The sequence below is a fragment of the Alexandromys fortis genome, unplaced genomic scaffold (genome assembly GCF_014885135.2).
Source record: "Alexandromys fortis isolate MF-2015 unplaced genomic scaffold, M_Fortis_MF-2015_v1.1 scaffold_380, whole genome shotgun sequence".
In the NCBI taxonomy this organism is placed as follows: Eukaryota; Metazoa; Chordata; class Mammalia; order Rodentia; family Cricetidae; genus Alexandromys; species Alexandromys fortis.
The window spans coordinates 166,605-238,693 of NW_026068270.1; the positions used below are offsets into that span (position 1 = coordinate 166,605).

Here is a 72,089-nt window from a genome sequence, read left to right on the forward strand (position 1 = left end):
AGGCAGAGTATAAACAAAGGAGAACCAAGGAAAAGGAGCAACAGAAGAAACAAAGGACATCAGGGGCCAGCCACCCAGCTACACAGCAAGTTACAGAGAAAGAAAGTAAAGAAAGTAAAAGTCTAGAAGCAAAAGATAGTCAAGGTAATTCTAAGAAAAGCTGGCAAAAAAAAAAAAAAAAGCTAAGAATAAGCCTTTGTGTGATTTTGTTTTTTTGGAAGCTGGGTGGTATGCACTCCTAAAAGTCAAAAGGGTAAAAAATCCCACAACACTGGAAACTTTGTTTGTTAGTCTTGTTTTGTTTTTGTCTTTTGAGACAGGCTCTCTCTGTGTAACATCCCTGCCTGTCCTGGAACTCACTTTGTAGACCAGGCTGGCCTCAGACTCACAGAGATCTACCTGCCTCTGCCTTCAGAGCACTGGAATTAAAGTCACCACTGCTAGACTTGGAAACGTTGACTAAAAGGTCTCAGTTCTCGGATTCTTGAATTTTAGCAAAAAAGAAAACGGAAAGGCACATAGTTTTAAATTTTCTCATTTTGTGCAATATGATCTAAATAAACAGACCATTAAAAAAAAGTCTCAGCTCTCATTTCAGGGAAGACCTAGAACCCTAGAACCCGTACAGAATCCGGCCATCTCACATGAAATGCAGCCAATTTTGAAGGCAAGAAGTAAAAGCTGACACATTAAGGCTCTTGGGGAGATCTGCCATAGACTACACCAAGTATCTTGTCAATAATTTTATATTCGTTAGGGTATGTGAATTTTGGAACTAATGAGATCTGCGCACTCTCTGTTTGGCAGTGGGGATGTGGCGGGACACAGCACAAACTGCACCCCTTGCAGGCAGGACATTCCTAAAGATCCAGGCAGTGATTCAATGCTCCTTCGTCCTCCCTTCCAAATTCTTCAGGTCAGACAAAACTTTCTGCCGTGTGAACAAGACAACCAGCATTCCCGCAGTAACTATCAGAACAAGAAATCTATAACCCACTCCAGAACTCCGCACAGAATGCAAAACTGGTACACTTACTCAATAGTGACTCAAGCAACGAAGATGAATCTCGGTCTTTGAAGCCAGAGAAAGGAACCAAACAAGGGTATATCCTGAAGGATTCTATTTCCTTTTGTTTGTTTGTTTGTTTTGTTTTTTTTTTTGTTTTTCGAGACAGGGTTTCTCTGTGGCTTTGGAGCCTGTCCTGGAACTAGCTCCTGTAGACCAGGCTGGTCTCGAACTCACAGAGATCCGCCTGCCTCTGCCTCCTGAGTGCTGGGATTAAAGGCGTGAGCCACCACCACCCGGCTAGGATTCTATTTCTTAAATCCCTCAACAGACAAATAAACTCTTGGTCAGAGGAACAACTTCTTTTTTGTTTTGTTTTTCAAGATAGAGTTTCTCTGTGTTGCCCTGGCTGTCCTGAAACTCACTCTGTGACTAGGTTGATCAGAGAAACTTGAAAGTAGCTGGTGATGACTAACTTGGGAGAGAATAAAGGCTCTTTCAGGTGACCATGTCTTATATATTAGTTAGAGTGTAAATTAAAAGACAAGTCAGCCAATAGTACATTTAAGAATCTGTCTCACTGTATGCAAACTATACCTGTTAAGCATAATAAAAGATTTTCTTATCATGTCACTACCTCTTTGCTGTGACATGATCTGCTAACTTCCATGCCCTGGCCCCTTTCTAGTCTTTTTTTTTTTTAATATTTATTATGTATACAATATTCTGTCTGTGTGTATACAATATTCTTCTGCATACCAGAAGAGGGCAGCAGCTCTGGTTACAGATGGTTGTGAGCCACCATGTGGTTGCCGGGAATTGAACTCATGACCTTTGGAAGAGCAGGCAATGCTCTTAACCACTGAGCCATCTCTCCAGCCCCCGAGAATAGTTCTTAATCTTCCCAGAAAAATTAAATCCACTCAGTCCTCTACATTGTAAGTGTAAGGATCATTCTATCTTGAGTTTTCTTTGAGATGAAGATTAGGGAATTTAGAAAACACCATGGTGTCCATCCTTGCTCTTTTCTTACCACTGGTGGGGTATCATGAATTTAGGCCATGTTCACTATGGAAACATGTTAGATACAGAGGATGTAGATGCTAAAATAAGCTAAGGGTTCAGGACAAGTTGTTTCAAAAGAGGTAAGTTTAANGGTTGTGAGCCACCATGTGGTTGCCGGGAATTGAACTCATGACCTTTGGAAGAGCAGGCAATGCTCTTAACCACTGAGCCATCTCTCCAGCCCCCCCCCCCCTTTCTAGTCTTGATCTCAGATCCAGGTACATTGTCCTTCTCTGTCCCTCAAATATTCTCGAATGTTCTGCACTTCTGTGTTTCTGGTTCCTTCTGCCTTAGAAGTTCATCCTCTGGGTTAGCATTCATCAGATCCAAGCTCAAACACCCACTTCATCTGAAAAGGTCTTCCTTGAGCACCTCACCCAACATTTCTTCTCCACACCCTTCCTCCAAAGTGTCTGAACATATTCACTAAACTGTTCAAAAGTAGCTAAAAGACCAGCCAAGGTAGAAATTCCCACAGCAAGCATAACTACTAGCATTCACAGTTCCCTTTGTCACATTTGCAAATCTCTATTATGTTCCATCTTAAACACACAACTACTACAGGAGAGCCTGGAGACACAAGTCTTTAATCCCAGTACTTCAAAGGAAGAGACAGACCAGAGCTCTATGAGTTCAAGGTTAACCTGGTCTAAGCAGTAAGTCAGGATAGCAAGGCCTGACAGTGTGGCCGCGTCTTTAAAAGAAGAAAAAAAATCAAAATACCAGCAAAATTGAGAGGTATGCTCCCGCCCCCATGAGAAGTCCCCGTCCTAGCCTTTCTAAGTGCTGAGAGTACAGACATGACTGACCACACCAACTACCCTTGGTGTTGGCATTTTTTTTTTTACCACCATGTAACTAATAGTTCTCTCTCTTCACTCCTCTGACCAGAAGAATTGCACAGCCCTTGCCTACTGAAAGCGAATTCTACCTCTGCAGAATTAAAGTTCCCATGCCTAAACACACAATCCACCTTCCAATGGACTCAGATTTTACTTTGACCTTTCCATAATACAACACTCTTCATCCTTCAAGAATCAAAGGAAAATCCAACTCACCCATGTTGTAAACCCCAACCTTAGAAACTCCTCTGTAGCTCAGGCAGACCATGAACTTACACAATCCTCTTGTTTTAACTTAAACAGCTTAAGTTACAAGTCTGTAATGCCCAGCCAGAACCTGGGTGAATGCTTCCGCAATCCCAAGACAAGCCAATCAAGTGTTTAAGGTTATATGCTGACTAGTGGCATATGACTCTAAGCCTAGCACTGGGAGGAATAGGGCAGGCTGACTGTGAGGATCCTGAGTTCAAAGCCAGGCTGAGCTGCATATCCAGACCCCTCTCTCTTCCCTAGAGCCAGGCATGGTGACTCACAACGGTAACCTCGGCACTAGGGAGGCTGAGAGAAAAAGGAGAATTGCCAAGAGTTTGTGGCCTGTTTGTCATACTCAGGGAACTCTAGGCCAGCCAGGGCTACAGAGTATCGGCCTGCCCCACCTCAAACCCCTCCCTCAAAATTCATGACTACGAATTTATAAGCCTACACAAACTCACCACCAACAACAAATAGCAACTTTTGTCTCTTGTACTGCTGCAAAGGAAACCCAGGCCCTTGACAGCGCTTCAGCTTCACTGAGCTCCACCTCCAGTTTTTCCCTCGCCACACAGACCAAAGGATATGAAAACACATTCTTGTTTTTCTGCAAGGGAAAAGTTCAACTGGCCTGATCCTCCAACAGGCAGTAGCATACAGACTGACAAGAGGAGTGGATTAAAAAAGGCTGGAGTCATACTTCAGCATTGTGACTGCCTAGCACACAAAAGGCCCTGGGTTTCATTTCCAAGCACTCAAAACAAGGTCTTCACGACAGAACAGGAATGTTGAAGAGATGGCTCAGTGGTTTAGGGCATTATTGATTGCTCTTTCACAGAACTCATCCACGTCTGAATCCCAGGACCCACGATGGCTCACAACAGTCTGTAACTCCAGTTCCAGAGGCTCTGACACCCTCTTTGGGCCTCTGTAGATGCCTCATGATTGTGGTGTACGATACATGCAGGCAAAACACTCATACACTTAAAATTAAAATTCTTAAACTCTTGAAAAAATGTTAAAATATGCCAGTAGCCAAAAAGGGCTAGGGATAAGCCTCAGAGGAAGTGTGTGTACAGACACATGTGGGTAAGTGGCACACACAGGGAGGTCAGAGAACAACTTAAGCGAGTGGGCTATTTATTTCTTTCTAGCATGTGGGTCATGCGGATGGAACTAAGACCACCTTGCCAGTCCAAAAGAATCAATTCCTACTCTTGGTACTTAAAAAGTCCTCTTGGTTTCCAGAGAGGAAATTCAATTTTGTTTCTTCTCTATCCTTTGATTAAACTTTTAATTCTGAGTTTTATGTTGTCGCATGTAACTGTTTTCTCAACATCTTGACCTTGTAACAAATAAGTACTTAGCATTTATTTCATTCAAAATAGAGCTCAAGATTCCCCATCTCAATGTACAACACAGTTATCTACCTATTAAGTTGCTCGTACCTATTAAGTCGCTCAAAACAGGAATTAAAGAAGCAATGCAAGGTATGTTGGGAAAAGCCTATAATCTCAACTCTCAGGAGGTGGGGACAGAAGGATTCGGAGTTCAAAGCCAACCTTGGCTACATATTGAGTTTGAAGCCTGCCTAAGCTAAATGAGATCCCATTTCAAAACAAAACCAAAATACCCAAAACAAACACATCCACTCTAAAAAGAAACAAATCAAAAAGCATCCCTCAACGTGTGGTGCCTCCAAGTCCAGGCTCTCAGCAGCTGAAAAGACAAAGTTCAAAGCCAACATGGGCTACACGAACACCACCCCGCTTTACCAATCCATTTCCAAGTCTTGTTAATTCAATCTCCAAAATATCTTCTTGTGTTTTTACTGTCCATTTCCATGGACTTAGACCAGGCTCCCGTGGGCGGCTGCATCCTTCACTCCCCAGTTAGCACTGTTGACTTCTTCAATGTAGTGGCTGGATTACACTACAACCTTCCAAAACCTTTACACAAGCGACGCACAAAAAGTAAAAGTGCATGCCTTTAATCCCACCACTTGGGAGGCAGAGGCAAGAGAATCTCTGAGCTCAAGGCCAGCCTGGTTGACACAGAGTTTCCGAGAAAACCAGGGCTACACAGTGAAACCTTGTCTCAAAGAAAAAGTCTAACATTTAAGACATCCACCCCCTCACGTGTTCTGTTTCGGTCTTTTGCAAAAGTCTACACAAACAAATATATACCCCCACAGTAATTATTTGTGAACATTAAAACTTTTTTCCCTGTCTTCATTTTTAATAGAGATTAATACTTGCTACTTTTTAAGAGCAACGATACTGCTGGATGTATGTAATTTTATGTTATAGTTTACATGAATGAGAAAATGGCATTTTAAAAGTGGGTTGTTTCAGTAATTAACAAGTGCGCCTAAATGACAACACTAACAATATCAAAACGAGTAAGATGTGAGTGAGCTGCAGGCAGGACATAGTATTTTCTGTTTAACATAAATACACTCATAAAGGAGACGAGCTCTAAGCCTTATTGTCCTCTGCAATCTGGCTACAGCCCACCGAGCCGTCTTTCTGGTCAAGTCCTCACTTTCCTAGCTTCCTCCGGGACCCAGCACTGTCGCAAGCCCTCGGGCAGACTCCTTGCAACCTTCCCCAGCCCCGGCAGATTTCTTTGGGCAAATCCAAACTTGCCGAGGCCACCTCGTCTCAGGACCACCCGCAGGTCACCGCGCAGGCTCAGCTGCCGCGCCTGCAAGGAGCCCCGTCTGAGGCTGCGCGGCGGGAAGGACCCTCCCCACGCCGGACCTCGCACCCCGCGGACCAGGGCGCCCACCGGTCCGCGCCGCTGAGTTGTCCGCGCGACCGCGGTGGGGGAGGGGTGCACGTGCCCGCGCCAGACAATGCCCCGCACGCAACGCGCGGACACTCACCCTTCCTGTGCGTCCGGCTGCAGCGCGACCCCGCCGGGACCCGGAACCCACACGCGGAGGGAAGGAGCGAGGGGGCCGAGCTCGTGGAACCGCCGCGCGAGGCCCGGGACCCGCCCGCGCGGAAGCTCACGACACACAAGCCCGCCCGCCGTGCAGCTCCGCCCCCGCACGTCAGCTCGGGGGCGGTGCGGCGCGGGCGCGCGCGGCGGGGGCGGGGCCGGGACCGGTGCGGCCCGGGTAGCGGGAGCAGCCCCTGAACTCTGACCCCGGGCTTCGGGCTACGTCGCTCCGTGAGAAGGTTCGACCCCTCGTAAGCTCGTCGTCCGTCGTCCTCTGTCTTTACACGAAACGTTAGAGAGAATACTGGTTCACTCGTAGTCATGGCAATAGTAACTATGGTGACTACTGCTGAGCGTGCCATCTTGCGTCAACTCTGCTAAATGATAGGGGTGTACATAGCAGCAGTAACCTGGCATGGTGCAGTAATACTAGGAGTCTGGGGGCTGAGGCAGGAGCATCACAAGCAACATCGTGAATTCAAAGTAAAAACTGCTTAGAGCAATGCTGCGGGTCTAACCTCCAGCAGCAGAAAACATTTTAAAAAAACAAACAACAAAACAAAACCAAAAAGGAAGGAAGGAAAGACAGGAGGAAGGAATTAATCATCACAAATCCATTTTACTAGATGCAAAAACTGACTGGGATGCAGTGATTTCCCTTCCCCTGGCCCCAGATGTTGGGTAGGCTGAAATCTACAAGGAAAGAAAACCAATGAGGAAGGAAGTTTGGAAATGTTAAAAACAGTGACAATCCATCAAGCCTGGGCTTTCCTTTTAAAATCACTTGAGACCAGCCATCTTCTATACCACCCACCCAAGTCTTTGACTGTAGCCTCCAGGCTGTCTCAGTGTTAGGTGTATTTCTTAAGACAAGCCTCTCCTGCCGACACAAATAATTCCAATCAGACCAAATTAGACCGAATTAAAAATGCCCATGTTTAATAAATGCCGCGCCACCACCGTGAGCATGGCGAGGAAAAGAGAGAGGGGAGACCACGTGAAATCGAGAGACTGCATGGTCCCTTTCTGGGCAGCAGCCTAAATAGCCTGTGGGAGTGGTCACCACTTGGAGACAGAGGCAGGTAGATCTCTTGAGTTCAAGGCCAGCCTGCTCTACTGAAGTGTAAGCCCGTGACTCTGTTGGAAAGGGATCCTGGCACTCGAGAGCCAAGGAGTGTTACAGCTCAGGTGGAGAAGTGTTCTGGCAGTCGGGGGACAAGGAACCCTTACTAACACATTCCGTAACAGTTGTGGCTCTATTGCACCAGCAGGAACATCTTTCCTGGCACAGTCTGTACTGTGATTCTCAAGGTTTGCAGAAGAGCACACTATGGAAACCTGTCAGCTGGGAGGAGACATTCAACTCAGTTAAACCTTGATTTCTCTGTCTCTAGCATCCACAGTGTACAGTGTATTCAGCAATAGTGTCTGGTCACCTGGTTCTGTCTAGTGGGAAACCAAAAAGAATGCAAGAGACTGTATTATTTTGGGTGTTTCTGTATGTCCCTAACAACATATAGGGAGATAGCTCATTTCTTGAATTTGCTTCTAGAAGCAGCAGCATCCAGCCACATCTCCCTTCTAGCTGCTTTTGTAAACACGCACACTTGCACATGCACACTTCTTCTCTTTTTAAATTGACTTAGAAAGTAGTAATCTCTTCATATATGTTGGTTAGTCCCTATGTCTGCCCCCTCAGCTCCCCAGTCCCTCCACCCCAATCCCTACTTAATCCCCTCCACTCCCAGCCGATGAACGGTGGCTCACAGCTTTAATCTCAGCACTCAGGAGGCAGAAGCAGGTTATGTGTTGAGGTCCTTAATCCATTTGGAGTTGATTTTTTGCAGACTGAAAAACAAGATCTAGTTTCATTTTGTACATGTGGATACCCATTCATTGAAGATGCTGTTTTCTCCAGTATGTGTTTTTGCCTTTTGGTAAAGAACCAGGTAGCTGTAGTTGCATAGCCATTTATATGGATCTTCTAGGCTATTTCATTAACCTAAGTATTTTTATACCAGTACCATACTATTTTTATTACTATAGCTCTACCATATTATTTTAAATCAGCTATGATGATGCCTTCATTTTGCCCAGTATTCCTTTGAGATCTCTAAACATACTTAAAATTGTTTTTTTTTTTAATTCTTTGTCTGAAATTTCATCTAATTCAATCTCACTGGTGCCTGTTAGTAAGGGATAGGTAATTTTGGAGGAGATAGTCTGTCTTAGCTTTTCGTGTTACTATTTTTTTTGTTTGTTTTTACATTGGAATTTGCCCAACTGTCTGCTGGTTAAGACAACACCTGAGTTGAATATTTATTTCAAATTTTGGTATTTCTTGTTTTTCATGGATCTTGTTTCTGCTGTCATGGTCTTTCCTCCACTGTGTGTGTCCCAGTCCTCTTACTTTATAGTAGTGGAGTCTGTGTGGGTGTGAGAGTTTAGGGCCACAGAGGTGTAGGTATTCAGTAGTGCTGGGGGTCTGGAATACAGGGGTATGGAGGTGCGGGTGGTCAGGAGTGCTGGTGGTTTGGAGTGGAGGAGTGGTGTTAGGAACAACAGTTCCATGTATCCTTTGATTTCAGGTGTGAGCATACTGGGGAATTCCATGAGCTATCATTTAAGGAGCTAGAGGAGTTCAGAGCCAGGTGCACATTTCCAGATAATAGACCTAGTCAGGCAGCATTGCAGATGCAGGATTGAGGAGTATTGGTGGCAACAGAGAACGGTGGTGCTGAGCTCCTCTGGCTTCATCAATGAGGTGAACTCAGGGGCAGAAGTTCTGCCCTAGGTGGAAAGTCCAGAGACCTCGCTCCACTTTGCCTGGGCAGGTTTGTATGAGGGTGAAAAAGGCACACAGCAAGGTGGAATGCTCAGACCTCTAACCTGGCTGGGTCAGGACCTTGTTGGCAGGAAAAGAAAGCTGGAGGGTTTGGAAACCTCCTACATATCCAGGCTGGGTATTTGTGAAGCAGGAAAATGTGTGTGTGTGTGTGTGTGTGTGTGTGTGTGTGTGTGTGTGTGTGAAAGGAGAGAATTTGTTGACTTTAAAAAGGCACTCCTTACACATACAGCATCTTAAGAGATGCCAGAGAGCTGGCTCAGGGGTGAAGAGCACTTGCTGCTCTTGCAGAGGATCTTAGTTCACTTACAGCACCACAGAGTTGCCCATAACCATCCACAATCCCAGTTTCAGAGGATTTAACATACTCACCTAGTGTCTATGAGCACAGGCACACATGTGGCATAGAGACATACTTGCAGGTCAAAAGGCTCGTGTATATATACATACATAAATACATAAATAAATAAAACCTATCTAAAGGCAGTGACAAACTAGGGTGAAACTGGGGACGAAAAAGAACCTGGAGCCAGGAACAGAAGCAGAAGTCATGGAGGAAAACTGATTACTTGGCTTCCTCCTCCATGGCTTGCATGGTCTGCTTTCCTATACAACCCAGGACCACCAGCCCAGGAGTCACACCAACATTTGTGGGACAGGCCCATCCGCACCAATCAAGAAAATGCCCTATAGACTTACCTACAAGCAATCTGATAGAAGCATGTTCTCAGTTGGGATTCTCTCTTCCCACATATGTCTCCAAGTTGACAAAAGCCAACCAGTATACCTTTTTATTGCTATGAAAAACACCATACCATGTTCAAACCAACTTGGAGAGGGAAGAGTTTGTCCTACAGGTTCCAGTCCATCATCATGGAAGCCAAGGCAGGAAGGAACTTAACCTGGAGGCAGGAACTGAAGCGGAAACCAGGGAAGAATGCTGCTTACTTGCTGGCTCCTTGTGGCTTGCACGGCTTGCTTTCTTTTACATTCCAGGACACCTGCCCAGGGCTCCCTCCCACATCAATCATGAATCAAGAAAATGTCTCATACTTGCCCGAAGGCCAGTTTGATGGAAGCATTTTCTCAATTGAGGGTCCCTCTTCCCAGATGACCCTGGATTATGTCAAGTTGACCAAAACCCAACAAGCTCACATACTTTTCCTTTTGTTTTCCATTAAGAGCTCACCCTCCATTGCAACCCTAAATTCTCAATCACTGGGCTCTCTTATTGCCATGGAGATAATTACCACAGGAAATATTTTCTCTCCCTCCCTTCCTCCCTCTCTCTCTGTAATACACACATGGCACAAATGGTTTTTAATTTTTTTTTACCATCATACAAAAATGACTTTCTTTTGGAAAAATCTAATTTATGGCAAGCTTTACTTTCAGGGCTAAATCCATAGAACAATACGTTCTATTTCACTCTTAATGATTGGTGTGCAGAGCAGGAACATTCTTATTCTTTGCAGGAGGAGTTCCTTCTCACACTGTCAGGTATCAGGACTCTGCCTTTTGAGATGATTTAAGCCACCAAGTCAAGAGGAACGTGTTCTAGTCCTTTTTCTTTCATTGCCTTTATACTATGCCGTCAACTGATCCCACCGTACTCAGTTTGCTTAGTTCTCAGCGACTGTTTGGTGTTTTCTCCAGTTTCTATGAACATCTGGTCCATCACTGCTTTCATGGGCACATCTTCATTCTTCTTGCTCACCACCATCACTTGGGCCAGGGCTGTCCCTTCCCAGAGACAATGACCCCTGTGCTGATGACTGCCACCACCACCCTCTTTGGGGACTTAGACTCTCAGTAGCTCCTTAGATATATTTTGCCTACACGTATGTCTGCACAATACCTGTATACCTGCTGCCTTCAGAAGTCTGAAGAGGGCATCAGATCCCTTGAAACTGGAGTTAAAAGCAGTTGTTCGCTACCAGGAGGGTGTTGAGAATTGAATCTGGGCACCCTGCAAAAGCAGCCAGTGCTCGTAACTACTGAGCCATCTCTCCAGCCTCTAACCTGCTTTTATAGCACTGTTTATAGGTGTTAGACACCTCTAAAAAACGAAGTGTTCTAGATCCATATATACCAGACTGGGGGCATATCTCAATTAATAGATTGCTTTCCTAACAGGCACAAGATCCAGGGTTCAATGCCTAGCACACTGCAGAGAACTGAGTATGGTAGCTGATGCTAGAATCACAGCACATGGGAGTTGGGGGCAGAAAGCATTCAAAGTCATCTTTGGTTACATAAAACCCTGTCTCAAAAAAGATAAAGATCAAATGCCTTCTTCTATAAATTTCTGTTGTTTGGTTATTTTAACAGATGTGTGTGTGTGCGTGTGCACACGCATGTGCATGTGTGTGTACAACTGTAGGAATCTGTTCTTTCCTTCTACCATGCAGGGCCTAGGGATTTAATTCATATTGTAAATCTTGGTAGTTTTACTCACTGTACTGTCTAATCAGCCTCATCTTTTCCCTTTTAAAACTATTTTATTTTATATTTTATAGGCATGGGAGTTTTTTTGCCTGAATGTCTGTACACTACTGGTGTGCCTGGAGGCCAAAAGAGGGCACTGGGTCGCCTGGAACTGGAGTTACAGATGGCTTAAGCTGCCATGTAAGTGCTGGGAATTGAACCCAGGTCCTCTGGAAAAGCTGCCAGTGTGCTTACGAGCTGAGCCATCTCTAGCCCCAGTCTCATTTTGTCTGTCTACCTCCTTACTCTCTTTCCATCATCCTTACCAGTCCAGGTCTTTATCATCTCCAATGTGGGAGAGTTTCTAAGTGGGGGCCTAAGGGCAAAGTTCCTTATTGAAATGCAATTGAAAACAACTCTCATAAAAGGAACTTATCAAAAGATAACAGGTCTCTGGACTTGATGAAAGAGCCAAATATCAGTTACACAGTTAAGACGGTCACCCCTGGCTGAGGGGAAGACAGGAAATTCAGTGAACTTTATAGGCAAAGAGAAAGAGTTGGGGAGCTGGTCAGTTCTTATTACCGTGCACGAACTAGAGTCAACTGAGGAACTGGCCTGTGGGCATGTCTGTGGGGCATGATCTGGACTGCAGATAGATGCGGGGGGATCAGTACACTGTGGGAAGTGCCATCCTTGGGTAGGGGCTTCTAGAAGGGTATCGAGCTGAGCAAGCCGGTAAACAGCATTCCTTTGTGGATCCGCTTCAGTTACTGCCTTCTGGTTCCTGCCCTGACTTTGCTCAATGACTGACTATAGCCTATAAGCTGAAATAAACCCTTTTCTCCCCAAGTTGCTTCTGGTTAGTGTTTTATCACAGTAATAGGGAAGCAAGACAGTTGGGAATGGGTGTTAACCTTGCCTATCTAAAAGAAAAAAAAAAGCTGAACAGGGAGAAGGAACAAGCAAAGGGCAGAGACGGGGCTTCTTACCCTACACGGACATATAAATCCTTTATAAAACTACAGATGTCATCATCTCAAAAGATGATCTTAAGATCTCTCTTCTAATCTCCCAAAAGACTTCGACTTAGACAGAAGCAAACTGCCTTGTACCAGTTAACAGCAGAGAAGCAGAAGAGGGTATATTCCATTTCCTCTTCATTTCACTGAGAAAATAGGTGATTCAAAAAAAAAAAAAGATTTCATTTTTACGTGTATGGATGTTTTGCCTTGCACACCTCTACCAACACATTCCTGGTGGCCCTGGAGACCAGAAGAGGGCACTGTATCCCACTGCATTGTAGTTACTGGTAGTTGTGAACTGCCACGTGGGTGCTGAGAATCTAATTTGGGTCTTCTGCAAGAGTAGTCAGTGCTCTTAACCTTTGAGCCATCTCTCTAAGCTCAATTAAAAATTTTGTGAGAAGGCCTCCTCGAATTGGGGAGAAACAGAAAGAGGCAAAAATGCCCAGGGCCAAAAAGACAGCCTCTTCAGGGCCAAACTGGCGTGCATGCTCCCCCAACCCCAGCGTGTGAGACTCTTCTCTCACACACTGCACAAAAACCAACTCCAAATGGATTCAGGACCTGAACATAAAACCTGAAACTTTGAAACCATTAAAGAAAAAAAAAAATAGGAAATGAGCTTCAAGACAAAGGCACAGAAGGGAACTTTCCAGATAGGACCCCAGTCATGCAGAAAATAAAACCCAAATCAACAAATGGAACCCAATGAAATGACTGAGCTTCAGTACTGTGTCTGATGAGACCGCTGACAAGATGGGACAAAATATTTGCCAGATTACATCTATGCCAATAATACACAAAGACAAAAAACCCTAAATAATAGAATCTGGTTCAAAAATGGGCTAAGGAATTCAGCAGTGACCAAAACAAGACATACAAATGAGAATAAATACTGAAAACACCCTTCCGCCTGCTTACTCACCAGAAAGCGCACACTCAGACTCCTTCGCCGTCCCATGTAATTCCCATGAGAATGAATATTAGAAGGATCAGATGACAAATGCAGGTGAGGATGGAGGAAGGGAACTTTCACTCCTCACTGATGGGAATGGAAATTGGTACAGACAGTAAGGGAATGAATGTGGAATTTTCTTTAAAAACTAAAATACAAAAATCACACTAGATGTCCTAATCAAGATTCCCTGGAAGAGAAGTAGAAAAAGCAAATATTTCTCACATTCCCTGAACCTTCAGAACCAGAACAGGCCACAGTGGAGTTCAAGAGTCTGAGGGAATTCTCACCACACTTCTGTCCTCACAAGCCAGAACCCCACCCGACACTGGAGCTGCAGACCATCGCTCCCACACACCTCTTCCCTACACAGCACCAAATGGAGCCTGCTAAAAGCAGAAGGATCTGAGAACTTTACCTTTTGACTCTGAGCCACTGTGCTGGCAATCCACTCCATACAACACTGTTCATTTATTCTCCACTAGTTAATCTCCACCCTGTGCCCATTATCTCATGAGAGTTTGCTTTTCATCACTGCTGTTATGTGTCTTTTGATCTAGTCTAAAATCATTCTTTATTATGCTGCTAACCTGGATCTCATTTACTTCTTCCTACTTTTCTCTTCTCATCCTTATCTCCTTCCCACCACAACCCGTTTTTTTTGAGAAAGAGCCTCAGTAAGTAGCCCTGACCTGGAACTCACTATGTAAATAAGGCTGGCCTGAAACTCAGAGGTCTCCATGCCTACCAAGTGCTGCGATGAAAGGTATGTGCCATGGTGTTCAGCCAAGTGTTTTTAATGTAAAGTCACACAATAACCCCAGCACAACAGCAGGGGGTGACTTCAATACTATACTCTCACCAATTAATATGCCTTCCCAACAAAATCCAGAAATAAACTAATTGAAAGCACATATCTAACAGGCTTGACTAGACAACATTCCACCCAAACACTGCAGACCTTTATTTATGGTTTGGAAATAGCTATGTAGACCAGCCTGGCCTTGAAGTCACAGAGATCTGCCTGGCTCTGCCTCCCAAGTGCTGGGACTACCATGCCTGGCACCACCAGCTTTTGACCAGAATTAAAGCACCACACGTGTATTCCCTCCATCAAGGCGTTCCTCAGACCCAACCAGGTAGCAGCCATTACTCCTGAATAGTCATGCTACTATTACATCAGGCGCATCTTGCTCGGCAGGTCAGTATCACAGTATCTGGGGTCCAATGCTGTGTTCGATTTTTTAAAAAAATATTTATTATGTATATAGTATTCTGTTTGTGTGTATGCCTGCAGGCCAGAAGAGGGCACCCAGCCTCCATTACAGATGTTTGTGAACCATCACGTGGTTGCTGGGAATTGAACTCAGGACCTTTGGAAGAGCAGGCAATGCTCTTAACTTCTGAGCCATCTCTCCAGCCCCATGTGTTCGATTTTTGATGTCTCCTTCCAACTCTAATTTTTGTAAAGAGCTGCAATGAACATGGATGTGCGAGTATTTGTGGCAGGGTAGAGTCCTTTGGGTATATGTTTAGGAGTGGTATAGCTGGGTCATGCCATAGGTCTAGTTTTATTTATTTTTCTGCCCGGAACACATAGAAATCTGCCTGCCTCTGCCTCTGGGTGTTGGGATTAAAGCTGCACCTCCACACTCAGCTCTTGTTGGATACTGGATAGGTAATTTATTAATTAGCTGGGTAGCTTATACAGAGTCAGTCTGATTCTGCTCACAGCTTTAATAAAGGTTGAAGACAACCAATTAGTCCTTGTGTGTGTGTCTCTGTCTTGATTTCAGCTCAGACAGCATCATGATGGGGACTGCATGAGGGCTGAGGGTCACAGAAAGTCAGAGATGGAGCTGAGAGGGTTAAACATCATTTTTTCTTGTGAGAACTGACCTATTCAATCCCTTACAAGGCAGGAATACATAATTATCTGGCTTCATTAAAAAAAGATTCAAAACTTTAATTTTAACAACTGCCTTTGTTACAACTTAAAGAATCTGGGAAAGCTTCTTTTACCACATCCGAACAGTTAACAAACATGTACAGAAGAGCAAACTAACTTAGCAACATTAAAAAGCAGAAGCTATCTTTCCCATTTATCCAACTTCTAAGAGACAGTGTTGTCCTGAGACACTTGGTATCAAGTTATTAAGGCTGCTTTAACCCAAATTTCTGAAGCTGTCCTCCACTTAGGAGGAGCAAGTGTTCTCGACTCACTCCCTGGCTGGATTCCCAGTTCTGCACGAGATGTTTTTGTCAGTGGCCCTTGGTTTCCCCACACGAACTACCATTTTCTCCTTTCTTCCCCTATAAAAGGTGAATCTAAGCTTTCAAACAGAACATGATTTGGGGACAACCGCTGATATTCAAAACTCACTAACCTGTATATTACACACATATTCATAGGTAAGCTGTATTAACATCTTTATTAAACCCGAGCTCTGTTTCATCTGAACAGTTCCTCCTCAATACCGCTACACTGGACACCATGCTCAACACACATCAACTTTAGTATTGCTGGCCACCATTTCCCTTCTTCAAATCACCATTTCAGTTTCTTGTTTATATCATGACTTATTTTATGGCGATTCTGGTAAATATAAAAATCTGATTTTACCCTTGTCCCTTTTTACACAATCACTTGGGTGTATTAAAACAAAACTAAAACTCATCAGATTTTTGGTAAAACAAAATTTAATGCAACCATATAGTCAAGTAATATTTAAAAGACATTAGATACAACTTTTTAAAACTTTCAACTATGGAAGAAGTGCCATTAAACAAACACATAAGCATTACTGTACTACGACTGAACTGAGAACAAGGACAAAGAAAACATTCTTTTTTCATTGTGAAGATTCAAAGTGAGAGCAATGGGTGTGTAGCAGTTACAGTAAGGCACATTACAGTTGTTCAGTTCTGAGCCTTACCTCAGCTAGCTCTAGAAACTTACACACTTCAGGAGGGTGATAAGGAAGAGGAAGTGCTTCCTCAAGAAAGTCAAAAGAAAAAGCCTAGAGCAGAACTAATTACTAATGTAAGGATATAACAGATATAACTACCCAGCTTTTTCACTATTAGATATTTCAACTGACCTTTACGAGAGCCTAATGAGGGTTTATCCGAGAATTTTAAAAGCACCTAGGTACCAAGAGTTAATGTAAACCAAGCAACAACCTCAGTTAACGTTCTCTTTCTGCCAAGCAACTATAGAGTTGAAATTCACAAAGAATTTCCGGTCAGCTGGGTATGATGGCCCAAGCCTATAATCCTAGCACACATGGACAGAGGCAGGACTGCCACTGCTCAAGGCCAGCCTGGCCACATCCTGAGTTCCAGGTTAGCCAGGGTGACATTAAATCAACCAACCCACAAACAAGAACAGCCAGGTATGGTGGTGCACGCTATCATCCAAGCATTTGGGAGATACAGAAAGAACAACTGGAGTTCAAGATCATCTACAGCAAGAGTTCTAGGCCAGTCTGAGCTATAGATGACCCTGACTCAAAAGATAAAACCAACCCAGTTTCCAAAACAAAAATAAAAAATAAAAGCCGGGCCAGAAAAAAAAGTGTATAAACCACACAGGAGGCAAATCTGCAGTTTTTGCATGCTGAGTTTTATCTGACTGAAATGGCACTGGGGAGGCTTAAGGCACAAAAATGAAAACAAAACCTCTTTGGAACCATATATAAAGTTATGACTTCACTATTCAAAAACTTAGGATCACCTTTAGCCCTATGTAAGTTTAATATCTTATTAATATTATTAATTATACACATGTAAAAAGTTTCATATACAACATCTTAATGATATTTTCATTTATTTTGATGTGTATGTTTTGCCTGTACTATGAGTGTTTGCACATGTATGTGCATCGTATGTGTGCCTGGTGCCTGCGTAGGTATTGCAATGCCAGGAACTGAGTTACAGGCACGTGAGCCACCATGTAAAGTACTTGGACCCCTACCCCAGATTGTTTCCAAGAGGAGAAGTACCAGTGCTCCTAACTGCTGAACCATCTCTCCAACCTGCTCACAAATAAACACTTTAAAACATTTACAATGTTTTGAAAACAACTCTGGTATCCTTAGTTTACACTCTTGGGAGTGGTGTCTGATACCTGGCATTAAGTGTGGCTATAAGTATATTTAGTGACTCAAATCTACTGCCTCACACGTCAGCCAGACAGCTTCATTCGGTTATGTAGTATTGTGAGTTGCTTGCTTACCCAACACAATAAATGGGTGAAGTGATATAATTCTAATGCTTTCTACAGAATGTTAAACAATTCCATTATTACTTTGACGTGAGATTTTACGTGGCTAAATCTGGCCATGGCTGTCCTTGAACTCTCCTGATCCTCGAGCCCCACCTCCTTAGGGCTGGAATTATAGGCACTGACACTGTACTCAGCTGTGCAAAACTAAGTCTAGCAAGGCCAAGTCCTGTTAACTAGTAGTGTCTTGGACTGACTGTGAAACAAGGCAGTCCACAGGAAACCTCTAGACATCATCCTATCACTTGGTACCACATAAAGTCTGGAGAACGTAGCCTTTTCACATATTTATCCCAAGATGTTAAAGGAACACAGAAGACAACTCCCTCTCTTCATAGATGGGCTCTCAAAAGTGGTTGTTAAAATCTACTGTCAGGTCAGGAAAAAGCAGCACACACCTGGTTTGGACATGGACAAAAGCAGAAAACAACCTTTGTCTTTCCTGAGTTTCTGGATGGGAGTCTGACAGTAGATACATAAACAATTCATACTAACCAGGAGAATCTATCAATTCACGAAGCATTGTCATCCTAAGTAGAATGTATGTTCAACCATGGTCATGTGTGAAGCTTCTCGAAGAACTTCAGTCTAGAGTCAGCAACTCTATTTAAGAGACAGCACCTCAAACAGGCAGCAGTGACAGCTCACATCCTCCCTGAGCATTTACGTATTTTTAAACCTGATTCAAATGAAGTAAACGCCTGGGTCCCAATCATCCATGACAACAGCTATGGAACCCAGTTCCTCGGTTAGTCAAGTCAGTGGGGACAGCATAGTGGAAGAGGCGGAACTCAGACCACCTTGTCACACACATGGTTAGAGTTAGAAAAGGATTCAAGTTCATGAAAAAATGTATACAAAAACCAAGTGTAGCTCAGTGGTGGTGGTGGTACATGCCTTTAATCCCAGCATGTGGGAGAGAGAGGTTCGAGGCCAGCCTGGTTTACAGAGGAGTTCCAGGATAGTCAGGACTGTTAGACAGAGAAACCTTGTCTTAAAGAAGCAACAAGTAACTGTAATTTTCTGTTGATTCACAAAACATACCTTCAAGTTCTCTCCAGCTGAGATGATCACAATGGGCTCTTGTGACCTGAGAAGTCTGCTTTCTGACTGTAACCCTGCTGTTACACAGGTATACAGATCCCCATGGCCAGATCTGGACTTTCAGATGAAAGGATTATTCTAGATAACAGGTGCTGGCTTCCATTTGTGCCTATAGCACCCAAAAAACAAAGAATCGCTGCCAAAAGCTTGAGGCCAGCACAGGCAACAGAGATCCTCTCTCAAAAACAGAGTCCTCCAGAAGCGTTCAAATTTAGTCTTCTGCACTGAATAAAATATGATCAACTAATTTTTTAATCTTATTATCGATTTCTGATAATGAAATTTCAGAAATCATTGGGTGTTTGTGATGTATGCACACATCCATTCTGTCTACATATAAACACATACATGTAACCTAGAGGTGCACATAACCATCACCTACCAAAAGAAAAACTGCCAGTTATGGGAGGACAGAAAGAATATGAGTCTGTCACCAAGTTGGTTGACATGTCCCTTTTAATATACTAATTATACCCTAAAATTATGTTTCTTAAACCAGGATTTACCACTACTGCTTTTTATCAAGAATTAGTAAAGAAAGATAATTAAAGGAAATTAAAATATAAGAAAAGTAATTTAAAAAAGTTAAAATATCAGTTGAGCAGCTTTAAAAATTTAATTTTCTAGGATTCGAGGTACTTTTGGGTGACTTTTAACATAACTTGCAACTACTCAATTTAACATGGTTTTTAAATTACATAAAGAAAAATTCATTTGTTTAAACAAATTCTGATTTCTCAGGATTTTTTCCAATTCACTACAACAAACACAAGGACTATGAAAGATAAACATTACAAATTACAAGTAGATAATACTTTTACAATAGACAAAAATACTAAAATACAAATTTACTTTGAGAAAGTTTTTTATATGGTGTATTTATGAATGGACACAATCTTACAAATATACATGAGGATAACAATTATCATTTGTAGAATCTTAAGCATTTACAAAACACTTTTGTTCACACACTTTACTGTTAAGAATTTCTGAATTAAACAGTTTCTATTATCTCACAAAAGTATAATGCAGGTATTTACTATAAACAGTACAAATATCTCAATTGTACGTCAACAGTCTCTCAACTGACAGATAATTGTTTTCAGAACTGCTTGTATAGTTATCAGTTAAATCATTTAAAATTTATGACTTGGAAAAGTATAAGTGTACTTTCTAGCATTTTTCTCAGAATTTAGATTCCAATTAAGCACTGACTCCTAAGAAATGTTTGTATTATGCTAAGATGAGGAATAAAGTTTGTCAATGGTAGGCGCTTGATGATTACCTTAATTTTAACAGAACTCTAATGACACTATTATAGTCACTGACAGGGAGTATATTGTGGTGGGAGAGACAATAGTGACTGGGACATTCAACACAGCAAGCCACCTGGGAGAGCCACAACATTGTAAGTAGTTATCTGTCCACACAGAAGTTACAGTAATTAGTTATGATAGCTCCTGTTGTACTCACTCACATTTTTAAGAAAAAAAACTTTTGTATCTCCCTTTGAAAACAGGTAACCTTTATAAAATGGAGGTAAAAAAACCTAGAGGAAAAACTTTTTAATAGAAATTTGAAAACGTTGATCAATATTTTATACAATGGCTCTCAAATAAGAGCTCTCGCTCAGAAGACCGGAACTGCTGTTGGCCAGTGTGGCTGGGCGCTAACTTACAAACAAGTGGCCCCACTGAAGAGTGGCCTCTGCTCTAGGCTATTAAGGAATTGGTGTAGAGATTCCTAGGACTGGTAGATGCTCAGAAGTCAAGGAAGAGATACTCGACAAAGCATCAAACTAGGAAGGTCAACTCTGCTGGGCTCGTAGGGAGCAAACCTATCTTTTTTAAAGATTCATTTCTTTAATGTACATACGCGTGTCTGTGTGAATTTATGTGCACCATATGCCTGTAGGTGCCCAGGGAGGCCAGAGGGTGCTGGGTTCCCTGGAACTAGAATTACAGGTCTTTGTGAACCATCTGATATGGATACTAGGAACCAAACCAGGGTTCTCTGCAAGAGCAGTAAATGTTCTTAAACACTGAGCCATCTCTTCAGTCCCAATTTGGTTTGATGCACTGTCCAGATCCTGGAGACAGGTGTGCCCACATCCTGGCTCTGGAAAAGGAATTCAACTCCTCTGCTAGCTTTAAGGGAGGACTTCAGTGAAGAACTCACAGATGATTCATTAAATACCCTGAGAACCAAACTGGATCACATTTTTTTTTTCCTCTGATAGCTATTTTAATTTTTTCCTTAGGGACTAAGGTATAGTTTAAATCTCCTTTTATGTCTCCTACATAAGCTCAAAAAAGTATTTAGTAAGAGAGACTAGTCTATAAAGTCATTAAATTTGATGTTTTATGGTAGCTGAATTGTCACTACATTTTTACAGCTTAAAAAAAACCCACCTTCAATGAAATTAACCAGTATGGATAAGTCAGTGACAGATGTATTTAAAACTCACTTCTCCCCTCACAATGAATGCTAAACATTCTGAACATCAGGCAATTCAACCCAATGAAGCTTCAGTCATACAATTTTTCTCTACATAACAGACAAAAAAAGAAATAAACATTTCTAAAAGATGGTTCACAAATCCCTAAGAAGTTTACAGCTGGATGTCATTCCCTACCCCACACAAGTTTCTCACAGATGCAAAAATATATTCATAGGCCAAATTATCATTATGACTTTTTTTTTTTTGAAGACAGGCCTTATTGTGTAGCCCTTGGTGACCTAGAACTTGTTATGTAGATCAGGCTGGGCTCAAACTCGAAGAAATCCACCTGCCTTTGTCTTCTGGGTGCTGGAATTAAAGGTGTGCACTACTATGCCTGGCTTTAACTGCCATCATCTTAACAGCCCTCTCCCCCAGTTACAGGAAAGAACTTATTACAGCTTGAAATATTGTTATTTTTGGAAAACGGCATCAGGGCTATTTCTTTACTTCTTTTTCCATACAGCACAAAGGAGATGTGTTCTTACTTTAATAGTTCCCTCTTGGACTGCGTGGCTTCTTGTGTGAGGTACCCCAGGTCTAGAGCTTAAAGCATTTCTCATTGTATCTATGAATAGTCACACAGCCATGGTAGGACACTGGTCTGGGCATTGCAGCGACCCCTGTGATGATACTTGTTGCAGGATCGTAACAGAGAATAGTGTCTGTGGCTTCTCCGTTTTCCCGTCTTCCACCCAGGATATAGATCTTTCCATTGCATACAGACATACCACAGTTTTCCTGTTTAACCAAATACACAAAACAAAACAAAAAACCAATTAACTACTGGAGATAATGGATTTGACAATAAACAGAAAAACAATACGTTTTAACACAGTACAAAAAAAGAAGATATAATATCATCTCATCTACCTTTGGCCCAACGCCTGTTATTCATGAGTATTTGCATGAAGTGAGTAACAAAGGCCAAGACAAAAAGAGCATGGTAGACTAAAAAGGCTTTGACTAGCTCACTGCAGTGAAGGGCAGCTATTGTAATTATCACATGATCAATGAACAGGGACACTAAGTCCCGTGAGAGGGCCTTAAGTTGAAAAAAATGAAAACTAGTTTGTGTGTTTCTTTGGTTGTTTTTTTGAGACAGGGTTTCTCTGTGTAGTCCTGGCTGTCCTGGAACTTATTCTGCAGACCAGGATGTCCTCAAGCTCTTAGAAATCCACCTGTCTCTGCCTCCTAAGTGCTGGGACTAAAGGCATGCACCACCACCACCAAGAGAAAAAAAGGTTTTAATCAAAGTAAAACAAAACAACAACAACAAAAAAATCCTGTTATCAGAGGTCTTCGTGGGGACACAAATGCCACCAATAGTTTATTCTTTAGTTTATTCTACATAAAGAGATCCTTGGCCAAACTGTATTTGTGTGTAAATAAATACTAGGCAAAAAGAGCTATTCTTACAAAGGTGAGTCTTAAAAAAAACAAAAATAAAGAATCTTACTAGTCTGTAGCCCAGGCTGACCTTGAATTGATAACAATTCTCCTGTCTCAGTACCCGAAAGGAGTTCTGAGATTACAAACCTGCTTTCAGATTTTCCCTTATATAACAATTCTAAACGTTACTAACATTTTAAATATTTGATATACTGAAGGAAAAGAAATATTCATCACTGACTTAAAATGTTCCTCCCTTACTTAAAAAAAATTACATTTTGTGTGCAGCAGTGTATGAGCAAATGTGAGATGTTGGAGGAGACCCAAGGGTGCTCTTATCTCCTATCATGCGGGGGTCTATTGGTCAGGCCATTTACTTCATCTGTTCACTAATTCAGTAAAATATACTATCAACATGAACATATGCAAGATATATAGGAAATGAACTTCTAATTCAACAGTATCCTAAAGAAGGCTGAATTCCAAGGGGCAGAGGCAGGAGGATCTCTGTGAGTCTGAGGTTAGTCTGGTCTATGAAAGGAGTTTCAGAACAGCCAGGGCTGTTACACAGAGAAACCGTCTCAAAAAACCAAAAGAGAAATAAACATTTAAAAAACCAGGGCACGGGCTAGAGATGGCTCAGGGCTTAAAGGGGTACTTGCTGTTCTTCTAGGACCCACATTCAGGTCTCAGCACTCACACTGGGCAGGTCAACTGCCTGTTCCTAAGTCTGGTTCCAGGAGATCTGATAACCTTCTCTGGTTGCCAAGGGCACCTGCATTCATATAGCATACATTCACACAGACCCATAAATAAAAAAAAATCTAAAAAGAAACATATAAAAACTAATCCAGGGAAGTATAAAGAGATGGCTTAGTGGTTAAGAATACTTGCTGCTGTTCTAGAGGACCAAGTTCATTTCCCAATGGTCATTCCAGGGGACACAACATTCTTTTCTCTTATCTGGGAACACTCATACACGTGGCATGCACAGACAATATACACACACAATATACACACACACAAGCACGCATGCTCGCACACTCTCATACCAAATTATAACAAGGATTTGGTAGATGGCTCGCTAGTTAAAGGTGTTTCCTGCCAATCCCAGCAACTTGTGTTCTATTCCAGTATACACATAGTGGGATGCTACATGTTGCCTTCCGACCTTTACATGTGCTGTGACACACATACAAACACCCAAACAAATAAATAAATGTTTAAAAAACCCCTCAAAACCTAAATTGACAAGGGATTCTGGCACTGTAGTACACATCTGGAATCCCAGCTTTTTGGAGGGGAAGGCAGAACAAGCGAAGTTCAAGGCTAGTTCCAACTGCCTGAGAACCAGTCAAAAAAACCAAAACTGACCAAGCAACAAAATAAAATAAAGCAAAGACTTTAGGCATATGCAACTGCTATACTCAGTGTGAATACTACAAAAGGAGCGGGGAAAAGGTCAGTTCTGACCAAGGTAACCTGCGTTTGTTGTTGAAAGATGAGTGGAATTACAAGTATAGAAGGTAAACAAAGCATCATAGGCTGAGGGATCAACACAAGCCAATAAAATAATGTGATTTGTACTGAAAATAAAAATAACAATGCAATTGGAATAAAGTTACAGAAAAATTAAATTAAAATAAAAAACACGTTTAGAGAAGCTACTAGACAGGACAGGCCTCTGAGGACAGCTCCAGTGTGTGAGCTTCACTTTTAGAGACGGAAAAAACCTAGGGCGGTATCTGAAATGTCTGGACACAGACAGCAGCAGAATAGCAGACTCTCTTGTACATCTGCAACATGGACAATGCCACACAGCTGTTGGGAACAGGAGCTGGGACAAGGTAAGTCCTGAGCAGCAAATGAAGTAATTCAGGAGTAAACTAGAGTTAAAGTCAGGGGAAAGAGGCTAAGCAACATTAATACTTAAAGATGGAGTGGAAAAAGAAGAGAGACTGAAAACAGGAGATGTGACTGGTTGGTGACTTTAAGAAATGTGGGGCTGGAGATGGCTCAGTGGTTAAGAGCACAGGCTGCTCTTCCAGAGGTCCTAAATTCAATCCCAGCAACCACATGGTGGCTCACAACCATCTGTAACGAGATCTGGCGCCCTCTTTTGGAACAGAGGCATACATGGAGTCAGAAGGTTGTATACATAATAAAAATAAATAAATAAATCTTAAAAAAAAAAAAAAAAGAAATGTGTCTTTGGCTGGGTGGTGGTGGCACCTGCACTCTGGAGACAGAGGCAGGTGGATCCCTCTGAGTTCAAGGCCAGCCTGGCCTATAGAGCAAATCACAGGATAGGCTCCAAAGCTACAAAGAGGAAATCCTGTCTTCAAAAACCAAAAAAAAAAAAAAAGTGTATGGGGCGCACCTTTAATCTCAGCATTCAGGAGGGAAAAGAAAGCAGATCTGTGAGTTTCAAGCCAGCAAGGACTACATAGTGAGATCCTTTCTCACAAAAAGGAAGAAAGAAAAATAGAAAGACAAAATCCTGCCAACTAATCAAAGAAAGAAAGGAAGAAGAAAGAAAGATAGATGGAAAGAAACAATACACTTTGGGAGAGCAGACTGGTTCAGGGGTTAAGAGCACTTGCGTCATTTGCAGAGGGCTGGAGTTTGGTTCCCAGCACCCACACATCACGGGGCTCACTACCACCTGTAGTTGAAACTGCAGAAGTGCTCCCCCCTCTGGTCTCTCTGGGCACCCACATCCCTATGCACACACTAACATGTGAGGAGAGACAGATTTCCAGTATCAGAAGCAGCATTTTGGTAATAAAAGGAAAGTGAGCAGAACCAAGAGCCCGGAAGCTGGGGGCCTTTCTGGGAACACGGAGATCAAGGGAGCTGCAGCGTCAGGTGGAATGAACGTGCGGATGAACAGGGCCTGAGCACTATCATTTATTTCCTGTACAACAAAACTATAAGCCTCTAAACAAAGGGCCCTGAGTCTTCTCTCTCCTCTTCTGAAACATGGAAGAGAAATGGCAGAAGAATGGGACAAGATTATGAAAAATGAAGGCTGAGGGTTTTTTCTGTCAAAAAAAAAAAAATGGTACTTCATGTTGGGTTGATAAAAAGAAGTTAACCTGCTGAAGTTAACCCTTGGGGCAGAACATGCAGTTCAGTGTAGTGTTTACCTAGGGCTCATGAGGCCCTGGACCCAAATCCCCAGCACCACAAAAAACAAACAAACAAAACATTTAAAAAATTAAAAAAACAATTCCTTAGGAGAGAGTTTAAAAAATTATGAAATATTTGAAAAGTGACATTCAAGTAAATAATCATGTCACTTATTTCCTCTTCATTTCTGTTTGGACTTTGTGCTATTACCTGTCGACTGAATGTGTTTTGTACATGCATCCAGTAGTCTTCAACTGGGTCGTAACAATATACCGCCTTGGTCAGTCCACCAGCAACATAGATCAGGTTGTTCAGAGAGACAGCTGTTATGCACCTCTTAGCAATTGGGATAGCTGCACGAAGTAGCCAAGAATTGGTTTCTGGGTCATAAGACTGAACCTAATAATACAGAAAAATATAAAGTAAGATATCTAAACAAATATGTAAATTTGCTTTAAAAATGTTAATATATATCAACATGGTTAAAAATCAAATGCCATTAATTCAAAGAATTAAATGAAGTTAGTCTTATTTATAAAATTTATGAATTACCATGCAGTGGTGGCACATGCCTTTAATCCCAGCACTCGGGAGGCAGACACAGGCAGATCTCTGTGAGTTCGAGGCCAGCCTGGTCTACAGAGTGAGTTTCAGAACTGGACCCATAGCTATTAGTAAACCCTGTCTTGAAAATAAAAAATAAAAAAAAATTAAATTAGGGAAATTCTTGCTTATTGGTGAAAGATAAAACTCCTTTGTTTAAAAACAAAAACAAACAAATGACCAAAAACGCCTAAGTTATTACTATCAAGAAAAAGATAGTAACAAAATACACACAGATTATTTCCAAGAAGAATGGCCTCCAGGTTTACTAATGTATACTAAAAGTAAGTCTTAAGTTTTTCTGAAATTGCTTTATGCATCATGTTTCAATCTGAATAGAATTTCGTTATGCTTTTAGGGAATCCTTACTTCAAAAGAACATCAATTTAATTGTTTTTATTTTTGTTTTGTTTGGTTTGGTTTTTTGAGACAAGGTTTCCCTGTGAAACAATCCTGGCTGTCCTTGAACTCACTGTGTAGACCAGGCGGACCTCAAACTCACAAAAATCCACCTGCCTCTGCCTCCTAAGTGCTGGGATTAAAGGCATGCGCACGACTGCCCAACCAGTTTATTGTATTTTTAGTTAGCATAAACTCTCAATAAACTTTAAATAGGTAACTTTATCTATTATTGCCACAGTACCCAGGTGGAGGTCAGAGGACAACCCGCAGAGCAGGTGCTCTCGTTCAGCTGTAGGATCTGGGGATCGAAATCAGATCAGCAGGTTTGGTGGTTAACATCTTTACCACCTGATGATATATTAACACTGAAGAAAATAAATGAATTAATTGATAAAATTTCATTATCACCACTAAACCAACTAGCCATTGGGTATCCTTCCTCAGAATAAACACGGCATTTCCTGAAACGCCAGGATGGCACATGTTCTTCTGTCCGAGTCAGATAAACTGCAGCTACTTTGGACCATCCCCTACTTACACTATAGAGGCAATCTTTCCTCTTCCTTTATTCTAAAAACCAAACTAAACCAAACCAAACCAAAACCAAACCAAATATACCCTCCAAAGGTCTAATGACACGACCTAGCTGGGAAGCAGCACCATTAGTGCCTTGACCTTTGCTCTTCATTTTCTGTGTTGCATGTTAAGTTTTAAATCCTGTAGATGATAGAAAAGTTTTTCACTCTGAGATGGGCCTCATTTCACAAAGGTTTAATCACATTTGTTACACATAACAAATTACTGGCTATATGATGGTGTCACTGAGGCAACTTGAAATCCAGGGCTTTTCCCTCTTTTTCAAAGACCCCTTACACTTTGCTACCTAGCCTCTGTCTCCTCAACAGGCCATCTGTCTCCTTTTATATACAGTATGGGGAGTTTTCTAAGCACACAGCTTACCTTATCAGAACAAGTATTATCATCAGGTCCTCCACCAATCACAAACAATTTTCCTATACAGCTGGTCACTGCTGGAGAGCTCACTGCTTCTTTAAGTGGTGCAACTTCTGTCCAACGATTTGAAAAGGAATCATAACACTCTACACTGCTAAGTCTGTTTTGCCCATCATAGCCTCCGACAACATACACCTGTATGTAAAATGCAGGAAAAACAATCTTATTAGCAAGTCTAAACTGTTTATTTGCTCAGTTAAAATTGGAGGATCCCTCTCTCAAGGCATTGACAGCTGGAACTACAGTGTATTAGCTCAGTTTTCTGAGACTTTGTCATTTCTTAGCAATCCCGAGTGACTCCCCCACCATTACAGAGCCTTTTCTGGCACGTTCCCTTTGGCGACATTTTAATCATACAGGCATACTGAGTATTTGTTTACCTTACTGTATACCTGTGCTTTGCCTATAAATGTTCATGTTTGTTTTGTTTTATCCCCTTTGAAGAACAAATCGTTACCATGCCAAAGGGAATAAGGCTTTTCAAGTTCTCTTCACTCAACAATGAGATATTTGATTATAAAGTAATAAAGCTATGCAACTCTAACACCAGTTAAGAGTCATTATTGTGAGCTCTCTGAAGGCAAGGCCTATCTTTTAGCAGCTATAGCAGCTAGAAAAACACCCAAGACACAGTGAGCTCAAAGCTCTCAACATTTTTCATGAACAGTGGTGGGTCAATACGTTTCCATGACAGCTGAAACCATAAACAAGACGTCTAGTGAACAGCTTACCAGCAGAGAATCCCTTGTGCATCATGGGTACATTAGAAACTTTTAATCATGCATTCCAGTTTCATACCCGTATTTCTTTTAATAGATAATTATCAACTCTTTAGGCCACTTCTAATTAACTGTGAAGTTCAACTGAGTCTTCCATAGAATGTCTCATGACTGCTCTTCCTTTAATCCTAGCACTCAGTGGGCAGAGGCAGGTGAATTTCTGTGAGTTCCAGGCCTGCCAGGGCTACACAATGAGACTCTGTCTTGAAAAAAACAAACAAACAAAAAAGTCCCAAACCACTACTTCACAGATCAGATTAAATAATGGTAGTTGACTTTCAGAACCCAAATTGCAATTTCTTTTGACACAGTGTTACTGTGTAGCCCAGGGTGGCCTTGCACTTGTGACATTCCTGCCTTGGCCCCCAAAGCCAGGACCACAGGTGGAGCATCTTGCTTGTCATTCAGTTGTATCTATTTTAATACATTTGTTAGCTGTAGTCTATAAAAGATTTCCTATAGAACATGTTGGTGAGGGGACTGAGGAAATGGCTTAGCAAGTCAGAGGGCTTGCTGTGAAATATAAGGATCTGAGTTCAAATCCCCAGTACCCACATAAAAAACAAAGCAATGTCCTATAACTGCAGTGCTGTGGGGATAGGGCTTGCTGGCTAGTACCCTGCCTCAAAGGAATAAGGTAAAGTTATAGAACAAGACATCTGACATCCTCCCCTGGCCTTCATGTGTCACATGTGTCCAACTGAAAAATTAAAGCATGTATAACACACACACACACACACACACGTTGGAGAGTTTATCTTAGTTTTATCCCCTCTTGCACAAACAAAGAAGGCTAAATAATACCACTTAAGATAAACATTTTTCTGCTTGATTGCTAAAGTCAGTAAAAGGGGAAAAGCTGTGTGGACTAGACACTGCCTGGTTTTGTGTCTGATATAATGCCTTTCTAGTTCTTCTTAAGCACTTGAATCCAATGTGTGAGAAATGAGCTGTACTGCCACAAATTTCAAATTGGAGGAACAAAATATCTATTCAAAAAGCACAGTGTCATATTGTTTATGTCTTTAGTTTATCTTGGTTAGGAATGGAAGGAAATACCATTTGAAGCCAAAATACCCAGAGGGAAATGCAAGATGCAGCTGTGGCATTTTTTTGGACATACACCAACAGTAGTATTAAAAAGCCGTTTCTCTTACTTTACCAAGAAGGACAGCCATTTTGTGGCGCCATCTGCCTTTATTTAGAGAAGCAACTCTGATCCAGATATTTAGCTGTGAGTTATAAATCCAGACATCACGGCTGTTGATTCTTCCACCTTCAAATATAAAACAATGCACATTCGGCAACATCACTCAATATGGAAGAGATCTATGTCACTAGCACGTAGGTAAACAAAGCAGAACTTCCTCATTCAATCTGAGAAGTTCAGAACTAGCTCAACAAATAAAGAAGGAACCTTCTATAGCTTAATGGAAAGAGTTTAAACTCCGCCAGCTGTTTTCATGAGAAACAAGAAGCATAAGCTCCACAAGAATAAAATACAGATGGTGAGTTTTACAAATCAGAGGTCGGATAATTACAAATAGCAGGATTATTCTAAAGACTTTTCAAAAACTATACAAAAATAATCAGGTGAATGCTGGAGTGTCATACATTAGGTAGTAAAATAATCTGCAAGGCTAATTAAGTTATTTGTCAATCAACAGACTTCAAAGAATAGATAGATACTAGATATACTTTTGAAAATCTATCATTTTGTCTGACTTTTAGGACTACATCATGTATAGTAAATATGTTCAACTTAAGAATTTTACAGAAAAATTCCAATTAATAAAACTTAGGGGAAGAATTTCAGAAAATAGGCAAATTAAACATGCTTAATTGTATAAATACTTTTGACTTTATAGTTTATAATGATTTTTTTTAAACAAAAAAACACAAAGAGGTAAAGTTGAACCATAACAAGGCTGGAGAGGTGGCTCCATGGTCAGAGCAGCTGCCATTCTTCCAGAGGACCTGTTTCCAGCACCCCATGGAGCTTACAACTGCCTGTAACTTCAGCTCCAGACCCGATGACCTCTTTTGGCCTCTGCAGGCACTTCTATGCTCTCCCACACACATGCACGTGCACACAAATTCACTTATGTACACACACACAGTTAAAACACATATACTCTAAGCATATGTAAAAGCATTAAAATATCATGACCAAAAGCATTTTCTGGTTTTACAAAAGGTCTTTTCAGTTTTGTATAAACTAATTTGCCTGAAACATCCATTTCACACTCAAAAAGGTATTATTATTTTTTAAAAACAGTCAATCTGGGGGCTGGAGAGATGGCTCACTGGTTAAGAACACTGGCTGCTCTTTCACAGGTCCTGAGTTCAATTCTCAGCAATCACATGGTGGCTCACAATCATCTATAAGAAGATCTGGTGCTCTCTTCTGGCATAAAAGCATACATGCAGACGGCGCACCCAAACATAAAATAATTTGATTAAAAAGAACCAGCCAACCCATATCTAAATCAAACACGGTAGCTACTGCAGTAATTATTTATTTACCTGAAACAAGAATATCATTCCTTAGTGCACAGACGGCGTACTCTGATTTGGTAAATTCTGGAAGCTTGGCCAAGGACTTCCATTCTCCTGTTACTGGATCATAGCACTCAGTGTATGGAAGATTAAATCCTCCAACTCGTTCACAGCCTCCGACCACAACTATCACCTCTGAATAGCCAGTAGACCTAAAATAATTATTGTTAAGAATACAAAAATAATTGTAATACATTAAAATATATTCAAGATAGTTCAAAGACATAACAACAAACAAAACACCATGACAGGCAGCTAAGTTTATTCTTACAGATGTGCCAAACAGTATAGGCTGGCAATTATTTACTTTGAGAACATGTTAGTGACATCATTACTGCACAGAAAGTATCTACAAGGAATTTTTTCAAAAAAATTTTTTTGGTTAGAATGTTTTCCTGCATGTATGTGTGCACACCATATGTGGTCAGAAGACCGCGTTGGTATTGGATATCCTGGAACTCGAGTTAGGGATGGCTGTGAACTACCATGTGGGTGCAGGAACCAAACCCGGGTCCTTTGAGAGAACATCGTGTGCTCTCAGCCAATGAGCCATCTCTCCAGCCTCTCTGCCATTAAACTTTTTATTTTTTAAAAAACAGTCTCAATATATTGCCCAGGCTAGCTTAAAGGACACAATCCTCCTGTATCAGCTCCTGACAGTACAAGTGAGTAATGTAAGTGTTTATAGTCACCAAACCTAACAACAAGCCTGGTTTGTTTTGTTGCTTTGGAGACAGGTTCTCACTATGTAGCTCTGGTTGGCTGGGTGGGAACTTACTATGTAGGCCAGGCTGGCCTGGAACAGATCTGCCAGTTGTTCCTTCCTGGAGCCGAGATTGAAGGCAAGGGCCACCACACTGACGTTACGGGTTTTGACTTCTGAACCTTTTGTTTTGTTACAGTACTAGGGTCTGAAACTAGGTCATTGGGATTCCAAGGCAAGAACTCTACCACTTTTCATTGTTGCTAATTCTAAAATAAATCTGTAGTGTATGCATCTAAAGAGCATTTCTTCAGAAATATGTTATTTTATGTGCAAGGTCTTCAAGTCATCCAGCTAGGAAGAAGTGAGTAAAACAAATTATAATCACAGGAGTGAATACTTGCTGCACCCACACAAGTTAGTGTCTTAGCAATAATGACTTGAACATTGCTAGTTCTTTGGCAAGAACATATGTTGGGGTGAGTTTCTCAAGCTACTAGTTCTACCAACTTCCTGTAGTGACCTAACAACACACTGAGCAGGTGGCCTTAACACACTAACCTGTAGCTGGGTGGTGGTGGCGCACGCCTTTAATCCCAGTACTCAGGAGGCAGAGGCAGGCAGATCTCTGTGAGTTCGAGGCCAGACTGGTCTACAAGAGCTAGTTCCAGGGCAGGCTCCAAAGCTACATAGAAACCCTGTCTCAAAAAACAAAAACAAACAAACAAACAAACAAAAAAAAAAAAACAAAAAAAAAAAACCCACAACAAAAAACCCAAACCAAAACCCCCCTAAAAACAACAACAACAAAAAAACCAAACAACCCCCTCCCCCCCCACTAACCTGCTTGCTGGTTCTTCTCCTTTCTCTTCTCTTTTTGTATGGTACTGGTTTTGAACCCAGGCCCCTGTGCATGCTGGAAAAGCATTTGGCCACTCACCCTTATCCTTTATTAGTGTTTTTGACACAGGGTCTCACTATCGTTGCTTAGGCTAGCCTTGAGGCCATGGTTTGTGACTCTGGTCTCAGCCACAGACTAGAAGTTTCTCACAGCTAACATTAGGTCTGCCCCTGAAGACAATCTGACCTACTTATTTTCTAAATTTGGCGAGGACACAGTTCTGAGTCTGCGTGCCAGGGCCTTCTGCCGGGAACTGCACCAGACCAGGCAGGTGGCTTTTATAAGGAAACAGATGCAGTAACTGAGACTCAAAATATTTACTTTTTTAAAAGCAGCAATTATTTAAAAATTTATCATCAGAAACTAATAGTAGATATGCTTAAATACTGAGCCACAATGATGTTCATATTACTTAAAAGTTAAAAAAGTTGAGGCAGACCATGGCAGCACACACCTTTAGTCCCAGTATTCAGGAGGCAGAGGCAGGCAGATAAAATTAAAAAAAAAAAAAAGAAGAAAGCAAAATGCTTTATTCAATAGTGTATATTATCCCTGGGCAATAAGAATATACCAGATTTTTTTTTCTTTTTCTAAGTTTTCTCCAACTGGTATAAAGTACTTCATCCACTTCCTACTGTAGCCCAGCTTAAGAAAAACAAAAGTATCACATCTGATAGGGGGCACATCTGCTCACAGATAACTATTAGAGAAACCAGAACTGTTAGACACAGACTGTTCTCTTCAATGAAAGGGATGAGCATGCCTGTTTTCTACCTAGAAGGTTGGAGTGAATGTTGTTTATAACATGGTGTCTTTTACTATTCTGTAGAGCCAGGTTTCATCAGAATCTTCTAGACTCCTGAGCATGGTTTCCCTGTCAATAGAACACATTGTTCTTTTGGGGGTGATGGGTGGTGTTGGTGTTCAAGACAGGGTTTCTTTGTGTAGCCCTGGTTGTCCTGGAACTTGCTCTGTAGACCAGGCTGGCCTCAGACTCACAGAGGTCTACCTGCCTCTGCCTCCCGAGTGCTGAGATTAAAGGCGTGCATCACCACCATTGGGCTAATATAACCCATTCTTATAAAAGAGATTCCATGTGTTTTGAAAAAGAGTTTACTATTATGCTTATTACAAACCCTTCCTCCCTAGACCCTTATCCTGAGCACTGTGAGTCACCAGAACCCATTCTTGGAACGTGTTCACAAGTACTGTCCAAAGGAGTGATGTAGTCATGCCTTAAGCTTTGTTGTGATAACTCACATGGTTAACTTTTTTTTTTTTCCCAAAGTTGCACTGTCAAAAGTAAACTGCTTAGGGTCAGAACTCCTTGGCTAACTAAGCCCTTCTTGTCTCCTCCACTTGTTTCTCTGCTGGCAGCAGAGCTCGAAGGGACCCACATAGTATCTTGCTACTAATAGCTACCACTACTTGTGTGATCAGCCTAACATGGGGTGAGGTTTTCAGTTAACACCTTTCTGCTTGGAGATTCTACTCCCATGTGGCACTGTAATGTTGACCCATGTCCTAGAGTTGTCTGGCTGAAGTACAGGTTTATTCTGAGTGACTGGGCCAATGATATATAAATGCAAATCCTTGAATTGTTTTAAATCTAAGTCTCTATTGTTCTATTTTATCAATAAAGACTAGGGAGCCGGATGCTGAGGTGAAAACCTGCTAGCTCAGAGAGGCAGACAAAGAACCCAGCTGCTTCCTCCTTCACCAGCTCAGAAAGAGCTTTCTCCTATGCCACCTCAAACAAAAACTCCTCCAACCACATGTCCTTCCCTTCTCCTTCCTGTGCGTCCCTCTCTCCATTATCCTGACTTCCCACTCTCTATGTCATTTATTTTCCTGTCAACCGGCTGCTTGCTCTGCCTCTTTACCAATCGATGATTTACTTAATCCTGTTTACAATAGTCAAGCAAAAACTTCTTGGATTAAAAGTGAGTGCTGGGCTGAGCCACACCACAGCTAGAAGCAGGTTCCTCCAGTAAACAATGAAATCTCAGGGTTCACAGTGGGATGAAGTCAGGTAGACAGAAGCTCACATGAGTATTTTATGTAAAGAGCCTAATTTCAAAGGAGCTAAACATGTCATAATGGTGAACCACGCGTCCAGCCACAGGGAGAATAAGATGCACTGGAACAGGCACGCAGAGCACCGAGGTCAAGAGGTGGTTTTGCTGCCTACTTCCGTGGTCACGGCAAGCTGGTGCCACAGCTGTACTGCCTCTAAAATGAACAGACTTATTAAATAATCATTAAATCTCTCTCTCTCTCTCTCTCTCTCTCTCACACACACACACACACACACACACACACACACACACACACACACACACTTTTTGGTAGGGTCTCATGTAGCCCAGTTTAGCCTTGAACTTGCTATGTAGCTGAAGACAACCTTGAACTCTTCATCTTCCTGCCTCCACTTCTCAAGTACTGAGAAACAGGTGTGCAGTTAAGCTGCCCCAACACACACACACAGACGCACGCACGCACGCACGCACGTACACACATACGCACACAGAGGAAAGAGCAGGCAGAAAGAAGAGACCATAGACTGCCCAGCAATAAAATCCTATTTCTTAAGAAAAAAAATATATTCACGACTTCCTTGTTCTTGGGAACTTAAGCTTTGTCCTCATTATAATAATTATGTTCCCATACTAATTATCAGGTAAAAGGGATCAGAGGTTGGGCATGGTGGCACACATCTTTAATCCCAGTAGTTATGAACCGAGGCAGAGGTGGGTGGATCTTTGAGAGTTCAAGAATAATCTGTGCTACATAATGAGACCTTGTCTCATTAACAAAGGTGTGTGTGTGTGGGGGGGGTAGAGAATATTAGGAGAAATGTGATTTTTCTCTACAAAAATACACGAGATGGAGAGAGGTCTCAATGCTTAAGATCACTGGCTGTTCTTCCAGGGGATCTGAGTTTGGTTCCAGCACCCGTATGTCAGCTCACAACCATCTGTGCTGTGACTCTAGTTCTAGGGGATTCAATGCTCTCTTCTGATCTCTGCAGGCACCAGGCATACACATGTGCACTTACATGCATGCAGGCAAAACATTTATATACATTATAAAAATAATTAAAAATTAGGAGCTAGAAAGAAGGCTGACTCAGCAGCTAAGAGCACTAGCTGCTTGTTGAGATGACGTGGGTTCGATTCCCAGTATCCACATGGAGCTCGCTCCAGTCCCAGGGGGTTTTGATGCCTTCATTTGCCCTCTGAGGCCACTGTATCCAGACACACATGCAGGCAAACCACCCATGTGCAAAAACTAAAAATAAATCAGCACACAAAGTAGCCGGTTTGTTTTAGTTGGTCCTCCCACCTCTCCTCCCCCAGCATCCCCTTCACTGTCAGGTCCTCTACTACTCTTCCCAACCCCCTCACTTAAAACCTCCTGTTCTCCTCCCACAGTTCCCTTTTTAGTTCATGACCCATACCTGTACTTACTTTCACAAAAATGAACACATACAAATATCAGAGTCAGGATTCAAGAATATAATTAACTCCTGAGCCTAACTTCAAAATAATGAACTTGCAAATTCTATGCCTATTGCTCACCCTGCCCCCCAATGTAAGCAATCTGCCACATATGGCCACCAACCACATCAGGAAACACTTGTCCAGTTCACTGTTATCAGTGCTGCTACTTGGGAACCTCATTTTGTAGCAGCCTAGAACTACCTAACCAAAGAATCGACGTCTGCCAGAGGAAATTCCAGGTAATCACTGTAATAGGGACAATCTGAATGGGAGGTTCATGCAAACCTCAGACCCAAACTCTCAAACAGTTAGTAGTTTAAAAGTCTGGTATTCACAGGGCTGGGTGTGAAGGTGCACCCCTTTAGCCCTGGCACTCAGGAGACAAAGGCAGATCCCTGTGAGTTCAAGGCTACCTTGGTCTACAGAGTGAGTTCTAGGACAACAATCTTAAAAAAAAAAAAAAAAAAAAAAGCAGAAAGAAAAGAAAAAAACAAAGAAAAATACAGAAATCAGGAATTGGTCTAGGAGGCTGGTGAGATGGGTCAGTGGGTAAAGCACTTGCCATATACAGACTGACAACCTCAGTTTGAACCTTGGAACTCCCATAAATGTGGAAAGAATTAACTCACGCAACTCTTCTCTGATCTCCACTAGTGTTCCAATGTTCCCCCATAGAATACACAGACACACACACACACACACACACATACACACAGACACACACACACACTTTAAAAAGAAATCAAAATAAAGTGCAATGGAGGTCTCAATTAGCCTGCAAAAAAAGAAAAAAAGGAGGCCAAGTATATGATATGCCAGGACCACCAGAGGGAAGTCACTTTTCTCCAGGACCACCAACCAGATTTACAGACGGAGACAAAGGTGTGGCAGAGGCCGCCACAGTCCGGGTGAAAGCTTTGAAGCAGTACTTAGCAAACAAGGATGGCACATGTTTACTAGATGAAGCCTGGATTGTTCAAGGTGATGGCTAGATGATTCTTCAGAGTTCCAAGGGTTTCCCCATGCACACCACAATTCTGGTGCAGGACAGCAGAAACTGGAGAAGCAGGAGTTCAAGGCCAGCTCTGACTTTATGGCAAGTTCAAAGCCATAGAGGCTACATGAGACTATGTCTCAGGAAACAAAAACAAGAAAAAAAAGTATTTCAAGGCTGTCAACAAGGCTCAGAGAGTAAGGGTGCCTGCCACAGAGCTTGATGACCCGAGTCTGACCCCTGCGACCTGCATGGCAGAAGGAAAGCAGTTACTCCATAGGTTATTTTCTGACCTCCACACATGCCATGACTTGCATGGCATATGTACATAAAAGAAAAAAAAATTCAGCAGCAAAGAAAAATTCAAGAATTTTAAGCCCAAACTTGTGTAATCCCCCTCCCCGTTTTCCCTTTTTGTCTCACACAGGTCTTTCTTGCTATGTACGCCTGGTACTCATTTATATAGCTCAGGCTAGTCTCAAACTCATAACAATCCTCCTGCCTCAACCACCTGAGAACAGGATTACACATCTGCATCCTTATGTAGGTGTTAATATGTTTTCCATACTAATATTAAATTTGCCTCCTGGAGGGGCTAGAGAAGTGGCTCAGAGATAGAATACCTGCCTAGCAGTCACAGGCCTGGGTTCAACCCCCATAATGCAGCAATGCAAAAAACCCCAAAAAAACAAAACAAACAAACAAACAAAAAAAACAACAAAAAACCTTTTACCTTGGAAACAAGTTTTGCATCTGCATTGACTACTTAGGAAAGAAAGGAAACTAAAAGACACACAAATCAAGTAATAAGGGGGCTGGAGAGATGGCTCAGAGGTTAAGAGCATTGCCTGCTCTTCCAAAGGTCCTGAGTTCAATTCCCAGCAATNCACATGGTGACTCACAACCATCTGTAATGGGGTCTGGTGCCTTCTTCTGGCCTGCAGGCATACACACAGACAGAATATTGTATACATAATAAATAAATATTTTTTAAAAAATCAAGTAATAAATGTGTATATAAATTAATTATATAAATTATGTCAGACACAAAGGAATAGGGTGATAATTATACAACAATTTAAAAGAAGTATGAATGAACAAGTAAGAAAATACGTGCTAAAGATTCAGGCAGTTCAGGGTAATGAAAATCATGGCCTGGATGAGATCAAGTCACCCAGGAAATTATGTGCGGCAGACACAACAATGCACACTACAGACACAGGAATCAGACACTGTCAACCCTGGAAAAGAACACTGCCAAATAGGAAGCTCAGGAGGTCAACGATATCCCAGAAGTCAATGGAGTTTCAAGGTAGATATGGCAGTTAATGTCAGATCTTAGGTCTGAGGGTGTGGCTTAGTGGGTGAGCACTCACCTCGTGTACTACAAGGCCATGAACTCTGTCCCTAGCACCAGAATCAGCACATCATTCTAAAGAGACGCCAAGCTGGCTCCAGACTGAAAGGACACTAACAAACAAAACAAAGTCACCGCTGACTTAATCAGAGGAGTTTAGGTAGTGACTGAACACAGAAGCTGAGGTCGGAGGAGGGGACTGGAGTTAAGCAGTGGAGAAGTCTGGAATTCCCCAGAGAGATCAAAATCCATACAAAAGAATATGGAATGTTCAGACAGTTCCTAGTAACTAATGAAACAATACAGAATAGGCACAACAGGCTGGAAGGACCAGGGGTTGGCAGCAGACTGGTAAACAAGGGATCATCTTTAATTTCAGGGAATGCTTATGCAAGAAAAGCACCTGTTACTGCATCAAAACAGCCTCAAATGTAACAGAATTCTACTTTAGCTCTACACACTGGTTTTCAAATGGGTTGATGCTGCAACCTGACACACACTTTTCACTGTAAGAAACGGGCCCATTCCCTTAAAAGTCAGACGGAAAACAGGGTCAGGGAGATGGCTCGGCGGATAAGAGCACTTGTTCTGAGGAAAGGAGGACTTAGAAGTCCATAGGTATCTATAAGAATAACATATATAATACTAATAGTCATGTTTCACTCCAAGCATAAGCTTACTATTCTTTAATGTGGAAGTAATTTTCAAATTTAGACATAGCATATGTGTATATGCCAGTAATCCTAGCACTTGGAGGCAGAAGCAGGAGGATCAGGAGTTCCATGTCAGCCTACATAGAGTTTAAGTCCAGCCTGGGCTCCATAATGTATGTTCTCAAAAACACCAGAAAAAAAATCATTGAAAATTGAGACTGACATTAAATACAGATCTGAAACAGAGGTTTTATGCGCATATTTGAAGATGACCCTAACTCTTGATCCACCTGTCTGTGTGCTGATTCCAGTTTATGTAGGTAAGTACCCTACAAACTAAGCTGCATCTTCAAGAATCCAAACAGACCTTCAACTGCTAGGATCCATATAAATTATACTTTTACATGAGTACACTGAGATTGAGTTCAGGAGTTTAAAATAGATTATTTAAGACCAAAACTTCTGTTAGCTCTTATCTGTGGCGCGTCTCCTCACCTGCGTGGCCTAGTCCTCGGGGACATCATTTCATTGCCAAGTATGTGGTACCGTCTTGCTTCATGCAGCAACTGGTAACACTCAGGGGAATTCTGGATCAACTGGTCCACCTCAACTGTCTGAACAAAGTAGTTGGGATGCAAGAGAGGGAGTCTGACGTGCGTCAGGAGCTCATGCAATAGCGGCCTTCGCAGATCAACAGCTCGGTAGACCCAGCGCATGACAGCCTCAAATACCATCTCCTCCTTCCCAATAACAAGTTCATCGCTACAAATATAATCAATAAGTTCATCTTTATCAAGCTCAAGAAATTCTTCATGCTGGGACACATCCTCAAAAGTCTGTAACGCAAAGGTCTTGCATTTTGTGAAGAGTGTTTTGAGCGAGTGGGTGTCGGCGAAGCGCTGGATTCCTAGGCAATTGCAAGGATCAAGCTGCTCCTCTAAGAACTTAGCACACGCATCACGGAGAACACTAATCTGAAAGAGGCTGGAGGTCTCGAAGAGGTACTGAACATTCTCCGTTGTGATCTTCACCTTTCCAGTATACACATACTGCAAAAAACATTCCATAGCTTCAGCTAAAATGCCGTTGATCTCCACCAGCATTTCTCGGCTCTCCCTGTGGTCGTTACAGAACATGGCTCTAAAGTAGCTGCTACAGGCCGAGAGGACAGCTCGATGGCAAGGAAATTCCTTTCCTTCCACACAGATGATAACATCTGTGAACAAGCGGCTGTCTCGGAACTCATTAAATATCTGGAGTATGTTCTCAGCGTGGGATGATCCTGAGGAGAAGTCAAAATACTCGTGACCTGTCAGAGATTTGGGGTCCATTTCAAAAACTTTACGCTTAGTTGCTGGGGAATCACGCACCCCAAGATCCTCTCTGTTTAGTCTGCGTCCCAATATTAGTACCATTGTTACATCAGGTGACTATATAACGGCTGAGAAATGGCTGCTAGGGATCTTCTTTATGTGGCTAAAGAAAAATAAAAATAGGCAAATTCATTTTTATGTAAATATAACAAAATCACATAATTAATATGTTCTACAACATATACCAGTTTATTTTACTAAACACTGATAAGAAATTTGTACTTGCAAGATTAGAACCTGAGTGTTATCTGCAGTATCCTAGAGTCCTCAGCTCAAAGGGTTCAATGTATCCTCCAGGCGATGTTTCCACTGACTCCTGCATGGCAGAGGTAAGAAAGCATGCACAACTGGACTAACCATCTTTTAGCTGTCATTTTGTTTCTCTGAAACAAAGTCTCCCCGATTTAGTCTAACAGGGTCTAGAACTCCTCCTGCCTCAGCCTCCTGCAAGCTGTGATTATAGGCACACACCACAAGGCATGGCTTACAGCCAGAACCCTAATATAAAGTTATTATCTTTTTTTGTTTGGACAGTTATTATCTTAATATAGCAGTGCTAATACTTATCTACTTTAAAAATATATAAATTGTATAGCTGGGTGGTGGTGGCGCATGCCTTTAACCCCAGCACTCGGGAGGCACAAGTCATTTTCTATATAGATTCTGTGGCACACTTGTGCCCTCCAGCCTAACGAATGAACGAATGTGAAAATAGAGAGCAGCGCTAAGTAACCGGCACATTTAACATTTTAAAACAGCACTACCTACTAATAATGGAAATCTGGAGGAAAGTGTATTAGGTTTGCTACTGCTCTGACAAGCACCACAACCAACAGCAAACTGAGGAGGAAAGGGTTCATGTCACCTTGAGGCAGGAACTGAAGCAGAGGACACAGAGTGCTGCTTACTAGACTGTGTCCTATGTCTTGCTCAGCTGCTCTCTTACACTACTCAGGACCACCTGTCCAGAGGTGCTATGCCACCATATGGCCTGGGCCCACCATATCAACCATCAAAAATTATCCTATAGAAAAAAATTGTCCTACAGACTTGCCTACAAGCAATCCTATGGAAGCATTTTCTCAAATAACTCCAGCTGTGTCAAGCTGACAAAGAAAAAAACCAAACTAAGTGGCACAAAAATAGAAGCAATCAACAAACACCTCCTATTTTCTAACCTTAGGCGCACTTCTAATGTAATCTGCCTCTCACAGACTTCCTGTTAATACACCCAGTCTTTAAAGCACAGTGTTGATGCATGACAAAATTGGCAGCATAGACAAGATGCCAAATTATAGTTCTCCTCTAATTTATGTTAAATTTTTAGCACTTAAGATTGCAAAATAATAAAAGAACATAATATTCTTTGATTTCCTCTAAGAATGCAGAGGGTGGGGAGGGATCAGGAATAGCCAAGCATGGCGGTGTATGCCTGTGAACAGCACTTGTGTGGTAGAGGTAGAAGGATCACAAGTTCAAAGTCATCCTCAGCTAGACAGCACTCTAGGCCAGCCTGGGAAACATGAGACCCTGTCTCAAAACCAGCACACAAAGACAGAAATAGTTATGATATGGAAAAGAATTCATATCTCAATCATTACTATTCTGGATTCAAATAATTGAATTATTAAAAGCCAATTTCCCCAATCAAGAACTTATTCTTTGTAACAGTTCACCCAGTTGTTCTTGTTCTTCTTCTTCTTGTTCTTCTTCTTGTTCTTCTTCTTGTTCTTCTTCTTGTTCTTCTTCTTCTTCTTCCTCTTCCTCCTCCTCCTCCTCCTCCTCCTCCTCCTCCTCCTCCTCCTCCTCATCCTCCTCCTCCTCCTCCTTCTTCATCATCATCACTACTGTATTTTAGGCTCAAAAAAATTCACATAAACCACTGGTACTTTGGTTAGAAATATAATTGCTGGTGCTGCTGACAATAAAAACCCTTTAAAGCTGGGCATGGTAATGTATGCCTACAATCTCAGCACTCATGAGGCAGAGGTAGGAAGATGGCTGCAGGTCTGAGGTCGGCCTGACTTACACAAAGATATATTGTCTAAAAACTCAAAATGAATCAACCAAACCAACCAGCCAGCCAACAAGAACAAAATTACCCGCTCTCTAAGCCACAGAACAAAACTGCCCTCTCTCTTAAAAGCCAGCAGTTTTCAACCTGTGGGTTGAGACTCCTATCAAATATTTACATTAAGATTCATAACAGTTATAAAATTACAGTTATAAAGTAGCAATGAAATAATTTTATGGTTGCATCACCACAACATGAAGACTGGTATTAAAGGGTCGCAGCACTGGGAAGGTTGAGAGCCACTGCTCTAAATAAAAACAACCCCTCATCTACCTGAGCCCGCTGGCTCCACACACATTTTCATTTCCCTGGTACCTATAGGAAAACAGCGAACAGCTTTCGGTAGCTAGTGCAAGTATCAAATATTAGGTAAAATAGGGGGCACAGAGGTTGATTAAAACTTGCTATCTCTGGATCTTTTAAGAAAACTCTTATTAACCAGCCTTCAACAACAGAACCAAATACAAACTCTTACTAGTTATCACAGAGTAAGTGGTTTGCATAGTCACCTTAAAACTGATATGCTTTCAAGGTTTAACTTTGGGTCTTCCATATATAATTAATCAGCCTTATGCTTTCCCAATTATTACAAATAAAGTATTTACTTACTTATTGCTTGTTTTCCAAGATAGGGTTTCTCTGTGCACAGCCCTAGCTGTCCTGGAACTTGCTTTGTAGACCAGGCCTACCTCTGCCTTCTGAGTGCTGGGATTAAAGCAGTGTGCCATCACCACTGGTTTACTAATTTGTTTTTTACAAAGAAATCAGCAATAGTTAAAAACGTAGCAGCAGTTCCTGAGTGTTAAGATTACAAGTGTGCCTCATTACACTCAGCCCAATTCTGTCTTAAGATAGAACTGGTCTGGCCTGGTAGTGGTGGCACACACCTTTAATCTCAGCACTCGGGGCAGAGGCAGGCAGACTGCTGTGAGTTCTCTGTGATTTTTAGGCCAGTATGGTCTACAAAGTAAATTCCAGGACAGCAAGGGACAGAAAGAGAAACCCTGTCTCAAGAGAAAAACAAAAACAAAACAAAACAAAACAAAACAAAAAAAACCTGCCCATTAAAAAACTTGTCATTGTTATTCACTATTACGCTGACTGGCACCGAATGATTCCAGGTTAAAGAAGTGAAATGGTTTAAACTCTCTAATAACAATGAATAGTCCATACTTTGTTCATCCATTCTTCAATTGAAGGGCATCTAGGTTGTTTCCAGGTTCTGGCTATTACAAACAATGCTGCTATGAACATAGTAGAGCATATACTTTTGTTGTATGATAAGGCCTCTCTTGGGTATATTCCCAAGAGTGGTATTGCTGGGTCCAGGGGTAGGTTGATCCCGAATTTCCTGAGAAACCTCCACACTGCTTTCCAAAGTGGTTGCACAAGTTTGCATTCCCACCAGCAATGGATGAGTGTACCCCTTTCTCCACATCCTACTGCATGTACTGGCTTTGTGGGAGCCTAGGCAGTTTGGATGCTCACCTTACTAGACCTGGATGGAGGTGGGTGGTCCTTGGACTTCCCACAGGGCAGGGAACCCTGACTGCTCTTTGGGCTGACGAGGGCGGGGGACTTGATTGGGAGAGGGGGAGGGAAATGGGAGGCGGCGGTGGGGAAGAGACAGAAATCTTTAATAAATAAATTAAAAAATAAATAATTTGATGCAAAAAAAGAATAGTAAATAGCTAATAAACATAAATATACCTTCTTAGCATTTGTTTGACCAAAGCTCCAGGCAAAATACTTGTGCTGTTTAAATTTCCACACCTAAAATAGAGAAAAGTCACATGTCAATCAGACACTATCAGTTCAAGTACATTAGTAATATGCTGAAAACAGTTCCTGGTAAGCTGCAGTTCCTAACTGAAAGTTCATTTTCATATAGATCATTAGTAGTAACTTTAAAGCAAATTAATAACTTTATATCCAATAATATTCAAATTTTACTATTCTTTGTAACAGTAAGCTGAATTTGACAGTGAGATGAAGAAGTGTATAACCCATGATAATTTCACTTTGAATTTTTGAAGGCTGAGAAAACCTTACATTTCATTCAAATTTGATAGAATGAAGTTACTCTGAGAGTTGACGTATCAATCAACTTGATCAAAGTGGAGTTTCTTCACTATGTACTACATAGAACTATGGAATCAATTTGAGAAAAATCTCAAGAGCTTATCAAGAAAAAGAAAACCCACCCACTTTTAAACTCTTGCTTTATACACACACACACACACACACACACACACACACACACATTGGTTTTTCAAGATAGGGTTTCTCTGTGTTAACAGCCCTAACTGTTCTGGAACTAGCTCATGTAGACCAGGCTGGCCTCGAACTCTGAGAGATCTGCCTGCCTTTGCCTCCCAAGTGCTGGGATTAAAGGCATGCGCCACCATTCGGCTTATATTTATTTTTATATAGAATCGCTAAGCTTATCAAATAATTAAATATATTCTATTTGTTCTGTTTTATTGAACCTTACAGAGTTAATGTCTATTCAACAACTAATTCAACATATTCTACCCACCCCCTGTGTGTGTGTGTGTGTGTGTGTGTGTGTGTGTGTGTGTGTGTATAAGAGACGGAGAAGAACGCTTAAGAGAAACTATTAGGATTTAGAGCTGTGTGCAGAATGGCAACTGTGTATTTAAATACTAGTGGTTGATTCTGGTTTCTGATCCAGTCATTTATAACAAGAACTTGAATAATATTAAGTTTAGGCAGATTTGATATCAAAATCAAATATAAATAACCAACTTAAAAATACAACCAGATGGTGGTGGTGGCGCACGCCTTTAATCCCAGCACTTGGGAGGCAGAGGCAGGTGGATCTCTGAAGTTCGAGACCAGCCTGGTCTACAAGAGCTAGTTCCAAGACGGCTAGGACTGTTACAGAGAAACCTTGTCTTGAAAAACCGAAATAAATAAGTATTAAATAAAGAAACAAACAACCACATCTTTATACCCAGACTAACCTATGATTAGGACAAGAATACTATCTTGTGTGTTTACCAACTTTCATTATACATACTTTCATGTATGTGCACTTGATAAAAGAACATTGCATCTTGGCCAAGCTAGTGGAAGGTTACTACCTAAGTATTCTTTTCCGGAAGTTAGTAAGGCCCAAAGTCAATGAAAGAGGCCTATTTGTGTCTGACCCCAGGGCAGCAAACCCTAGATTCAAATTCAACTTGGCTAACACCAGAATCAAACAAGGACTCCAACACTAACAGGGATCCACATTCTCAGCATTTCTCTAGAACTCCAGCACAAGTTGGAACAGCGCTTCTCATGATTCATCTGGTGCAGAATTATACCATGTCAAGTAGGAAACAACGCATTCCAGCATTTTCCGCAGGACTTTTAGGTACTACTTAAGCTTTTTCTTTTTTAAAAATTGGTATTTTTGTTGTTGTGTGAGACAGGGTATGTATGTAGCCCTGGCTGGCCTAAAATTTACAAAGATCTGCCTACCTCTTTGGGATTAAAGGTGCCACAATGCCCAGTTTGGCAATCCTAACCAATAAAGGGCAAGGTACGGAGTCTGGGGGAGCTCTAAAAGGTGTGATTTACAGGGCGGCAACACAACAGCTTTGTTGTCCCTTAAAAGAATCCTCTACAAAGAGGTTACAGACAGACAGTATGGTCCAACTAAGGCCTTCCAAAGACCAGAGAACAAGAACGCTATGGTTTTCTATAGTACAGTCCCTACAATCTGCCAACCAGCCATGCCATCAAGTCCACATTACATTTTCTCAAACTAAACCATGGCTAAAGCAGAAACCAGAAAGGGAAGAGAGTTATCTTTAAAGATCTAGTGGCAATGCAAAAGGATGTCAGCAATGCTTCCAACAGTCCTTTACAAAGTACATGCTAAACCAAGTATCTCAATTTCACAAGCGTGTGTAAAACTTACATAAAAATATAAATTTTACAAATATATATAAATTTCAGGTGTAGTCACTGTCTAAAAAGCTTTGCCTAACCTGTGCTCCTCACGAGGCCTGACAAAGAGACGATGCCATTTTGTCAATCATGCCTCCAGTACTTACTGCATTTGTATTTAAAAATCAAAGGCCTCGCAAAGCCAGAGAGTTAAGATTTTGTAATCCCAGCACTCTTGAAGCTGAGGTAGGAGGACCACTTTGAATCAGAGGCTATTATGAATTACATAGTTATAAAACAAGATCATGTTGTGAGTGAGAGGGAGAAACAGAATTTTGGCAGTTATTTTTCTTGTCACCAAAATCAGTTTTGGCATATTACAACTAAACCAGCTATGGTATTACCTAGGATCTTAAATGACCTTTTAATATAAAAGAACACTCAGAAGTCAATGGCTTTTCACTTAGTAAAGTACAATTATTCAGGAATAATTTTAGAAACTCCAACAAAATCTAATCACTTTGTTTTGAGACAGGGTCTCCTTGTGTATTCTAGGTTTGTCACAAACTCCAGACTCTCCTGTGGGGGTTACAGGCATGTAACTCTTAGAACGTTTTAGATCATCTAGCGAGGACTCAGAGGAGAGCATGTTAGAAGGTCCTGAGTTTAACCCTCAGTCTCAGAAGGGAGTGGGGAGGGTGTGTTGGAGAAATTACAACTCCTGAAGTTAATAAGCTATTCTGTTATTACCCCGAGACCCCCAACATCTATGTTGTCCAAGCTGGTCTTGAACTCCTAGGTCTACTGAGCAATGTTCTTGCCTCAGCCTCCTAAATAACTGGAACTACCCGTAAGGGACTTACTTTGTTGAGTTTTCAGGGGTTTTACAGCATGAAGAACAGAGAGATATTTAAACATCCAACTGTCTAGTGTCATTGCTACAGCCATCAACAGAAATGAAATCATGTTTTCTGTATGAATGCTTGTGAGGACTTTTACTGACATTTTTCATTACAGAGTCCATCCTATGTATTTGATGAAAGAGTTGTCTTAACATTTCAAGATAAGAGTAGAAGTACATACAAGAATAAATGCTGCAATATATTTGCTAAGTATTTTTTTTCAAAAGGGTTGACCTTTGAATCTTAATGAAATGGCAGGAAAACAAGGAAGTTAAAAAGCACATTGAAAAAGCATTAAGGTTTTAGCAACTTGGACCAAAGCCAGTAAGACAGAACTGATAACTCGTAGAATATTATTTTCTGCTTCCTGTTTAGAGACTAAGTCACAGGCTTTATATGAAGAAACATAACTTACCAAATGGTACTTTTTATTAAGGTATAGTGGATAGCATTTGTATGTATTAAGGTCTATTAAATATCCTTGGTACACTAGTGATTATGTGCTCTGGCCAGACAGCTGCTTATTCTGATATAGTCACCACTACTTGAGCTTTTAATGTTAAGTGGGGCTTGGGCTAAGGTTCAGCAGTTAAGAACACTTGCTGCTCTTGCAGATAATCCAGGTTTGGTTCTTGGTTCTTTGCACCCACAAGGCAGATGACAGCCTGAGCCATCTTTGTAACTCCATTGCTAGATCTGACACCCTCTTCTGGCCTTCTTTGGCACTGAACACAGGTGGTGGCTACAAGAAGGTACAACACTCATCACAAAATAAACACATCTTTTAAAAAAAATCTATTAATGTATAACCAGCCCGGCGGTGGTGGCGCATGTCTTTAATCCCAGCTCTCAGGAGGCAGAGACAGGTATCTCCGTGAATTTGAGGTCAGCCTGGTCTGCAGAGCGAGTTCCAGGGCAGGCTCCAAAGCTACAGAGAAATCCTGTCTCGAAAAAAATAAAATAAAAATTTTTTAAAAATATGAAGAAACTGTAAAGTTTGGGGCTATCAAGATGGTTCACGGGTTAAGAGCACTGGCAGCTCTTCCAGAGGTCCCGAGTTCAATTCCCAGCAAACACATGGTGGTGCACAACCATCTGTAATGAGTTCTGGTGGCCTCTTTTGGTCTGCAGACACACATGCAGGAAGAACATTGTATACATAATAAATAAATCAATATTTAGAAAAAAATTACAAAAAGAGATGATCTGTTTGGGGGGGGGGGCTGGTAGTGGCACCAGGACCTATCCCAGGTGCATGAACTGGCTTTTTGGAGCCCATTCCCTATGGTGAGCTATCTTGCTCAGCCTTGATATGGGGGGAGGTGCTTGGTCCAGCCTCAAGTTAGTATGCCAGACCTTGTTGACTCCCCAAGGAAAGCCTTACCTGCTCTGAGAAATGGATGGGAGATGGGAAAAGGGGAGGTGAGAGGGGGATGAGAAAAGGGGAGGGAGAAGAGGAAGGAGGGGGAACTGCGGTTGGTATGTAAAATGAAAAGATTTTTTAATGAGGAAAAAAAAAGTCTGTATAACCAGAATGACCTGCTTCACTGAAGCGCCTTTCTTTTCAGCTATAAAAACGACAGTACCTAAGAGCCCCATAAGCTTAAAGCTTGGGAAAACCAGCTTTAATATCTTCTGCTGAAATGAATGGTCTTTCAGTGATCTTAATTTAGTTTTTCAAAGTACGCCTTCAACTCACTTCTCAACTACCAGGAAGATTAATACACAAAAGTATATGTGCTGGCAAACAACAACAACAACAAAAAAGCCCCAAACAGGAAAAACTAAGAAAGTGCACTAAAAAAACAAACCAATCTTTAACTTGTAGGCGAATAACTTCACGCTATTTTTTTTAAAGGTAAAAGCCATCTTTTTAATCTTAAGTGGCAAGGGGTAGACTTTAAATCCCAATAAAGATACGAAAATCCAAACCCTTATCAATCAACCAGCTGGTGGACTTGCCCGGTGTCGGCAGTAACAGTAGCACGCCCTTTAGAACAAAAGTAATCATTAAAATCCGTTAGAGTGGACACGGAGGCTTCCCCCAAACGTGGCCTTGTGGTTCATCCTTTACTACCTAAGCCTGCACAGATAAGGCAAGAACAAGTTGGCAGCAGCGCACGTCGTCCCGCTGTCCGGTCACTTTGTGTCCTAAGCCCGTCCGCTCGGGGTTCGCCCTGGCCTCCCCCGGGGCACGCCCCGCTGCTGCCCCCCCCCCCCCGCGGCGCCCACGTCCTCCAGGTCACCTTCAAGCGAGGGCGGGAATAGGCGGCACGGGCCACCCTGCCACCAGTCCCCACCAATAAAAACTCGGCACCCGCCGCCCGGGTCCCGCCTGCAGCGCCCAATCCGGGCCTCCCGAAAGGTCTTCGCCTCGGGTGTCCGGGACTTGGGGGCGGGAACATTGAGAACTAAATTAAGAAGCAGAGCCCGGCGCAGAAGGAAGCCGGCGAGCGGGCGGGGGCTCCCCCGGGACCGCCCGCAGCCGCGCTCCGGGTAAACAAAGGCCCAGCGGGGGCGGGTAACGGTCAGGTGACCACGCCTAGCAGGTTTCGCAACAGCGCGGCGAGCGGCTGTGGCCCCAGCACCCCGATCCTCTCCGTGCTCGGCGACAGCACCCACGGTCGCCCTCACCCCACGGAAACTCCAGATCCGAGGCCGCAGCACTCTGGACGCTTCCGTCCGAAGTGCAACGCCTCCGCGGAGCTCGTCCCCCGCCCGGTCCCCACACCCGAGGCCGTGCCGGGCTTCTGGCTACCGGGGACCTCGCCTCCCTCCCGCAGGTGCCTGGAGCGGTCACCCCGGTACCTCTCGGCGCAGGTTGGAAGCTGCACAAGCGGCGACCCCGCGGTATCTGGTGCGCCGCGTCTCCTGGAGCCACCAGTCTTTGCCACTGCTCACAACAAAGGAAACATGTGACCGTTGGGCCAAAACACTTAACGTCACCCACCCTTGGCCAATGAGGAAGAGGCAGCCCCTTCCCGGAGCACACTGGGCGTTGTAGTTCTTACTCATGCTGGATTCCCGGGCCACTTGGGTTCCGCTAGAGGGCGAAATCTATCCCCGGCTGCTAAGGCGAAACATTTATTTAAGGTAGAATGAGGTTAAAGGAATGCATCTTGAACAAGGACCGAATGGTATGTTGATTGTCTTCAAAGAGCCCTCTACATCCCAAAGCACAAGACCAGGATTTAGTCGACCTTAGAGCTTGGACTAAGGCTTGTTTGTTTTAATTAATTCTTTCTAACACACTTGGAAAATGTAAGGGCCTGAGAGGAGGAATGTACTGCCATCAGTGCTGAGGAAGCTGTCTTTCTTTGTAAATCTGTTAAAGTCGCTTGTATCAGACCCTTTGCTGCCTTTTTGTTTTAATCACACGCAGGAGTCGAACAAAAGTTAAAACAAAACTTGATTTTCCAAGGTACATAGAACTTCTTTCAAGACATTGTTTTATTTCTATCTTGAAACGTTTTGGTTAGTTCTGGTTTCTGATATCAAAGTTGTCATGCCCTTCTTTCTGTCTGCACTTCATTAATACAGCCATGACTCTGGGAAGGAGATGTGTTGCTACAGGGTGGAGATAATGAGGAGAGTGGACATCCAGGGCATTTACTATGCTTTTAGGTCTTTTCAGCTTCTATTAACCTTAAAAAAAAAATTACGTATTGAGTGCTTCCTGTGGGAGGGGAAACATCTCTGACTCCTCTAGGGCTTATGGCCAGGACTGCAATAAAACTGTTAGTCACTCTGGCTTGACCTGTTGTCACTATCAGCTTTGAGAATCCTGTGGTTGGCTCTTGTCAGGGGATTCATTTTCATATTCTCTCCCCTCTCTCCTCCTCTCCTCTCCTTTTCTCCCACTATTTCCTCCTTCCCTTTTCTCCCCCCTCCCCTCCAAGTTTACTTAAACAAGACACTTAACTTGAAGGAAAACTATCTAGGATTCATTTTTAAAAATTATTTTTATTTTTTTATTCTTTGTATGTGCGTGTCTGTACTGGGTATATGCATCTGCGTGCAGTTGCTGGTGGCCATCAGAGGCATCGGATCCTCGTGGAGCTGCAGTTGTGAGCTAGCTGCCTGATGTGGGTGCTGGGAACCGAACTCCAGACAGAGTAGTAAGTGCTCTTAGCCACTGAGTCATATCTCTAGCTCTATTTAAATTTGCTTTTTAAGGATTTTTTTTAATTAATTAATTAATTTATTTATTTCAAGACAGGGCTTCTCTGTATAACAGCTCTAGCAGTCCTGGAACTCACTCTGTAGACCAGGCTGGCCTCAAACTCCCAGAGATCCATCTGTTTCTGCCTCCCTAGAACTAGGATTAAAGACATGAGCCACCACCAGCTTTTAAAAGTTTTATTTTCTGTGTTCTAGTGTTTTACCTGTATCTGTGCATGCATTGCCCACGGAGGCCAGAAGAGGGCATCAGATTACCCAGAACCGGAGTTAATGAGGGTTGTGAGCCCTCATGTGTGGGTGCTGGGACTCTAACCTTCTTCCTCTGGAAAAGAAGCCAGATATGTATATGTTTATGCGCCTGAGTATATGCATGTGTACCATGAGTGCAGGAAGAAGGGCTTGGGTATCCTGGAGCTGGAAGTGCGAGTGCTGGAGCCGGCTCTGGTCCTCTGAAAGGGCACTACACAATCCTAAGCACTAATCCATCTTTCCAACTCCTCCTGCGCTGTTCCTTCCTTTTATGCTTTGTCCTTAAGAAGGAAATAAATGAAAAGTAGAAAGATATATACTATCCCTTACATTGACTTGGAGAAAAAAGTTTTTAAGAAAGAAACTCAGAAATCAGAGCTAAAAGAAGTCACAGAAATAAGAATATGTTAACTACAGACATAGCTGAAGGTAAATGTAAGCTTCACATGTCTACAGAAAAAGGTTTTCTGAAGCTTGCTTCCCTGTATCTTGTTTTGTTTGTTTGTTTTTGGCTTTGACACAGGGTCTTCCTCTATAGCCCAGGCTGTCCTTGAACTCACTATGAAGCCCAGGCTGGCACTGAACTTGTGGCAGTTCTCCTGCCTCAAGTGCTGGGGTTACATATATGAGCCACCTTGCCTGGCTTTAAAAAATGTTCTTCATTTATTTGATTGTTTCTTGTTATGTAACTTAAGCTGACCTTAAAACTCAAGGCAATCCTCCTGCCTCAGTTTTCCAGGTGCTAAATTTATAGACATGTACTGCCCCACCAGGCTTCTGAAGATTCTCTTTGAACTTGATAATCTATATTCTACAATTTTTTACAAAGGACATTACCAGAGAAGAGGGTTTACTCTTTGTGATGAAGAAATATAATTTGTTGTAAACTATACTGCATTTAATAATGTTGAGAAAGACCCAAAATAGCTAGCTAGGAAAGGTAATTTGATAGGCTAGCATCATGGAAATATGCTTTACAGACCTTAATAACCCTTCTGACAACTGCAGTTTAAAATGTTTTTGGGAAACTACAATGAAACAACAAATGGCTTATCTATAAACATCGGTATACTAAAGCTACTGTAATTTTAAAAATAAAACAAAACTAGCCCACTGAGCACCCACCCTGAGTCCTGACCTCTGAAGGTGTATGGAAGTGTGCCTCTGCCCCTAGAATATCTTCACACAAAGGTGACAGCACAGCGTAAGCCCTGGTTGACTCTGAGCTGTAGAACACAAGTCCAAGAGTCAATGGTGGAAGAGCTTACTTTTCTTCTAGTAATCATTCGACTTTAAAAGATCTATTATGTACATGTGTGAAGTTCTAAAATAATAATTTTATTTAGCCTTCGGTAGTGCTGAGTGCTGGGCAATGGAATTTAGGGCATCACACACGCTAGACGAGTCTTCTGCCCCTGGGCTTTCACCTCAAGCCCCTGAATGTTTCTTTTAAAAGTATTTTAAAAGCTATGCCTGTTTGCTTCCAGTTTTAGATGACTCTGTAACTGGCCTAGAAAAGGCTGAGCCCTCCCAGGTCACCAGCACACAGGCACAGAGCCTGGCCCTGCTGTCACAGCGTTACAGGCACATGCCTGGCATATTTTGGAAAGCCTGTCTTGTTCTATTACTAGTGCATGCAAGTTTTGCCCCACTGGCAAATCTCTAAATTTAGATGCTTTTTAGGGTGAACTGTGTGTGACCCTTGTCACAAAGATCAGTTTACACCAGAAGGCACCTTGCTTTTTATTCATGGATTTGGAAGGAAAAGTTGGTACTTATAAAACAGGGCTTGAAGATCACTATATTAATGGAAAATGAATATCTAAGATTTCTGCCTCATATTTCTCAGTAGAAGTTTACCTTGTGCTTTTGTTTGTGGAGATAGCTCTCACCTTCTCTTTGGTCAGGAAGGGCCTCTTTTCCTGCTGCTCTGCCAGTGCCCATGGACTTCTGGATGGCTCCTGGCTCTGTCTCCCATCTTGCTGTGGAAGGACTAGAATTATGGATTCTTGCTTCTGCATCTGCTTTCTGACATGCATTTAAACGTGTAAGTGTCAGCTATTAGACTTGTGTACTGTGGAATAACCCTTCTGTACATTGTGAAGACATGTTTCTCTCATTGTTAATAAAAAGCTGATTGGCCAATGGCTAGACAGGATTTTCTAGACAGAGAGAATGCTGGGGAGTAAAAGGGCTGAGGAGTCTCGAGGAGATGCCGTGAAGTGCACAGCAATCAGGATGGGGAGCTCGTACATGACATACATGAGGCTTGGGGTGGCACATAGATTAATAAAAATCAGTTTAGTTATTTAAAGAGCTAGATAAAAACAAGCCTAAGTTATAGGCCGAGCATTTATAATTAACATTAAGTCTCTGTGTGGTTATTTGGGAACTGACTGGTGGGACAGAAAAGTCTGCCTACACTTGTGTTTATAAGACTTTACTTATGGAGCCACCTCTCCAGCCCTGGATCTAACTCATAAAATAAAACCCGGAGGTAAATTTTCCTTTTTTTCCCCCCAGTAATGTTATGGAGCTGTGTGAAATTAACATAATATAGTTCTAATATAATGTGTTTTTTCCATTTTAATTAGAGAAAAGACTTCACAGTTAAAAATGGCCAACACTTGTAGAGTTGGGGAAACAGAAGCAAGATGATCTCAAATTCAAGGTCAACCTTTGTTATAGAACACGTCCCAGTGGCTTCTGAGAGCAGAATTAGCTGCCCTGGGAACCTGTGTTCAAAATTTCTCTGTTCAAAGTCTCTCTCTCTCTTTGTCTTTGTGTTTGTGTGTGTGTGTGTGTGTCTGTCTGTCTGTCTTTCATCTGTCTCTCTGTCTGTCTTAGGTCTCTTTATGTAGCCTGGCTGTTATGGGATGCTCTATTTTGACCAGGCTGCTCTCAGAGTCACAGGGATTTGTCTGCCTCTGCCTCTTGAGTGGTGGGATTAAAGGTGGGTGCCACTATGCTTTTCTGTCTCTCTTTAAAGATTTACTTTTAGGGGCTGGAGAGATGGCTCAGTGGTTAAGAGCACTGGCTGCTCTTCCAGAGGTCCTGAGTTCAAATCCCAGCAACCACATGGTGGCTCACAACCATCTGTAATGAGATCTGGCACCTTCCTCTGGCATGCGGGCGTACATGGAGGCAGAATGTTGTATACATAATAAAGAAACAAATCTTTAAAAGGGTTTATTTTTATTTTATATGCATGGATGTTTTGCCTGCATGTATGTCTGTATACCACGTGCATACAATGCCCCAAAAGAGGGCATTGGATCCCTTGGGAATATACTTATAGATGGTTGTAAGCTGCCATGTGGGTGCTGGGAACTGACCTGGGGTCATCGAAAAGAGCAATAAGTGCTTTTAACTGCCGAGACATCTTTATAGCCCCTTGTTCAAACTCTTTAAAGAAAATTATATATTTTAGTTAGATTATCAAGTAGTAGATTTCCATATGGCTCTTATCCATACATTCTTGTTTTGGTTGATTATCCTTCCAACCTCTTCCCTCTCTCACCCCTAATTCTATTTAAGTCTTTCCATCCCTCTACTTTCTTTTCCTTTTTAAGGTCTGTTTTAGTTTTTAAATCATACATATGTGTCCGTGGTTTTGTGTGGGAATGTGCATATGAGTGTATGTACCCACAGCAGCCAGAGAGGTGTTGGATCATCTGGAGCTGGAGTTGCAAGTGGTTGTGGGCTACCTGATGCAGGTGCTTTCAACGAGCAGCAACTCTAACCATGGAGCCATCTATGCATCCATCTCTTTCTATTTCGAACCATCAGTCCCTGGTCCACTTCAGTGCACCCAGATATAAGTATCAGGATGCATCCGCAGACCTCCCTGAGACACTCCCACAGGTTCTCTCCCAGTTCACATCCCACCTGGAACACCCGGACAGTCCAATGGGAGGTGTTTTATTATCCATCTCTTCCTAATTTGTGTGTGTGTGTGTTTTTTTCTCAGAGCCCTTAGGAACTTTATATTAGTGTAGAGTACACTTCTCCCTTTCTCTCCCTTCCATATTTCCTTATAGTTCTGGCTTACGGTGTCTCAAACTGGGGACCCACAGTATGCCTGAACTTTTTCTCCTCTTTCCTGGGCAGTTCATTGAGCTTAGGTTCAGAATACAGTGCGCGTATTGACTGCCAGCTGCCAGGGCTATATGCTTATGCAGACTATCTTGCCTCTTGCTAGCACTCATGAAGTCTTCCTTTCTGTAGCAGTTGGAAATGATTGCTTTCCATGAGAGGTTTAATTCTAGATCAGGGCGAACAATATTTGATGTCTCTTTCCCTTTTCTCAGTGTATGGTGTCCCATATCCGGTGCCCCCAAAGGGTCCCTGCTGTATGGGCATTCGCTAAATTTATGGTGATGGTGAAACCTGAGAGGCCCCTTTGTGCCCTGCAGGTCCACAGTAATCTGGAGCAAAGGTTGGGACATGCATGGAACCTACTGAAGCACCTGGATTCTACAGAGGAGCCTGGCAATGGTTGTGCACTTGCAGTCAGTATGGTGGGGGGAGGGGGATGTCATGTTGGTACTAATGTCACCCTCAGACTTTCCTACACTGTAGGAACTCAATCACACGTCCCAGTCTTCTCTTTCCAATTCTTTCATTGTTAATTAACTCTGTTCTTCGACAGTTTCACCCATGTATAGCACACATTCTGATTGTTGTCACCACTCACCCGTTCACACCTCCTTTCCAGTCCCGGCAGCGTCTCTTTCTCTTTATGTTTGTGTTGTGACCCACTGTATTTAACCAGGGTCAGCTGTATGACCCCGGGTTTCTAACAATCCTCTGGAGCCTAGTGAGCTCACCAGAGGTTGCATAACTGGATACAACGACTGCCCCATCCCTTGTAATGTATTAGTAGTCTCTGGTTCATCAGGGAGGGGCAAGGCCTGATGTACTGTTTCCCAATTCGTGTTTGACTGTTGGCACACCCTCCTGTGCAGGCCCAGTGCAGGCTGCCACAACTGCACTGCAGCATTTATGTCATTCCTAGATGACAGCATTGCACAGCCCTTCCCCATCTATTGGCTCTCCTATTCTTCTGTGATGCTGCCTGAGCCTTAGAGGGGGGAACCTAAATGTCCTGCTTAAGACTGAGTGCTCAACTGTTGGTGGAACCTGCTCATTTGTTTCCCACCTGCCCAGACCCGAAATAATCACACGGAAACTATATTAATTGCAAAACTGCTTGGCCAATGACTCCAGCATATTCTTAGCTAGTTTATATCTTAAATTAACCCATTTCTACTATTTTATATTTTACCACAAGGCTCATGGTTTACCAGCAAGGTTCCGGCTGGCTGCTCGAGTCTTTCTCCTCCAGCAAGGCATCTCCTGACTCCGCCTACTGTCTCTCTACATCTCTGTTTGGATTTCCTGCCTGGCGTTATTCTGCTAAACCATTGACCGAAAGCAGCTTTATTCATTAACCAATAAAAGCAACGCATCACTCAACCATCACTTATGCTCAGTGCCTTGACCAGTGGTGAGTTTGCATTCACTAAATGCACTGTTTACTTCAGAGCAGTTTCTCTAAGGCTCAGAGTGGCATTTGTCTACATATATCAACATTTAGAAGACAGTTTGGTGCCATGTGAGATTAGCTAAACAGCAAGTAGTAAGTTACCCCTCTTATAACATTCCCAGCATTGAGTTTTTGAGGGGTTTACAGTACCAGGCCTGTATTCCCTTCTGTGGAGCCGGCCACAAATGCAAGCAGAGGATGGATTCTTATTCCTATAATAGTCGTGCTACTATCACAACGTTGAGCATATCTTGCCAAGTGGGTTGGTACTGTGCTCCGAGGGTTCATAGCTGGGGAGATTGTTGTCATTTCTCCAGCAGCCTATACAGCACATTCCAGCCTTATGACCTAGCCAGCAAGGAGGAGGCCGCTAGTTCACTTCCATCTTGACTTCTCTATACCTTACATCCAAGTCGTGTGGTGTCTTCAACAATATCATCTTAACATCAAATTCTGATGGTAACCAAGAGGAATGGCAAGTACATGTATTGCTTGGTGGCTTCTGGGCTTCCATGGCCAACAACTCAAAAGGAGGTATTTCACATCTGGCACAGGGTTTTTTGTTCATTAGCCCATGACTTCTAAGCCCATGCAGGCTCTCTCTCTCCCATCTTAAACGGTTAGATATATTATATTCTTTTTACTTAGGTATATGTGTGCATGTTTTGTGAATGTATGTCATATATGTGCTTGGACCCACAGAGGCCAGAAGAGGTTATTGAATCCCTTGGAGTTGGAGTTACAGGAAGTTGTGAGCTACTTGGCATGCATATTGGGAATGGAGCTTGGGTCCCCTGGATGGGCTTGGCTTACAAAGTCATAGGTTTCTATGGTGCTTTTTCATATACCTTTTGTTCTGGTTAATTTAGCTCCTCTTCTTACCTCATACACCCATCTGTTAAACCCTTTCATGCTAAGTCCCCTCTTATATCACCATGTTCAACTGTCTGTCCTCCCTTAGGGCATCTGACTCCCTCCTTAGCCTCTTTCTAGTTTCCTGGTTTTTTACAAGTGTTCTCATCTAAAAACACAAAGAGATTTGAAGCTAAGATGCCCAAATGAGAGAACACACAGTATTTGTCTTTCTGGGCCTGGGTTACCTCTCTCAGTGTAAAAATTTCCAGTTCTACTAATTTCAGAATTTCATTTTCTATAGCACTGAACAAGATTCCATTGTGTAAAATATGAAATATATATTTTTTGAGACAGGGCCTCACTTATGTATCCTTGGCTGGCCAGGAGCTCAAAGAGTTCCTCTGTGTCCCAAGTGCTGGGATTACCGGCATCTATCACCACTCCCGTCTTCTTATCTTTTAAAAAGAGACAGCTTGGCTTGTTTCTTTATTTACAGTCTCTATTTCAGCCAAATCTATATTAGTAAGAACATGTTGTAAGGTAAAAATTAATATATCAGTTTGAATTTTAACAATAGAGAGAGCTGCTTTGGGGCATTAAGGTTGTTTTGGGTCACATAACATTTTGATTAATGAGTTGTCGAAATTTCATAAGGAAATGAAACTTGGTAGTCTGGCTTTCACCAGGTGTTTATATGTGGTCATGTATGATTATACTGTCTGGCAAGGCTGGTCAACATTTTAGTTAAATGTATTCTTGTGTTACTGGTAAATGAATGGGGAAGTAAAATGCGGAACAGATGATTACCATGGGCAGGAAGCAATCGAAAGGCAAATCAACATTGTTCTCGACTTGGTCCTTTGCATTATTATTATATTTTTATAATATACACTATATATGCTTTAGGGCAATGCCCTTTGAACCACCACTTAGTTATTCAGCGAATCATTGCTGATACATCTTGAGTCCCAGGGAGGACCATGTATTTCTGCCCTAGTGTGGAAAGATCCTGCAGTTTAAGTGAGTTTGCAAATAAGAAAGTGAGAGGGCTATTGCTCGGGGCCAGGCTTCTGTCTTTGAGAGTGGCTGTTTTGCTACTGTAATTGTGTAATTGTGAGGTAGAATGTTGAAGGAGGGATAAGTAACAGCAAACTTCCTGAGTTTTAGCAACTATGTAGCTCTGGGTGAAGTGGGGTGTAGATAGAGACACAACTTGGAGCACAAGCCAGTAATTGATTGCAAAAATGGGTTCCTGGGTAATGAGGGGATGAGGCTGGACCCTGGGCTATGCTACTGCTCGGCTCTGACTTGTGTGGGACAGTGGCTTTTAGGCTGTGCCTTGTCCTGGGTGTCTACCAAAGCAGCAGTTGGCTCAATGATTTTTCCTACCAGTGTCCCAACTATAAAATTAAGGAAATTAGAAACACATGTCACATAGGCGTATTATGTCAATGCAAAAACAGAGCTCTCACCTCAGAGGAGTAAGAAACAGTTTACTCTGGAGCTGGTCTGGGACATGGATTAGGTTACTCCAAACACCACACTCTAACATGGTAACCAGTTCATGAAGAGTTTACAATTGCAGCAGAAAAGAAAGTAATAAATCAAGGCACTTTTCACATATGTAAGTAAGAACACCAAGTGTGTAAATGAATGTGGTGGTTGAAAGAGAATGGCCGCCATGGACTCGTGTATTTGAATGCTTCAGTTTGTGAAGAGCTTGAGAAGGATTTGAAAGAATAAGAGGTATGGCCTTTATGGAGTAAGTAAGTGTGACCTTGTTGAGGGAAGTATGTCATGAGGGGTGGGCTTTGAGGTTTCAAATGTCCACACTAGGCCCATACACTCTCTCTGGCTGCCTGTGGATCAAAATGTAAAGCTCTCAGCTACTGCACCAGGGCTGTGTTTGTCTGCTTCCCACCATGGTGATAACTGACTAACTGTAAGCAAGTGCCCAATTAAACGCTGTCTTTTCTAAGATTTGCCTGGGTCATGGTGTCTCTTGACAGCAATAGAACACAGGTTAAGACAGTGAGTTGCAGCAAAGTGGGTAAGTCTCTTATCTGGTGATATTTTTAATTGGGGACTGATGGAAGATAGTGGTCCGTTAACTTAATATGGCTCAGCATATTTTGATTGTCCCACTATTGCTAAATATTGATTTTGATAAGGATATAAGGTGAGATGCAGAGGTCTATGGAGATCTCTGCAAACACCATGGCCAGTAAAGTGTTGGTCCATGTACGGTAAGAAGGGAGTCTGGTTCAACATGACTCAGTAGCTGGTGTTGGTTCAAACATCAAGAGTCTGACACTAAGCAATTTATTTTAGGCAAAAGTAAGCACAACACAATTTGGAAAAAACTTTCCTGGTGATAATTAACTTAAATCCTGTGTGTATAGCAAAGCTTAAGACATGATTACATTGAAACTCTTTGTAAAGTACATGTAACATCTATAAAACTGATTTCTATAGATTGACTGAGAAACAATGCTTGAGATAAGGGTCTAGGGAGGATGACTGGTAGTTTGAATGAAAATGACCCCATAGGCTCATAGGGAGTGGCACTATTTGGTGGTTTGTCCTTGTTGGAGTAGCTATGTCACTGGGGGTGGGCTTTGAGGTTGCAGATGCTCAAGCCAGGCCCAGTGTCACTCTCTTCCTGCTGCCTTCAGATCCAGATGTAGCACCCTCAGCTACTGCATGCCACCATGCTTCCTGTCATGATGACAGTGGACTAAACCCCTCCTCCAGCTCCTCAGTTAAATCTTTCCCTTTATAAGAGTTGTCATGATCATAGTTCACTAAGACAACTGATATAAAGGTTTGAGAGAGCTAGGTGTATCCTGCCCATACCGATAGCACAGATATCACCAGATTATTAGCCACACCCCACTCCTAGCCTTCTGGGTGGAAAAAAGGTTATACAATTCCTTTTTTTGAAGAGATAATCCAGCGTGTTCTGTGTGTTCAACATTACTAGTTTACCTAGTGCTTATCTGTGGGGAAGGATTTCATGCCCTCTACAGAGGTCAGAAATGAATGGTTATTAAAGGTAATTAAGACAATTTGGGTTCAGGAGCTGGAGAACTGACCCAGAGGTTAAGAGTACAAAGGACCTAGATTTGGTTCCCCGAACCGACATGATGGTTCACAGTCATATGTAGCTCCAGCTCCAGGGGACCCAATATTTTCTCTGGTCTCCGCTGGGCTTATGGGGTACATATACATATATTCCAGCAAAGCACTCATATGCATAAAATGAAATTAAATAATTATTAAATAATAACTTGGGTCCATATATACAACATTCCACTCTCCACGATCGTGGTGATGGTGGTGGTGGTGCGGCTGCTGTTGCTGATTCTCCTTCTCGCCCTTCTTTTTCTTCTTGTCTTTTTGAGACAAGATTTCTTTATTATGCAGCTCTGGTTATCCTGGGACTCACAATGTAGATCAGGCTGGTCTCGAATTTACAGAGATCTGCCTGCCTCTGCCTCCTGAGTGCTAAGATTAAAGGCTCATTTTGGCAGTTCTAATCAGTTAATTGGATTGTAGGATCTTTAACAGGTTTGGACTTTGGAGGAGGGAAACTCGGTATATGGATTCCGTTGCTTTGCCAGCTTCACCTTTTGTGCATATGGAGGTCAAGCTTTATGTTCCAAGGTTTTAGAAAGGATTAGGTCCCTAGGATCTGTAGAGTTGATGCTGAGTATGCAGGGAAGGAGAACATTAAGGAAAAACTTCTTGATGATATTAAATATATCAACCATCATGATCTAAGTATGATTTTTAATTTTTTGTACCTTCTGTATCTGACATAACATTGACATGTGATGGGAGTATTAAATCTGAACTTAAAATAATCAGGAGCACAGCATGGCTAAAAGGTAAAGGCAGTGGATAAAGGAAACTGGCATTTTAAACAACCACACACTATATTGTTTAACCAGACTGACTATATGCTTTTCCTATGCATACAGTAGTTATTTGTATCTTATGAATTTTTTTGGTATTTGGGATATTTGAAAAAATTTATTATCTTCTCATTTTAATTTTTCTTCTAGTCAGCTCAATTCTGTAATTATTACTTCATAGGGAGTAGTTGCTTCTAGGAAACACTGATCTCTAATCTCTAATCATATTTGTCACTGTATTAGTTTGGGTTCTCTAGAGAAATGGAAATGATAGATGAATAGTTGTGTGTGTGTAAGAGAGAGAGAGAGAGAGAGAGAGAGAGAGAGAGAGAGAGAGAGTAAATGGGGTTTATTATTGTGCCTTACAGGTAGGTTATGGTCCAACTATTTCAACAATGACTGTCTCCCAAGAGAAAGTACAAGAATCAAATAGTTGTTTGGTCCAGGAGGCTGGATGGGCTTCAGTATATGGTGGAATCCAGAAGAAGTAGGCTCTAATACCAGTGAAGGAGTTAATTTGTCAGTGAGAGTGAGGGCAAGCAGATAAACAGCAAGCCCTACTTCTTCCAAGTCCTTTATATAGGCTGCCACCAGGAGGAGTGGCCGAGATTTAAGGTGGATCTTCCCTCCTCAAAAGATATGGATTTAGGGTGGGTCTTCTTGCTTCAAATTATTCAGTCAAGAAAAATCCCTCACGGGTGTACCCAACTGTTTTGGTTTTAGTTAATACTAGATGTAGTCAAGTTGATAACCAAGTTTAGCAGTCACAGTGACTAATTATTTTATTTGTATTATTATTTTATGGTATTATGCCAGATTCTAGTTGAAAGTCATGTTACAGAATAAATGAGATAGCAATATAATATTATTTTGAATTCCTTTTAAACAAAATCATTCTGCATGTAACAAATCTTATTAGGGAGAGAAACATAAACATGTAACAGACATGGCAGAAATGAAGATATTATAAAGTTCAGGAACAAGATGGCCACCAGGAAGGAACAAAGACACATTTTGGGAGTGTCTGCTAATCTCAGTGAGCTGACTCCAGAATGAAGAGTAAAGATGGGCATTTCCAGAAGTTGCTGGAGTCATTTGCTCCGGGTCATTTTTCTAGCTTTTTGCTTCAGCATCTGCTACTTTTTACTTCTGTTTGGTGAAGCCGAAAAGCAAATTTGGACTTTAGATTCTCCAGAAAACCTGACCTTTGGGAAGTCTCTCTTTGATAGGTACACTTCAGGTTTTGCTTTTCTGTTTGTTGTAGACTCTTTTGGGCAGCTTGGGATTCTTTTGAACCATTTGAGATGACTGCCGTTTTATGACTGGATTTGTCTTCTGGGGTTCTCTTGAAAAATAGTGTGCTTTTATTGTTAAATAGAGAAACCTGGTGGCAGTGGTGGTGCAGAAGAAAGAAAGTTCTTGAAGGCACTGGGATCCAGACCAATTCAAAGTCAGGATTGAGGAGGCATGAAAACACGATTCTGCTATTCCTGTAGCCAGGTTTCAGACAGACATGATGATGTCTTCTTTTGAAGTAGGAACAGGGGAAGTGAGGGTCCCTTCTTGGGGTTCTTAGTCTCATTAATAAAGGAATTTAAGAATGGATTCAAATGGAAACTGAAAGATACTTTTATTATAGTTTGAAAGCAAAAAAGTCCAGGGTAGGAAAGCTGTAAATCTCAGCAGTGCCTGGTGGAGGAGGATAGAGGGAAGAAGGAAAAGCCATGCTATTTAACTGACATAAAGGTCAGATACATGGCAGACCAACAGCCACAAGCCAGGGAGAAGACTTTAGAGAAAGAGTAAGGTGATGTGGGAGGTCCTTCTGTCTATGTGTTGCTTTTATTGGTTAACGAATAAAGAAACTTCCTTGGCCTGTTGATAGGGCAGAACTTAGGTAGGCAGGGAAGATGGAACTGAAGGCTGGGAGAAAGAAGGGTGAAGTCAAAGAGATGCCATATAGCCCTGCCAGAGGTGGATGCTGGAACATTAGCCAGTAAGCCACAGCCATGTGGCGATACACAGATTAATAGAAATGGGTTAAATTAATATGTAAGAGTTAGCCAATAAGAAGTTAGAGCTAATGGACCAAGCAGTGATTTAATTAATACAGTTTCTGTATGGTTATTTTGGGACTAAGTGGCCAGGAACTAACAAGAGGCTCTCCCTCCAACAGTAAGGAAGCACAAAATGTTGGGAAACCTCAAAGTGTTAAGGAAAACATACTGAGAAAAGAGGAAAAAAGAAAAGAGTACAAGTTGTATTTTTCTGAATCAGAGAGCATGGAGGAATGCTGCCTGCTGACTTGCCCTCCATGGTTTGCTCAGTTTGCTTTTATCATACATTCTAAGACCATCTTCCCAATGGTGGTACTGCCCACAGTGATCTGCCCCACATCAATCATTAATCAAGAACATGCCCCACAAACATGCCTATAGATCATGATGGAGGCAACTCTTCAAATGACATTCCTTCTTCCCAGATTACTCTAGCAAGTGCCACCTTGACAAAAAACTAACCAGCACTATTTGTCAACTTGACATTGCAAATATATCATAACTGAACCATAATTTTTTCTTTTTTGTTTGTCCCTAAAATCTCATGTTAATATTACAATATTACAATATAAAACACAGCTCAACCTTTTAAAGGTCCATAGTCTTTAAATATTTCGACACTTAAAAGTCCAAGATCTTTTTAAAGCTCCAAAGCCTCTTAGCTATGAGTATCTATAAAATAAAACTATGCTAAATACTTTCTTATTCTAAGAGTGTTTTAGTCAATTTTTTTGTTACTGTGAAGAGATCATAACTACAGCAATTCATATAAAGGAAAGTATTTAGTTGGGGTTTGCTTACAGGTTCAGAGATTTAGTCCATTGTCATGACAGGAAGCATAGCAGCACTCAGGCAGGTATGGTGCTTTAAAGGTACCCAGGAGTTCTATATCCAGATTGGCATAAGCAAGAGAGAGAAAGACACTAGGTCTAGCTTGAGAACTTGAAACCCCAAAGTCCACCCTTAGTGACACACTTCCTCCAAAAAGGCCACATCCACTCCAACAAGGTCATACCTTCCAATCCCTGTTAAGTGGCACCACTTCCCAGTGATCAAGCACTCAAAAGATATGAGCTTATGGGGACCATTCCTATTCAAATCATACAGTATACTCCATAGGCTTGAAGCCATATCAAAATGCAAAAATGCATCCAGTACTTCAAAAGTCCCCATTACCTATAACAGCCTCAACAGTGTTTAAAAGTTCAAAGTCTCTTCTGAGACATATGGCAATCTCCTAACCATAATCCCCTGTAAAATCAAAAGAAAAAAAATAAGACCACAGATTTCCCAACAATCAGTGGCACAGAATATACATTACCACTCCAAAAGAGAGGAAAGAGAGCAAAGTCAGGAAATCCTGGACTGAAACAATGCCCCAAACCAGCAGGGGAAACTCCAAACTCTGCATCTCCGTGTCTGATGTCAAAGGCTCTTCAGATCTCCTCCAACTCCTTTCAGCTTTGTTGACTGCAGCGCACTTCTTTCTCTTGGGCTGGTTCTACTCCCTGTTAGCATCTTTCGTCATCAGGTATCCCAAAGCTCTGGCATGTCTAACATTAACATCTTGGGTCTCCAAAGCAATCCAGGATTCACCTTCATAGTTTCATGCAAAAACTTCTGTAGGCATTCATGCAGGGACATCTCTGACACCCACCTGGGCTTTAGCAGCTTTCCTTAGTTATGAAGGAAGATTCCATAACCCATTTTTTTTTATCCTTGACTCTAAAGCCAGAACCACGTGGCTGAAGCTGCCAAGTTTATCTGCTTGCTGAGGCTGAAACATGACCCCATTATTCAATCAGATTTCTGTTTCCAGTGATTTCTTTCACTGCCTTAGCTTGGCTGGCTGTTCTGGAACTTGCTCGTAAACGAGGCTGGCCTTGAACTCAGAGATCTGCTTGCCTCTGTCTACCAAGTGCTTTGATTAAAGTCTTGTACCTCCACACCTAGTCCTAAACTCCTCTTTAATTCGTTTTCACAAGTTGGAAGCTTAACTGGGTGAGCTCTTACCCTGAGGTCCCATTCCTTTATTCCATGTAGCATTAGGCTTTTCTTTAAACTTTTCATCTCTTTTGAACACTGTACTTAGCTCCATTACAATTCCTGGTACTGCTTTCTCCTCAAACAGTACATTTTATTTTTTCCTTACTCAGCTTACTCTTTTTCATTATAGATCTGTGTGAGAGTGACCACTAACAACCGTAAAACAGTCAATACTAGGCCACCTTGAAATCTCTGCCAACGCCATCAATCCAAAACTCTTTGATTTAACCTCAGGCAGACTTTTCTGGACAAGATCAGCAAACAACCACATTCTTCACCAAAATAATGCAAGAATGATTTCTATACTGCTTCTAATATTTTGCTCCTCTGAAACCTCTTGAACCAGGGCCATCATAACCTACATTGCTCTCAGCAGCACTGTTTTTCCTGCTCCTATGAGTATGGCCCATTAAATCTCAGTTAAAGCATTTAACTGCGTTCCTGATCCAAAATCCCAAAGTCTATATTCCACCAAGAAACATGGTGAGGCCTATCATAGCAATCCTCACTCCTGGTATCAACTTCTTTCTTAGTCAATGGGAAGAGATACCATGATTAGAGCAACTCTTATAAAGCAAAACATTTAAATGGGGTTTACTTATAGGATCAGAGGTTTAGTCTATTGCCATCATAGCAGGAAGCGTGGCAGCACACAGGCAGACATGGTGTTGGAAAGGTAGCTGAGAGTTCTCCATCTGGATCAGCAGTGAACAGAGAGAAAGACATTAGACCTGGCTTGAGTCTTTGAAACTCAAAAGCCCCCCCCCACTTCCTCCAACAAGGCCATACCTATTCCAACATTCCTTCTAATCCCTGTCAAGTGGTGCCATTCCCTAAAAGGAAAATTGAGACTTCATTAATTAGTAGGAATAGACCCAGCAGAAATGATAGTACCTTTTAATAATGATGAAATCAACAAATTATGAGAAGAAAGTGAATGCTTGCAAATAGCTTGTAGTAATTTTTTTTTGGAGAGATTAATAACAATGGTCCCAAAAGTGAGAGAATTCAACTTACAAAGAGAACTCATTGGATCCTTCCTCACACTGTATGGGACATACGAGTAACTGTAGCCCCTACATTCTATACTGATGCAAATAAATCAGGAACAGCAGGTTACAAATCAGAAAATTAAGTAAAGTGGAACAAAGCCCTTATTATGTACAAAAGTCAGAATTATATGCTATTTTCATGGTACTAAGAAATTTTATAGAACCTCTGCTTTGCAATATGCAGAAAGAATTGTCTTTCATGTTGAAACCACTGAATTTATACCAGGTGATACCGAATTAACATTATTATTTATTCATTTACAAGATACAATCAGAAATAGGAATCATCCTATATATATAAAACACATATCCAATCTCATACAGGTCTGCTGGGTCCTCTAGCACAAGGCAATGCAAAAATCAATCTATTATTGATTGGAAATATACTGAAGGCCTCAGAATTTCATAAAAACATATCAATAGCAACAATTTATTAAAAAAGATTTTCATCACATGGCAACAAGCTAAGGAAATTTTAAGGAAATGTCTTATTTGTTCTTTATATAAACAAATACTACTGCTTGTGGAAAGTAATCCAAAGGGTACTCAAAGGGATGAAATCTGGCAAATTGACATGTTTCATTTTGTAGAATTTGGAAAACTAAAATATGTACACCACACTATTGATACCTATTCAGGTTTTCAATAGGCATCTGCTTTGTGTTTGGAAAAGGCTGATTCAGTAATCACACATTTGCTAGAAGCTATGGCCATCATGGGTATACCTTCACAAATACAGACAATTCTCCAGCATACGTCTCTAAAAAATGAAATAGTTTCTTGCTTATTACATTATAAAACATATTACAGGTATACCATACAATCCTACATGCCAGGCAGTTATAGAAAGATCAACTGAACTCTAAAGAATATGTTAAATAAACAGAAAGAGATGATAAGTATTCCCAGAGACAGATTGCATAATGCTTTATTAACTTTGAATTTTCTAAATGCTAATCAGAAAGGAACAACAGCTGTGAACAGACATTGGATAGGAGAAGCAAATACAGAATTGAATCAGCCAATGTACTTTAAAGATGTACTGACCTCAGAATGGAAGCCAGGACATGTGTTACATTGGGAAAAAAAGTTTTACTTTTGTTTCCACAGGAGAAGAAAAGCTATGGATGCCATTAAAATTGATAAAGATTCGACTGAACAAGAGATATTTTGTAATTATAAGAGATAATAGTTCATCAAACAGCATGGCTGTTTAATCTAAACTAACCTATAAAACTAACACATGCTTTTTATTTGATCTGATATAACTTGCCAAATGAGAATCTCCCCAAAATTAGGGCTGGGGAAAGGTTTTGTTTCTGTCTTTTCAGGAAAATAAAAGCATCTAGCTAAAGAATCTAAAGGCCACTGGACAAATGAAACATCTGAAGAAAAAGGACAAATCATCCAGAAAAATGTCTCAAGAAAAGAAGTAAATTGGCCTATTGGTATAACACATTTTCAATATGATAAAGATTCATAAATCTTCCAAAATGTTTGTTTTTGCTGTTCTCTACAGACATATAATGTAAATAATTTTGTAGTCCCAGTCTAACTAAAGATCAAAGCTGGCTTTGGTTTGGAGTGTGGCTTTCTCCTTCTCTAAACCCAAGCATGGTTATTAAAGTGAAATCCACAATCTCTGTTTCATGTTGGAAGAGCCACCTTATATGGGACAGAAGAAAAATAAATATTTAAGAACTATTTTATTGCCACAAATCTTATCTCCTTTGGTTTTATATAGGCTCTTTAACTGCTTTTTTAAGGTATAAGTGTTATAAGATTAATATGTACATATTTTAAACTTTTTGCATTAATATTAATTGTCATATAGAGTACTAACTAATTCTAAAAAAAAGGTTTTATCTACCTTCTTATACATGACTTCAGGTTTGAGTCCCTATCAGTTTTCTGCAGTAAACCATGAGCATCCATATCAATGATTTTTTAAGTCTCCAAAAGAAGCATGGGGCCCTGCAACCATTCCTCCAGGACTGTGATAACATCACTAAGCTGGGGAAAAAAACACCTAAAGATTTGTTTTGGGTGCTACAAAGTGCTCAGAACAATTTTAAGATGGGTAGCTGAGATGATTCGGCCTAACAGACTCTTCTAGTCAAGACTGAAACATGCGCCGCACTTTCCCATTACGCAGAGCCTGGACAACAATTGATAAAACTACCTTTCTCAGGACTTGACAATGCACCAAAAATTTTCTTTTCAGGATCTCCTAAAGATGTCGTAGTCTCCAGACAGCAGGATGTAAATTTAAGCACGCCATGCCCACATTTCCAAGAGTTGGTGGTGGGTGGTTTTTAGTCATTTAATGGGTTATGGATATTTGTCATTGTTTTGGGGGGATGATTACCTGTTATTGGTTATGGTCAAGAGGAAAGTTGAACAAAGAGATTAGATTCAGAGTTCTTATTTTGTAAAGATAAAAGGGGGATACAGTTATCATAGGATAAAAGGGTAGATTATTGAATCTACTCTGGAAAAAAAAACCAAGGGAGGATATAGATATGATAAGATAAAAGGGTAGATTATTGAATCTACTTTTAAAAAGTAACTACTAGTTTTAAGTGTTTTATGTTGGATTGAACTTTGTATATTGTATACAAATTTTGTATATTGATACAAATTTGAGATTATTTTTTAGAACATACTGTACATACATTTCCACTCTTGTTCAAGGTATTGTACCTATACTACTCATTTAACAATGTAATGCAAATTTCTAGTTCTTGAAAATTATTATTACCAATTGTTTATAAGAATAATGAAATGCTGGTTAGTAGTTAATAGTTAGTAGTTAATCACTTATTATGATTGAACATATTAGGTATGTTTTCAAGGTCAAAAAAGATATATATTTTAGGTAGACAGGTCATCTTCAAACACTTCAAAAATCTACAGAATATGGAATTTAAGATGATTTAATAAGATAGGCTTTTTTTTTATGACAATGAGACATTCCTGATCCTGGCAGACCAGTCTACCACAGAGAAGATAATGGGCATTGAAGAAACTCCATATAGAGTTTACTTTCCTTGTGCAAAAGTAAGCTACTGGGCAAGAAAATTCCCTTGCCTCAACTGCTGACAGTATGCTGTCCTAATTAGACAAGTAGGAAACAAAGGAGAGTGACTGCCAAACATTGTCACAATAAGGTAGGACAGCCCTTCAGAATATCCTGCTTCACAGAAATGTATGTTGAATATGCTAGGTCTGTAGGCTGAAGATGGGTGCCTCACAGTTGCAGAAGAACTTTGTCCAATGGTCCAGGTAGCCAGCTGTTTCTGTCATTTCTCACAATTTTCAGAAGTCGCTTGACTGCACTTCCTGCTTACTCAGTTATTATTTCTTCATTCTAGGGTCTTTGAGGGAGTTGAAGACTAGGTAGTTATAATTGCAGTTCTTGTTTACCAGATGCAGAAAGCAAGTTATGATAGAAAGTAAATCAGGTACAAGACTTTGGACTCACCAAGATATGATAGATAAGGAGTATTTTCTCTGAATTTGTCAAGTGTAAATGGACTAGACATTGTTGATGTATTTATTACCTGCATATACTATATATAGTTATTATACTTATTGTATATAGTGTTTCTTATATTAGTTATAGCCTTCTTTTTTTTTATAACCAGCATGTGATCTGGGAGTTTCTCCCCCATCATGTTCCTATTGCTTTTCTTGCTTATATTTGGGTCTAAATAGTCTTTTTTGGCTGTTTTTATTTTTTAATATTTATTTATTTGTTTATTATGTATATAGTATTCTTCCTGCAGGTCTCATTACAGATGGTTGTGAGCCACCATGTGGTTGCTGGGAATTGAACTCATGACCTTTGGAAGAGCAGGCAATGCTCTTAACCGCTGAGCCATCTCTCCAGCCCTCTTCTTTTTTATTTTAGACATAAAAGGGTATATTATTTGTGTTTTAATAAATAAAGCTTGTCTGAAGATCAGTGCAAAGCAGCTACACTAGTCAACCATATGGGCCAGGCAGTGGTGGCACACATCTTTAATCCCAACAGCCACTCTAGTTATCCATAGAGTTTGGGCTGTGCTGGTATACACCTTTAATCCCAGCACTAGCATGAAATATAAGGCAGGATGAGACAGGAACTCACTCTCTTTTTAGTCTGAAGATTTCATAGAGATAATAGCTCTCTGGTGGTTTAGTTGCTTTGCTTTTCTGATCTTCAGATTTGAACCCCAATATCTCTCTCGGGGTTTTTATTATTCGTGCTACATTCAGAGATCCTCTGATGCTCTGTAAAGAAAGTTTCATTACATATATGTTATAATGCTGATCTCTTAGTGCCTTACAGACTTTAAAAGGCATGAAAATCATGTCTGATAATCTTGCTAACTAAAACCTGAATATGAATCTGCTTATTTTGACAAAATAAACATTTCAGCTCTTGTATATATGAGAAATTCTCATACATAATCTGTTTGTAATAACAAGAACTGTTCTCTAAATTTGTGAGTTAAAATTTTTATTTTTGTGACAACAGGCTTAGATTAGAATTGCTTTAAAAACAAAGATTCTATCTAAATTTTGCTTTATGTGTAGTTTCAGTCATGATGCCAATTTTTGCCACCTATATGCATAGATGTCTCTTAAACTATTCTGAAGATTTAGTAGATACTAGATATTTGTAAATTGTCCACATTTTCTTAAT

The 72,089-nt window shown here is 41.4% G+C and overlaps 1 protein-coding gene and 1 long non-coding RNA gene across 5 annotated transcripts; one reads left to right on the forward strand and one right to left on the reverse strand.

Annotated features, from left to right (window-relative positions):
* Nucleotides 1-19,354: 19,354 nt before the first annotated feature.
* On the reverse strand, nucleotides 19,355-50,421 carry Klhl24 (kelch like family member 24). 4 transcript variants are annotated; one of them, XM_050131990.1, is made up of 10 exons: nucleotides 50,302-50,421; nucleotides 44,402-44,464; nucleotides 40,855-40,933; nucleotides 40,615-40,720; nucleotides 39,740-40,526; nucleotides 31,101-31,285; nucleotides 29,732-29,850; nucleotides 27,742-27,930; nucleotides 25,987-26,175; nucleotides 19,355-21,993 (listed from the first exon to the last, which is right to left on the reverse strand). In XM_050131990.1, the coding sequence occupies exons 5-10, from the start codon at nucleotides 40,378-40,380 to the stop codon at nucleotides 21,793-21,795; spliced, it is 1,524 nt and encodes a 507-aa protein (XP_049987947.1). In that variant the 5' UTR covers nucleotides 40,381-40,526; nucleotides 40,615-40,720; nucleotides 40,855-40,933; nucleotides 44,402-44,464; nucleotides 50,302-50,421; the 3' UTR covers nucleotides 19,355-21,792. The 4 variants fall into 4 exon arrangements, with proteins under 4 accessions (XP_049987947.1, XP_049987945.1, XP_049987946.1 ...); XM_050131988.1 differs by having other exon boundaries at nucleotides 39,740-40,720; XM_050131989.1 differs by having other exon boundaries at nucleotides 39,740-40,720; nucleotides 40,844-40,933.
* A 75-nt stretch (nucleotides 50,422-50,496) lies between these two features.
* LOC126494565 (uncharacterized) lies at nucleotides 50,497-57,391 on the forward strand. Its single transcript, XR_007590035.1, has 3 exons — nucleotides 50,497-50,630; nucleotides 56,340-56,421; nucleotides 57,218-57,391. It is a non-coding gene; the product is annotated as an uncharacterized lncRNA (long non-coding RNA).
* The last annotated feature ends 14,698 nt before the right edge of the window (nucleotides 57,392-72,089 follow it).

Excerpts from the sequence above, each read along its gene's own strand:
- Klhl24 (XM_050131987.1), bottom strand. The coding sequence starts at position 40,659 with ATGGTACTAATATTGGGACGCAGACTAAACAGAGAGGATCTTGGGGTG. Across the intron at positions 29,851-31,100 it reads GAATGATATTCTTGTTTCAG|GTGGAAGAATCAACAGCCGT; the intron begins GTAAATAAATAA and ends TTATATTTGAAG. Across the intron at positions 21,994-25,986 it reads AAAACACATTCAGTCGACAG|GAAAACTGTGGTATGTCTGT; the intron begins GTAATAGCACAA and ends TTGGTTAAACAG.